General features: G+C 39.9%; 1 protein-coding gene across 1 annotated transcript; it reads right to left on the reverse strand.

The window, feature by feature from the left end:
• Positions 1-5,207: 5,207 nt before the first annotated feature.
• On the reverse strand, positions 5,208-55,812 carry LOC127650714 (neurexophilin-1). Its single transcript, XM_052136312.1, has 2 exons — positions 55,424-55,812; positions 5,208-7,199 (listed from the first exon to the last, which is right to left on the reverse strand). Exons 1-2 carry the CDS (start codon positions 55,475-55,477, stop codon positions 6,435-6,437), a joined length of 819 nt encoding a protein of 272 aa, XP_051992272.1. The 5' UTR covers positions 55,478-55,812; the 3' UTR covers positions 5,208-6,434.
• Positions 55,813-60,948: the final 5,136 nt, after the last annotated feature.

Genomic DNA, 60,948 nt, shown 5'->3' on the forward strand with positions numbered 1-60,948 from the left:
TTGACCCCTTTCTCACTCTCTCCCCAAACCCAGCTGGTCCTTCACATGATCTCGGCGCGTTCCGACGCTTCTTCGGATCATGAGGTGGATCGCGATTCTCTTCCCGCCTCCGAGCTTTCCGTCCGCGATAAAAAATTTACGGAGGAATTGCTCGATGTTGTTATTTGTGCGGTTGCCAGATTGGACTGGCCACATGAAAAAGAGACCCCCAAACGCTCCAAACGCTCCAAATTAGGGGATAGATTTTATCTTCCAGTCTAAGAAAGGGAACGCCTCATGGGTCCCTTCCCTTAGATAACCTCCATGAAGAGCTTTTTCGCTCATGGAGAACCCCTAAAAAAAAAAAAAAAAATAAAATAAAATAAAATAAAATATATATATATATATATATATATAGTCGAATATAATGGCGTCGAGGTATGTGAACACGGGAAGAAAATATATATATATATATATATATATATATATATTTTCTTCCGTGTTCACATACCGACGCCATTATATTCGACTATCGTGGGTGCTGAGGCACGGGGGTATTCAGTGATGCCGCCGGTCGAAGAGATGCTTGCGGGCTATCTCTCGCCGGGTTCGGCATCATCACTTAAGAAGCCCTCTCTCCCCTCAAAGCCTTGTAGGAAAACCTCCACTTTAGTGGGAAGGGCTTATCAAGCAGCAGGTCAGGCTGGTGCTGCTCTGCTCACTATGCTGTTTTTCAGGCGTACCAGGCTGACCTCCTGGACGACCTGAGTGTGGGTTCTGCACTTGACGAGCAAGCCTCAGACCCACCTCGGTCCTGACTGAAGGGAGGCTCAAAAGCAAAGCGTGGCGAGTTGTGCTCCTCCTCCCAGGGATTGGGGACAGTCTCGCCGCCCTCGCCAGCCCCCGAAGCAAGACCTCAGGACTATAAATTCTAGTAAGAGAAAACCCTGACGGTCTTGCACCTAGATTAGGGGGTAGCTCCCCTCGGGACAGGGCGCGTGCTTCACTTCACCCCTCCCGGTACCCCCTCGAAGCCCCTCCATTCCCTCCACCTCTTGGTGTTTCGGGTTGCAGAGGCTTCCGTCAAAATTGGGTGTTTTCGCTGTTTCTGCATTTTATTCAGGACGCGAAACACCCAACTACCCCTCAACAGGAAGTGTTAAAATATAATACCCATCTCAGAGATCCTGGCAGCGTGGAAACTTCTGCCGGTTATATTCTTTTCCGTGTTTCAACGGCGTGTTCTCACTACCGTAAACCGGATTTCATTTTTTTGTAAAAAAAAAAAAAAAAAAAAAACTCAATCTCCTGGTTAAAGGGGCCATGGTATGTATTCCCCTTCCAGAGAGAGAGTTAGGTTATTACACTAAATACTTCCCGTTTCCCATGGAGGGTGAGGGGTGGCGTCTGGCTTGGATCTTAAAGCTTGAACTACCCGTGGGTGTTTAAGTCCGAGATGATGCCTGTCAAGACGGTCGTGTCTCAAGCCCTACAACTCGTTTGGCTGGTCACCATCGATCTTATGACGCACTTCTATACTTCATTTAGAAGTTCTGCCACAACATGGAAATTTCCTGAGGTTCACTTCCGGGGGTGAAGTCTTCCAGGGTCAGGTTCTTTCACTCAGCCTAGCCCTTTTTACCCGCACATTCACAATGCATGATGTAGCGCTGGCTCCTTGCGACTCCGGGGCATCTGCATTCTGAATTACGTAGACGACTGGCTGATCCTAGCGCAGTTCCAGGAACTGGCAGTTCAACACAGGGACATCGTCTTAGCTCATCTGTTTCTCTGGGGTTGAGGCTCAACGCCAAGAAAAGCGTCCTCTCTCCCACTCAGAACACTGTCTATCGGGCGTCGTATGGAGTTCAATCACAATGCGGGCACAACTGTCTCCCGCTAGGATTGAGTCCATTCAGATCACCCTGAGCAAAGTCAGGCTAGGTCAAGGTTGCACTGTTATCAGTATCAACGATTTCCAGGTCTCAGGGCTGAACGCGTCCACGGTGATCCCTCTGGACCTTCTGCTCATGAGACCGTTTTTGTTGTGGCCAAAAGCCAGGGGATTTCTTCCAAGGGCCAAAACCCCTGGGCTAAATAGGGTTACGCGCCTCAGGCTTCGTTCCCTTTCTATGTGGTTCAGACCCCGGTTTTCTGCCTTGGGTCCCACTCTAGGTGCGTCTTGTTGTCGCAGACTGCTAACGACAGATGCCTCCCTGATGGGCGGGGTAGCGGCCTTAAGTGGTCGTCCAGCTTAAGGGGATAGGAGGGTCATCAGCTCGGTTGTCACAGTCACTGTCTCGGGTTGATGGCTGTATTTCTGGCCCTGAAATACCTCCTCCTGAGTCTGCAATGTCTTGGTGCGGGTGGACAATACAGTGGTAGCCTCTTACATAAATCTTCAAGGAGACCCACGTTCTTGTCAGCTGTATTTCTGACACGTCGGATTCTCCTTAGGGCCCAGGGTAAGCTCCTGTCACTCAGGTCAGTTATATCCCTGGATGCCCGTATACGGGAGCAGATTTACGGTCCAGACAGGAAATACCAATGGGGGAGTTAAGAACTCCACCCTAAGGTAGTAGTTGCCCAGAGTTCGCCAGCAAGGGTTTTTGCCTCTTACTGATAGCACCAGCTGGCCGAACAGGGCTTGGTTCTCGGAGCTAATCTCTTCCCTCGACGACTCGCCTTGGGCGATTCGAACAGGAAGGATCTTCTATCTCAGGCACAGGGCAATATTTCATCCCTGTCCCGAATTGTGGAATCTTTCATGTTTGGCCCCTAAGGGTACCAACTGAGGGACACAGGGCTTTCTCCTGAGGTTATCGAGACCTTTTTAAATGCCAGGCTTTTTCCACTTGGAACAAGTTTGGGTGAGATCTTAGGGCAGAAGAGGACCTCTTCGCCTCTATGGATAGCACAATGTCTCCTCTACTTCTCCCTGAAATCACCCAGCCCCCTTGGGTCTGGACGTTAAGACACATACATGACCCAGAATGTGTCTGTATGCATTTCTTTCCCCAGTTTCTCTGCTCCCGAGAGTCTTGGCGATGTTCACCAGCAAGGGTCTTGCCTCCTATTAATGGCGCTGCGCTGGCCGAACAGGATATGTTTCTCGGAGCTATAGGCGATTCCGAACAGGGAGGACCTTCTCATCCTTCGCCTGAATTGTGAAACCTTTCATTCTGGCCCCTAAGGGTACCAAATGGGGTTCATGGGGTTTTCTCTTGGGGTTATCGAGACCATTTCTAGTGCTAGGGCTCCCTCCACTTGGAACTGATCTGGGTAGATTTTACAGGGCAGAAGAGGACCTCTTCGCCTCTGTTGATAGCGCAATGTCTCCTCTACTTCTCCCCGAGTCGCCCAGTCCCCCCCCTCCCCCTCGGGAGGGGCTGAACGTAGTAACGCAAATGCGCCTGCATGCGTTTCCTTCTACTAAAGTTCTTATTACAGAACCAGCTAACTGCCAGTTTGCTTCAGTTCTGGATTTTCTGTAGAAAGAACTGTCAGCGGCCACTTGGCTCGCCACTGCCAGGTTCTATGTGGCCACTGCAGTTTGCCACGGCTTGGTGGGCGGGGTGCTCTCAAAGAGGCATCCTCATTATTGCCCGGGCCTACGAGGTGCGCAGTCAAGCTTCGCCAGTAGGTTTCAGGACGCACTCTACCAGAGGGCTCTCCTCTAAAACCTTGGCTAGAGGTCTCCCTCTGCAGCAAGTTTGTGATGCGGCAGGTTGTCCTCTCCGCACACATTCATTAGATTTTTATAGTTTGGATGTTTTGCCACTCCGGGCTCTTATGCCCTTGAGTCGACATCTCAAGCTCATGTCTGGACAAGTTTGTGATGCGGCAGGCTGGTCCTCTCCGCTCACATTTATCAGTTTTTATGACAAGTTTGTGTTGTGATAGGGTTCTCTTCGCGCACATTCATCGAACTTTATGGGCTAGATGCTTTGCTACTCCGGACTCTTATGTCCTTGAGTCGACATCTCAGCCCGTGCCTAAACAAGTTTGTGATGCAGCAGGTTGTCCTCTCCACACACATTCATTGGACTTTTTTTAGTTTGGATGTTCTGCACTCCGGGCTCTTATGCCCTTGAGTCGACATCTCAGCTCATACCTGAACAAGTTTGTGATGCGGCAGGCTGGTCCTCTCCGCTCACATTCATCAGTTTTTATGACAAGTTTGTGGTGCGATAGGGTTCTCTTCGCACACATTCATCGAGCTTTATGGGTTAGATGCTTTGCTACTCTGGGCTCTTATGCCCTTGAGTCGACATCTCAGCTCATGCCTGAGCAAGTTTGTGATGCGGCAGGCTGGTCCTCTCCGCTCACATTCATCAGTTTTTATGACAAGTTTGTGTTTTGCGATAGGGTTCTCTTCGCACACATTCATCGAACTTTATGGGCTAGATGCTTTGCTACTCCGTACTCTTATGTCCTTGAGTCGACATCTCAGCCCATGCCTAAACAAGTTTGTGATGCGGCAGGTTGTCCTCTCCGCACACATTCATTGGACTTTTTAGTTTGGATGTTCTGCACTCCGGGCTCTTATGCCCTTGGGTCGACATCTCAGCTCATGCCTGAACAAGTTTGTGATGCGGCAGGCTGGTCCTCTCCGCACACATTCATCAAAATTGAATGGTTTAGATGTTTATGCTACTCCGGGCTCTTATGCCCTTGAGTCGACATCTGAAGCTCATGTCTGAGACCTCTCACGTTTTTGTGAGTACACTGCACAACCGTAGGGGTCCGGACAGCCCCAAGTGCGGCGGCGTGGGTATTGCGTTCCCCGTAGGGCTTAACAGCGCAACATCGTAGTTAAGCTTTTTGTAAAGGGAACGTTTCGGGTTACATGTGTAACCCTTGTTCCCTGAAAAAAGCATGTAAGACATGTAATGTCATGTACTACAGTAGTACTAATGTCATGTACTACAGTAATGATTTCATCAATGTTACATCAGAAAGTTGTAAAGTTTGGAACAAGCTTTTTGGATTGTCAAGGAAATTTTGAGTTCTGAAAGTTCTGAACTCTTTATTCCTCATGATTTGACACCTTTAACTGCAGTAAATTATAGATAGATGGACAGACAGACAGTTATACAGACAGACATACATTGTAAGCAAAGTATATAATAAGGAACTGAGTAATATGCATTACTAAATCATGAAAAAAAAATGATTTTTATGGTAATAAAATAATTCACAATAACAAAACAATCACCTGATAAAACTTTCAGTATTTTATTCATTTGTACATTTCCATCCCCTTTGCTCCCCTGAAAGTAAACATGATCATACAGATGATAAGTACTTCTAATATATATTTGACAGTTTTACAACCCCTCTTTACAAGAGCATGGATTCACATCTACATCAGCAACATCAGATTCTTTGTCCAAGGAACCAAGAGCAAGCATTATATGTGGATGGTTTTTTGAGAGAGATAGAGAGATTGCAGGGTTTGAATTTTAACAGACAGTGAAGGAAGGCATATACAGAAGCAGCTCCATCAGGATCAACTATGTACAATACAAACCATTCATACAAATTAGGCTCTAGGATATAGAATTCATTACATTACAGTGTATTATAAGTGACATTGAGCAAGCCCTCAAGCCATTTCTGGATCTTATTATACTACAGGAGACAGTTTTGGGCTGAACAATCCAGAATGACTACAGTACAGCTTCTTTTTCAAAGGTAGATGAAATTACATGCCTGTAATTAAGGCCTGCTCATAACCAGCAGAACAAAGCCACTCTCACCCCCTCATTTTTGGGTCTCCCTCAGGTCTCAGACAGGTGCCTTTGTCTGGGAGGAATTACTCAGGAAAGCATGGGGAATCCTGGACTCTTCAAAAGTTTGTAGGTGGAGGGAACATTGAAATTCTGATTGCAAATAATTCTCCTGCATCATTGCTTCTGAGGTGAACTACTGACTAAACGCAAACATAAACAAAGTCATATCTACCCTTACGTGGCCTCTTGGCCATTCTAAGAAACACATCATTACTATAACAAAATAATAATAATAATAATAAACATGTGAAATCAAACACATGCATGAGACATTTCTAAAATAAAACATTACAGGACAAAATGTCAAAATCAGCTACAACCCACAATTGTTCACATGGCCAGTTAAGCAACACTCCAGTGATTAAACTATAGCCTAAAAACATTAACAGATATAAACAATAAATTTAATTTAATTAATAATAACAATGAGCGCCATAACTTAAATTATAACAAGAAAAGCAGTATATCAAGCCCTCAATTGAATGTTTTGTGTTGTACTTGTGCAAATAGCCAAATTCTTTCCTTTTCAAGTTTGTTTGATTTGATCCGGGCCATGTAAGCATGGTAAGGATATTACAGGGAACATGTGTTTGTTGTGGATGGGGAGAGAGAGATCCATCCTTTGCCTCTTGTTGTCCTTCACATCATAAGATGCAACCATCAGCCAGATGGGAAATAGGGAGTATCGCTGTGGTAGTTATAATCTGGGCAGACTTTCTGCACTAGCTTGTAGTCGGTGCTGTAGAAGGATATGTAAATGCAAATTACTTTGAAGGGCTTTGAGCAGAGCCAGGACACGTGGCTCTGCGTCTGCTCCTGGTAACATGTCTTGGATGGATCGAAGTTGCAGAGCGTGTTCTTGGAGCCCCTTTCCACTTTCTCATATTCGATGCGGCAGTTGAACGACTTGGAATCCTTGGCGTCAATGACCGACTGCTGAGCTGTCAAATCAAACTCTACAATTTTGGTGGGCGGCACCAGGCTGACTGACACATTTCCCTGGCCTGTTGAGTTATGCCGGAAGTAGACGCTGAAGGTGCCGTTGCCGTGATCGACGATCTTTCCAGTGATCAGGAGATTGAGCTTGACGGTTTTGATGTTAGAGTGGAAATCTCCCCAGCCAAACATTTTCTTGAACTTGCCGGTCTTGACCATCGGCCTCCGTTTGGCTCTCGGCCTGGAGTCCTGCAGGTCCGTAGTATTCCTCAGCCAGTCCCACAGGTCCTGCTCTGAATAAGGCTCTGGAGTATCATAGTGCAGATCCAGAGCTGTCGCGTTCTCCTTGCCATGCAGAGTCTGTGATAGAAGTCGACTGATGGACAAGTCCTTACTGCTTTCTGTCCATATGTGCTTTAGTGTCGACTTGGGGCTCCCTGATTTGAGCACTTCCGATTTCCCTGGGTTTGAACCGTGGATACTGGAAACCTATGAGCAAGATGGAGAGGATGTTATTGAGCAGGCTTAACCTTAAAGAGCTACAAAAGTCACATAATGCAAAACAAGTAAGCATTTCATTCTGTGCTGCACGACAGGAAAACGAATTAAGAGGAAATTACTCCTTGATTCGGGAGATATTGACCCCTCAACCCCACACAATCATGTAGTCCTCCACTCTACAGGCAGATCAAATGGATTAGGATGGGAGGAAAAAAAGCGATAATCGATTGAGGCTGCAAGCTTCAATTTAGAATTGTGTTAGCTGACAGGAGCCATCTGGGAAATGGAACAGAGCGTGGCGAATGAGGAAAAAAAATATGCGATTAAACTCACAACACCATTGTCTTGCATCTTCTCCCTGCACCTCCTTAACATTGTGTGCTAGAGGAGGGAATCTCCACCAGCTCTCCCTGATAATAGAAGTGACTATTCTTTGAGTAAAGAGCAGACTATTAACCAGCCGGTGCTCCTTGAATTGATGATTGATGAAGCACTGGGTCCTTTCCATTTAGCGTCGATGAGTGGAATTAGGTCCACACAGGGCTTGGTGGAGCTCCATGTCATTGATTACCTGATTTTTACTGTAAGACCTGACAGCAGATCCATCTTGTGGTGGTTTTTGCATCTCGAGGGCTACCCCTGAGATCGATAGATAGAAAATAAGGTCTTGCTACCAATCAGGCTGGCCCTTTGGACAGAATTGCCTCACAGCACGTAGGAGCATAAGGGTGAAGCGGGCCTCTTTAAACAGCGCTGAGTGAGTCAAGCCCGATTCCAAATCAAAATCACTTAGGGTGCTTCTGAAAATAGAGGGGGTAAAGTGGAGATGTATAGTAATTACTAATTAAACTCACATTTAAATGCTACTAAAACAATGTATATATATTATATTATTATAATAATTATTATATATTATTTTTTTTTTTTTATGTGCTTAATTTTTTTCCCACATGATCTGTCTCTGAAAATGACAGCAAAATGTTCACAACTCGAGGTCACAGTGATGCACTTACAATGGAAGAGAATGGGAGCCAATTTTAATTGTTAAAATACAAACATTTTAAAAAACAATAAGCATGTTAACATGATTTATGTGTGATAAAATCACAAATTAACCATTTCTGTGTAAAATTCATCAAGTTTACAACTTAGTTGCCATTACAATGTAATGTCAACAAACCCTAAAACACTAAATGTATAATTTAAACAACTTTACTGCTCAAATAATACATGAGTTTTAACAGAGGAATTAACATGCTTTTATAAAATTATAAGCTTCACATTTCTGCCTTTACACCCTCCAAAAATTGGCCCCATTGCCTCTCTGAAACCTAGATTTTAGATTCTTTTTTTTTTAAATAATAGGAGGGATTAGTTGAAATGTATTTCAAATCAAATCAAATCAAATCACTTTATTGTCACACGACCATGTACACAAGTGCAACAGTGGGTGAAAGTCTTGTGTGCAGTTCCGAGCAACATAGCAGTCATGAAAGTGACGAGACATATACCAATTTACAATAAACAACATATTTACACAACACAATTTACATATCAAATGTACACATAATTACACAACACAATAATAATATACAATGTACAGTAAACAATACACACAATATAGAATACACATACAATTAAAATAAAAAAGTATATAAAAAAAATAAAAAAATATATATACAGTAGTTGTATTGTGAAGAGAATATAATTTATGACAGTCCAGTGTGAGATAATAAGATTAATAAAGTGCAGTGCTGATGTATATTGATCGTGAGAGATCAAGTGTTCAAAAGTCTGATTGCTTGGGGGAAGAAGCTGTCATGTAGTCAGCTGGTGCGGGTCCTGATGCTGTGATACTGCCTGCCTGATAGTAGCAGTGAGAGCAGCCCATGGCTCAGGTGGCTGGAGTCTCTGACTTCACACACCGCATGGTATATATGTGCTGGAGGGAGGGAAGCTCACCTCCGATGATGTGTCTGGCAGTTCCACCACTCTTTGCAGGGCTTTCGGTTGTTGGGAGTGCTATTGCAGTACCAGGCGGTGACGCAGCCAGTCAGGATGCTCTCTACAGTGCTGGTGTAGAACCGTGTGAGGATGTGGTGGTTCATTCCAAACTTCCTCAGCCGTCTCAGGTAAAATAGGCGCTGGTGAGCCTTCTTCATAAAGGCCTCAATGTGGACACACCATGTGAGTTCCTCAGTGATGAGGACACAGAGGAACTTGAAGCTGCTGACTCTCTCCACCGGTGCTCCATTAATGGTGATGGGACTGTGTTCTCTGTCTTTCCTCCTGAAGTCCACTACAAGTTCCTTGGTCTTACTGACGTTGAGGGAGTGGTTGTGCTCCTGACACTAGCATGTCAGAGTGTGCACCTCCTCTCTGTAGGCTGTTTCATCATTGTCAGTGATCAGACCTACCTCTGTCATATCATCAGCAAACTTAATGATGGCATTGGAGTTATGTGTTGCCACACAGTCATGTTTTACATGCTCTGATGAAGCAGCCCGGAATGCTGTCTGTACCTGCGGCTTTACGGATGTTCACCTGTTGGATGGACCGGGTTACATCCGTAACAGAGATGGAGAGTGAACCAACCTCTGTAGCATTGGCCACAAGTGCTTTCTCCACGAGGGTGGAGTTATTTCCCTCGAAACGAGCATAACATTTATTTAGCTCGTCCGGGAGAGGCAGCGGTGTTCATGGCAGAGCTTTTATACCTTTTGTAGTCCGTGATGATGTTAATTCCCTGCCACATACTTTTAGAGTCGGTGGTGTTGAACTGTCCTTCAATCTTGTGCCTGTACTGGTGTTTGGCTGCTCTGATAGTTTTATGGAGGGCATAACTGACTTGTTTATGCTCCTCCGCGTTCCCGGAATTAAAAGCGGAGTTCCGCACATTAAGTGTGATCAAAACCGGAACATCTCCCAGTCCGTGTGATCAAAACAGTCTTGTAGCATAGAGTCGGATTGGTCTGACCAGCACTGGATCGTTCTGAGGGTGGGTGCTTCCTGATTCAGTTTCTGCCTGTAAGCGGGCAGAAGCAGAACGTAAGAGTGGTCTTATTTGCCGGAAAGGAGAATAGCAATGGTCCAAAACCCGGTCCCCTCGTGTGTTGAAGCTGATATGTTGGTGGTATTTTGGTGCAAATGTTTTCAAATTGGCTTTGTTAAAGTCCCCAGTCACAATGAACGCGACCTCAGGGTGCGCGGTTTCCTGCTCACTTATACTCCTATACATTTCCTTGAGTGCCTGGTCTGTGTCGGCTTGTGGGGGGATGTACTGTGAGAATTCCCTCGGTAGCCAGAATGGTCGACACAGAAGCTTGAAAAAATCCAGATCAGGAGATCAGAAAGACTTGATAAAATGTACGTTCCTCTGATCACACCAGGATTTGTTGATCATAAAACATACACCACCACCTCTGCTTTTACCTGAGAGGTCTTTCGCTCTGTCCGCTCGGTGCACGGCGAACCCTGAGGGTTCGATGGCTGAGTTTGGAATCTCTGCAGACATCCAAGTTTCTGTTAGGTAGATAATGCAGCAGTCCCTCGTCTCTCATTGGAAAGAGATCTGTACTTTCAAATCGCAGAGCTTGTTGTCAAGAGATTGAACGTTTGACAGAAGAATACTGGGTAGTGGGGGTCGATTTGCGTGATGTCTTACTCTGATGAGAACGCCGGCTCTTTTTCCTCTTTTCCTTCTGTGTTGAACAGACAAAGGGCTCCGCCGGTGTGCTTGTAAACAGCGGGTTGGCATTGAGGAATTTGAAGTCCGGTTTTGGTGTGTAATTGAAGAACCGATGTCCAAAAGAGTTTGCCTGTCATATAAAGTAAGGCAGACAACATCCAAGACAAAAAAAATAAAAACTTTAAACAAAACAAAAAAAACAAAAAACTGCAGTGTTGTGTCGGAGCTCGCAACGCAGCAGCCATACTTGGCGCCATCTTTTTCACTCCAATTGATCAATTCATTTTTATGGTAGTCAACATTATGTCACATATGCTGTTGGCTGAGCTTAACTTGTATCGAACCTGGAATATTCCTTTCACATTTTTCTAATATTATACTGTTTTGATGTTATAACAGTTTTCTCATGAGATTTCTAAAGACTATTTGTTAGTTTTATTTGTGGATTTGCATTGTGTGCAATATCTGCATTCACTGTTTTGGTGCAAATTTGAGAAATATTTGATTTCTGTGCAATGAGTACAGAGCACTGTTGCAGAAACCTCTCTGCCTGGTGTCTATATATACTATTTTGTTTTCTTCTTTAAAAAAAGGACTAAATGTGTTAATATGTTAAATAAAATATCTGATATTTGTCACGGTTATATATTTAAATCAACTTACAGACCTTAATAATAATAATAATACAATAATAAATAAAAATACAAAGTCCCAATGACAAGCACAGAGCAGATTCTTAAAGTGCAACATACTGCACACCATTACCTGACAACAAGCTCCCACACTCCATATTGATGAAGAGCCTTTGGGGAGAGAGTTTAAATATGTTTCATAGGAAACTAAGGCAGATCAATTACTCTTCCTCATGTATGGAGTAAGAGGCCGGTCAGGCCTTGCCCCATACTGAAAGAGAGTAATATATGTTTTATGTTTTATATATAAATTATGTACAACTTTTCATGAGATCGGGATGGTTCTATTTGTGTGAAGTTCACATTCACATTTATGTATTCATTAGACAATAGTTTACAGTTTTAAAGAATTCAAGCACTGACAACTGCACAGACAAGCTTTTTTGTTAATAAACCTGGTAACCAATGTTAATGTTGATCTCCTGGGCCTGTATTACACAAACATACTCTAGAATCTGATCTGATTATGGCAAATTGGCAAAGTTAGGATCTCATCTAGAAATGTAACTCACCAGATCTTAAAGGCTGAAACATACTCTAATCAAGTATTACATTTTAAATTATTCTTGATATTGAGCCAAGAGATCTCTGACAAAACAAACAAACAAAAGAGAATAAAAAAGAAAAAGACAATATTTCCTTGGATTTCCGCTCTTACATGGGAGTAAATGGAGCATGAAGTCTAGTGTGACTGCACCTTAACTCTGTGCCTACGGCTAGTTTTTTCACCTTTGGCAACCCTAAAAAATATTATTCATGGACAGCACCGGCAGCAAAACACTGGCCTGGAGTCAGTTCTCCTGGGCATAGAGTCTGCATGCATAGTGGATGTCTGAATGTACACCTTGGTCTGTCCAGTCTGTCTTGTCTGTCATGGACTTGGATCCAGACCGGCTGCTGGAACTTTATGGAGCCAGCTGCAGTGCTCACCTGAGGCAACAGTGCATCTGGTAAACACATTCGGGTGGGAGTCACAGCCAAGCCCTTCCCACCTCACCCACTGACAGCCGGCCAGCCAGGCTGAAACAGCTGGGCTCCCCCAGGCACTGCACTGCATCAGGTCAGCAAGAGCAGAATGTGTACATGAGTGAGTGTGTGTGCATGGTGTGATTCTTAATGAGTCTGTCTACTTTATAAACTTCAAGGCTGACTTGGAATCAGACCATATTGGTCAAGTTCTTAAAGAGATAGTTAACCAAAAAATGAAAGTTCTGTGCCATTTTACCCTCATGTTGTTCCAAACCTGTTTGACTTTCTTATTCCATGGAAAACAAAAGGGAAATGTTAGGCAGAATGACGGCCTCGGTCACCAAAGCTGAAAAGAAGATGCAATGAAAGTAAATGGTACCCAAATTAAACATGCTGTCTAATATCTCCTGTTGAGTTCCAATTAAAAAAAAAATTATAATATGTATTGAATGTTCAAAATAGAGCTGAAAAATAGTAAAGTCACTAATAAACAGCAACAGCATATCCATTAATCTTCAAATTGAATACTTGCATGTCACTCACATGTGACTAATCTAAATCACAATATACTGCAAGTTAATTTTGAATAATTTTAAATCTTTAATTTTCTGAATTCTAGCAATCATTGTCTGGTGTGCCAAAATATCATTGAAAATGACACACTGCAACATGGAGAATGACAAATGTTGTGAGAAGTTCTATGCCGCAGACCAAATTTAACCTTGAAATACATGATCTATGACTGCCATGCAGTCCTTATTAACAGCACAAATTAGACGGTGCTTAACTTAAACCCAAGCTAGACATTGGTGGTAATTAATGATAGCTGATTAAATAGAATCCTTGCACAGACTAATTCTGAAAACGCAATTATGTTATTGCCACACATTTGTGTTACCATTTGAGTGTTCATTTGCACTAATTAAGGTATTAATATGCATCAATTAGTCAACTACAATGTTAGCTAGCATTTTAATGACACATTGATTACCCTGCCAGGGCTGTTTACAAAGTAACACATTATAACATAGTTGTTTCAAGCTATTTTAGCAGGTGTTCAGGTATTTAAAACTGGCCTTGGTGTATTAATCTCATCGTAGAAAAAAAATAAGAAAAACATTTAGACTAGGCTTTTTAAAATCACAGCTATGGCTTCAGGGTGCTTCCTCTGAGAATTGTACAGTATGTTTTCAGAGTGGTAAGGAAAGGAGGTCAGCGGTATTAAACTGTTCACAACATTTCCGTATTCTCCATTTTGCAGTGTGTATTTTTTTATTATAATTTGGCACAACAATATCTACATGAGGACTGTTTAGAAAAGTAAAAGATATTTGGCAGATTATGCATGGAAGGATGGATGGAAGGAAAGAAGGAAGGCCTATTGTGAGAATCTTGGCTGAATATTGAAATTAATAAACCTTTGTTTCATTTCCAAAATCTACCAACAGCCTTGTCAGTGGATAACAAACATTTTGTTGTTTATGATTAAAGTGATAGTTTAAATTAATATCCACGAATTTGTATGTATTTAATTTGCTATGAATGACTTGTGTAATATGATATACTGTATATATAAGTTTATACAATATACAGTACATTTCAGCATTATATCGACCATTGGCTACCCTGCTCTTTAAATATCAATATCAGCATTGGCTGTTGAAAAAAACATTTTGGATGTCAACTAGTCTCCAATCATAACTTATTGTGACATGTGTTTGGATTTTTGTTCTTTTCCATGTTTTGATTTCTGAATTGTATTTTGTAATGTCTTTTATTTTGAAGTTCCTGGTCCCATATTATGTCTTGATTCTTGTTATGCTTCTTGTTATATCTTGCTTCTTCAATGAACGACTGCTGTATGTTGAATAAACATAAGTAAATAAACATCCATCACTTACATGACATACAGTATATGACTTATTAATGCATGGTATCTAAACATTTATTAATTAATTTCTGTAAAGGGGTCATGCAATGAAAAAAAATAAAAAAAACTTGATATTTACACATATAAGAGATAACTGTAGTGTACTGTAATTTCAGAACTCTAAACATCCTTTCAAGTCTAAAAAGAGCATTTATAGTTCCCACTATATTAAAATGTCTCATTTTGAAAGCTGAGTTCCAAAGGGGACTCATCTGGACTATTTATCAGTTTTTTGAGCATATAACATGCATTACACAGACGTCTTTGACCACTGTCATGTTTATTGTGCTGCTTTTAAAAGACGCAGTGTCAGTTACAACTCAGAAAAGGAGACTCCATTCGGCTTCATTTAGCTGATCTGTGTCTTGCTGTTCTTGCTCCCATCTACGCTATTTTTATTTATTGGTGTATGTAAACAAGCACTAGCTGGACATTTTTGACCATTTGGATGATTTCTGGCGATCTGTGCACCTACTGTATGTGTGAGCGTCAAGTTTCACTGTGCTATGGACTGTGTATGTGCGAATATCAGCGTGGACTGCTGGTGAACCAGTCATAATACAATTCAAGCTTTGCAAAGGAACTATTATTGAAGAATGGGGTAGTTAAAAACACAAGGACTTGTGAGTAAACAGTTTAATTTATAAATACATTATTTCATATGTTATGACTGTTTGATAGTTATGGTGCTGATATGCTTGAGTGAACAGCTTAATATATTCGGATGCAATGTGTTAGATGTGCATTATGTGTAAACCCTGAAATTGTGTTTTATAATGTTGTGGAGAGATTGTATATTCTCTTTCAATTGAGTCTCATATATGGCTGAATTTGAGGGGCTTCATGATTTTAGCCAATCACAACAGTGGACGTTTACATTGAAGTTTAAAGGAGTCGCTGAGGCCAAATCTGAGCATTTTAATTAGTGATGAAAAGTCAGATTTGTTTCCACGAAATGGTTCTTATGGACATTTCATTTCAATGAACCGTTAAAAAAAAGAAAAACAATTCACCAGTTCTTTTATGTCATCATGTAACGTCATAGAATACACGCTCAAACACATTCAATAAAGCCATACTATGTAAGCGCGTATTGCTGATTATTACATTTTATTTAATTAAGTTATAATAATAAGGGTGTTTATTGTCATCAGTGTTTAATTCAGTGATCTTACATCCTATATTAAAGTTTTGCAACTAAAGCACTCAATACTGACACAGATATACAAACACGGATGTTCTACGTCTAAAGATTGTAAAGTAATTAAACTAGTCTTAATAAACTCACCCTTTTTACAGAAATCATGATCTAGTTCAAATATTCAAATACATACATAACATGCAATAGTAAAATTAATTTACATCTCTCAACTGAAAATTTTCGCCCCCTCATTCAAGTCCTTGGTTTACGCGTGCTCATCAGCAGCTTCACTTCTCAGTATTATGTCCGAAATAAAAATATTGTACAATTGCATGCTCATGCTCAATATCAGCAGCTCATCAGTTCTCAGTATATCAGAAACCTCTGAAAGAGGTGATTCTCAGTTCAGTGTACTGTTGTCTCGAGAAATGTTATGAACGACACATTGAACTGTTACAACTGGAGCGTTTTGTTGCAAAAACCTTTACTGACATTATCAGTGGACCTCAGGGAATATAATAAAATTAGAAAAAATTGCATTTCATGACCCCTTTAAAAACAAACCACAGTCATAATTTTACTGTCATATACAACAAATTAACATTTTTGAAATAAAGTACAGAAGTTGAAATAATTTAGCAATCATTGCTTCCCATAATCTTTCATGCTGACACTTCCCTTCCAATATCCCAACTCGGACTCTGAGGTATCATCTAGAATTACAACTTTCCCACAAATTTCCCATTAATACTACTTCGCTTGATCATTCATGTGCTCAGAACTCGTAATTACTATATTTATGACTCTACTTGAAGGGCGCATAAGCCCTCGTGTTCTCCTTTTATTTCTGTGTATTCATTGTGTAATTTTGTTTCATGGTACTTCATTTTTTTAGTTTTTTGTCAAAATCATAGTCACAGTTTTTGTCAAGTCAGGTTCTGTTTTTGTGATCTAGTCTTTTGTTTATATTATGTATTTGTTATTTCATTACATTTTGTGATTTTGGATTAAATCAACTGCACTTCATCGTCTTTGAGTCTTTCTTCTGCAACGTTACACTTGTGTTACTCTTTGAATATTTTGAAATGCCTTCCAAGTATAATATGGACATTATAGTTATTACAAATAAAAATCCCTTATTGTTACACCAGACTTATATCTATACAGATGTGGGGTTACAATTTCTGAGGTCCCAAGCATCTTTCCAACCGGGGCCCCCCTTTTGCCTTCCGAGGAGGGTGGAGGGTCTCGATATTTTTGAGCCTGTTGACGATAATATATATATATATATATATATATATATATATATATATATATATATATATTATTTATATTAGATTATTACCACACACACACACACACACACACACACACACACACACACACACACAAACAGACAGTTGTTTAATTGCTCAGAAATTACATAATCACTTTAAATGACTTCAAATGTTTGGAATTGCGCATACGGGTGAACCTGCAGATCTTTACCTTCCCAATGCATGTGAACCACTACAAGACTGAACATGAACATAATACAATTCGTCACCCATTTACTCAGGGGCGCAATCGCAGTTTTTTGTGATTTAGTAATAACATATGACCATTGTGGCAGGGCGGAGGGCTGGGCCGGGTCGTGATTCTACACACCCTGTCTCTTATCTTACCTCCTCCTTTCCATTGAACTGCTTTACACTGGTGCCGAAACCCGGGAAGGAGGAGGCATACACCATAGTAGAGTTCTCGCCACTACCGTCCACCCCAATGGAGCAGCCGCGGCCATCTGCCGAGGGACGAGGAGCCCGGCCGCCTGGAAGCAGAGAAACGGCCGCCGACCGCGAGGGGAGAAAGGGCTCCTAACCGACCGCTGCCAGGGGCGGAGGAGTCCCCTACCAGCCGCTGAAACGTGGCGGGGTCAGAGACTGCCGACCGCGAGTGGGGAGGCTCGCTGCCAACCGCCTGGAGCGGGAGAACCGTTGCCAGGGGCTGAGGAGACCCCTTCTGTTCCCCGAGAATGCGGCGGGGTATTCCATCCGCCATGGGCTGGAGGACTGCCTCTGATCTGCCCGGAGAGGCGTGGCTGTCCGTTAGAGGGTGGAGGAGTGGCCGAGGATCAAGCTACGGCGTATCGGAGAACTGGCGAGTAAGTGTTTTTTTTCATCTCTCTCTCCTCTCTCTCTCGCTCTCTCTTCTCTCTCTCTCTCTCTCTCTCACTACCGCTCCGCGTTGGCTCTCACTACCGCTCCGCGTTGGCCTTTTCCCTCTCCTTTAAATTTTACAGTGATTTTTTGGGGGGTACTACACTGTTACAGGAAGTACCCCCCCCATTTTTATTATTTCTGTTTCCCTCCCCTTGTCCCCTCCCTCATCCAGGTAGACGGGGATGACATGCCGGCAGTTGGGGCGAAAGGCACACCCTCCCCAGGGAAAGGGGGGGGAGTGTACATCATGCCGGTGGTCAGACTGAGAGAACGAGGGAGGCATGTGCCAGGGCAGAGGGCGGGGCCGGGTTGCTAATCAAGCCTCTGAGAGAGATAAAGGCAGACTGCGGAGGATGGTGCGGGAGAGAGAGATCGTTTACGGACATGTCCGTCGTGTGTGTTTGTCTTTTGTTTAAGTTAATCATTAAAATATTATTCATGTCGTCAAGCCGGTTCCTGCCTCCTCCTTTCCATTGAACTTCTTTACAACCATATTGCTATTTTGATTCTATTTTGATTAATTGTGCAGCCCTGATAGATCATGAAATTAGTCTAATGACATGCTGTTTACGCAACATAGTGGCCAAATCAAAAATTTTGAGCAATTTACCATCACCACACACGCCTTCCCCCGCAATTGCATGGTTTGTATAGTGGTTAACACAGCTACTGCACCTAAAGGGAGAGTAAGTTGCCTTGCTGTGTAAGGTAACTTTAAATGTGGTATTCCCTATTTTATAGAGCTGATATTCAAAATAGCAGGTGATGAGGGAACAGAACTTTGACCCTGTCAACTGTGACCCCGAGCACACATTTTACCACTTCCTTTTATACTACAGAAATGCACTGCACACAAAGTGAGAAGGGAATTGCAAAATGCTAATAAAGGATCATAATATACATCAGAGCCAAACGTAAAAAAAAAAACATGCCAAAACCTCCACCATGCAAAACAACATGCTATAAAATGATCAGTGGATCATTCTGGTTCCTCCCTTTTTCTACCTCCCAAACAACATTTACAGCCTGGGAGAAAAGATGTGCATATTTCCTAACTTCTCAGCAATTCACTTCTATACAAAACCTAGACGCTTAAACAAGGTACTCCATGCTATGCCTCGGCTCGTGAGAGATTACAAGGAAAGGAAAAAATTAAGATAGATTTCAACTAAATCCACTTCTGCTAAAAAAGTACTCATAGGCTCTAGCAACCCCCCTTCCCCAATGCCTGCTGTGTGTATTTGGTTTGTAGGAGTGCACGGTATTGCACAGGCCCATTAGCAACATAATTAAGCACCATGCTTTAGGATAGGCTGCTAGGGCGGAGACACGAGAGGCCTGCTGGAAGACTTGGACAGCTGCTAAGCAGCACTGGAATATCAGGCTGTGACCATGCACTAGAACCGCCTAATGGTGTCGTAAGAAGGCTGTTAGACGCACCATTAAAACAGGCTGTCATGCTCGTAGTGTATATCAGCATGTGTGTGATTGTAGCAATGACTGTGGACTCCCCTGATGCACTGTCAAGTCTGTATTGCAACAGAAATGTAACATAGTGGACCATACAGAAATTGTCCAATACTTCAGAGACAGTGAGAAGAGAATTCTTGCAGCGTTTTCAGCATTATCTGATTGTGAAACACCCAAATAAAAATATTAAAACAGTGTTCCAGCATGCACATTTCTAACACATTTAACAGCATGCATAATAATTACATTTTCACATAATGACATACAATCTCTAACAAAGCTTTTTGAAAATTGAAATCCATGTTGAAAAATGTTTTAAATAAATAAAAATACATCTACAAGCAGCCTAAGATTGTTGGCTGGTCTTAGCTTGTCTTCCAGCCTGGTCAGGTTGGTCAGTTTAATGGTTTAAAAAACAACAAAAAAAAACCAAGCTAAACTAGCTTGGTGAGGCTGGGAAATAAGCTTAAACCAGCTAAATCCAGCATCTACAAAAAGCTGGTTTTAGATGTAATTTATTTCAGCAAGAATCACAATGAAATAAAGCATATTATGGAAAACAGGATTATAGTGTACTATTTAGTAGAGGTAGGCCGATGTATTGGTTTTTACCGATTAATCAGTGCCAATATTAAACTTACATGGATATGAAATAATAATCCTAAAAAAAGGTTTTATGAAAGTGCAAATACTGTATATTGCATCACCATTACAGTATATATCTCTGAAGAACTAAGAAAGTAATGAACCAGTAATGAAGCAATTAGAAATATATACAGTGTATACAGTATACAATATATATATACAACAAATGGGAGTTGCGAGTCCTCCTTGCAGAAGGCCTCGCTTCATCCAGACAATAACTCTCCGCGATCATAACAGAGTCCAAAACATCGATGTAACGAACATTCTACAAACAGCAAAGAAGTAGTAGAGTTCTTGCCACTACCATCCACCCCCAACTGAGGAGCCGACCACGAGGGGAGAAGGGGCTCCTAACCGACCGCCTGGAGCAGTTAGGGCCGCTGCCAGGGGTGGAGGAGTCCCCTACCAGCCGCTGTAACGCGGCGTGGTCTGATACCGCCGACTGCAAGCGGGGAGGGGCTTGCTGCTGACCACCTGGAGCGGGAGAACCGCTGCCTAGTGTGGGGGAGACTCCTTCTGTTCCCCGATAATGCAGCGGGGTGTTCCGTCCGCCAGGGGCTGGAGGACTGCCTCCTATCCGGCCGGGGAGGCTGTCATCCGTGAGAGGGTGGAGGAGTGGCCGAGGACCAAGCTACAGCGTATCGGAGAACTGGCGAGTAAGTTTTTTTTTTTTTCCATCTCTCTCTGTCCTCTCTCTCTCTCCCACTGCCACTCCGTGTTGGCCTTTTCCCTCTCTTTTAAATTTTACACAGTTTTTTGTGGGGGGGGGTACTACATTGTTACAGGAAGTACCCCCCATATTTTAATTATTTTTGTCCCCCCCCGTCCCCTCCCATATTCAGGAAGGTAGGGATGACCTGCCAGCAGACAGGGCTTAGGGCTCCCCCAGGGAAAGAGAGGGGGGGGATGTACATCATGCCGGGGGCTCCCCAGCCTGAGAGAACAAGGGAGAAACGTGACAGGGCGGAGGGCAGGGCCGAGAGCGAGAGATCGTTTACGGGCAGCTGACCCTCATGTGTGTGTTTGTGTCTTTTGTTTAAGTTTTTAATTAAAATATAATTTATATTGAGTGTAGTGTGCCGGGGACCGCGGATTTGGAACGAGCTGGATGAATATTTGAAAAATTCAAGCTCTTTTTTTTCTTTTAAAAAAAATCTCAAGAAACAATTATTAAGTTTGTATTCATCTTCTTGATGTATGTACTACTTCTCACTCTGCATGTATGTCAGTGTTACTCTTACAACCTTAAGGTAAACTGTCAACAAAATTGTACTTGTTAAATGGGATCCCCTATTATGTGTTGTTTGAATGTTAGGTATGAAATGTTTTATATGTAGGCCACACATTAATTCATTTTTTTTTTTTCTTTTCTTTATTTTTTTGATTGTCATGGCCCGCGAGTATAAGCTTTAGATAGCTTCTTTGGGGACCAGTTCAAATGCATGATCAATTCTTTGTTCTTTGTTTTATCTTAAGTGCATATGAATATATGTGTATGTGAATAAAATTCTTCTTCTTCTTCTTCTTAAAAAAAAATATTGTCAAGCTGGATCTCGCCTCCTCCTATCCCTTATATCCCTTTACAGTGTGATATTATTTTCAATAAGCCATGAGAATAATATTACTCCAATAAGTGAATTAATCATAATTCCCTTATTAAAGCTAATTCCTTAGCAATGTGTGAGCGGATACAACGAGAAGTTAATGGTGGAGAATTTTATTCAGACAAATGATCTAGTTATTTAACATTTATCAATCTTATAATGGTTGTAGAACGTGACTAATTCCATTATAAATTTCCTTACATAATAATGTAGAATAAGGACAGTTTCATTTAATTCCTAGCTAACACACACTGTTCCAACATATAATGGTGGAGAATTTGTAATCCATACCGTGTACATTTATACAAAAAAAATTCCTACATCTTTTATGAAATCTTCAATTTTTTTCAAGCATTGTATAGCCTTCCTTCCTCAAAACAATTATTAACTGACGAGTTTCTAGAGAAAACTGTTTCTTTATTGCCATTTTTTACCTAATATTGACCTTAACACATGCCAGTCTATTGCATACTGTGGCAACTCAAAAACAAACACACAGACAATGTTAAGCTTAATTTAGTGAACCAAATAGCTTTCAGCTGTGTTTGATTTAATGACAAGTGATTTTCTAGTACCAAATTAGCAATTTAGCATGATTACTCAAAGATAAGGTGTTGGAGTGATAGCTGCTGTAAATGGGGCCTGTCTAGATTTGATCAAAAATATACCAGAGATGGTGCTGTTTTTTACATCGTAATGTCCTGACTATACTTTATAAACAGTTGAATGCCTCTTTTGTCCTTTCACAATTTTCTTCAGAAACAGCTAAATCTGTCCATTAATCAAAATCTTTTCAGAATGCAATTCTGAGATACAGGTTGCCACTGTTTTGCTGGCACGAGGGGGACCTACACAATATTAGCCAGGTTGTTTTAATGTTGTGCCTGATTGTTGTATATATAATATAATATTTAGGGTTAGGGTTTGGTAAGAACACTACAGAGGTGGAGGATAACTAAATTAAAACTGAATAAAATAATTAGAATAAATAAATAAATAAAAATTGGAGTTAAAGGGAGTAAAATGAGGTATGCATTTCAGTGTTAAAAAAAAAGCAAAAATAGACATTTCAAAAACCATCATGGTTGTGATGTCAACATCATGTGTATTTCACTTGTTATTTGAATGTGCTCATTTAGTATTCAGCAACTTGGCCCACCCTGAACAGAAGTGTGAATTATACTGGTGCTCTGAGATTAACTAGTCCAAAATGAGTTAATTTACTGTACATCTAGAATCCTAAAAGTACAGTGGCAAAAAAGGAATTGCCTTTTTATTCAAATGGTCAGAGAAAGGGTGGAACATTTTTTATATAAAACTAAATTATGACTGTGTTTGGGGTAAGAACATTTTACTAAAGAAAAACTTTTTGTCATGTTGCATGTTTAGTCATGAGATTTGACGTTATCACTGTTGCCTCCATATTTTAAGTGCTGTCGTAACATGACTTTGGAGTGAATGACAATTAAACATTTTATCACTCAATGTATTAAGTGATCATACTCCTTCAGAAGACTTGGAAGCATGTATATGAGTCATATAAATTTTATTTTTTGTCCTCTTTCGAGCTTGACAGACCGGAGTCACTATTGACATACATTATGGCGCATAAACCGTGTGAAAATGTTAAAAATTCTTCTTTGTGTTTCATGAAAGAAGGAAAGTCACACGAGTTTGGTGTGACATTAGGGTATATAACAACAGAATTTTTGGGTGAACCCATTAACATTACAAGTGGACTTATATGGTCCCTTTAAAATGGCACACCAAAATGTAACAGAGAAACGCTAACCATCATCTCAATACTATTCCCAAGAAGAACCCACAGTTCTCTTCCTGAGCAATGCAGATTTTATTGAGCCAACTCCACTGCTGAGCATTGATATTTACTGTGGAAATCTTGAGACTAATGTGGCCTGAGGTGCCATAAATCAAAGCAAGCCTCCCTTTGTCAGCATCGCAGATGGCCCCACTGCCAAATCACCCCAATTAAGAGCCGAGAAAGGCGAGAGAGAAGAACACAGACACGGCAAGACAGAGAGAGAAAAAGTGAGTGCGTGAAAGAGAGAGAGGAAGAGAGGGCACCTGTCCTGCTGTCATATTCAAGGGGCCTCCTCTGATCAGTGAATCGGGGCCTTCCTCTTAGCCACTTCAGCACAGAATTAATGATGGCAAACAAAAGCCAGTGTGATGCTCCTCACAGCTATTTGTGGGAGACTTCTCTCTACACCCCTCTCCCTCTGAACTAATCCTCAATGTCACACTTAATGAGATTTTAGGCAGGAATAATAAACTGAAGCTGTGCTGCTCTTCTCCAAATGATTTCTTCTTCTCTTATTCTTATTCTTTATATTTTCAGACCTGTGCCATTAGACATTTATACCAGGTAGCTACATGTGCAGTAGACAAACAGAAATGGTTGTTCTGAATTAAAGGGATAGTTCACCCAAAATGAAAATGTTCTCATAATTTACTCACCCACATGTCATCCCAAATGTGTATGACTTTCTTTCTTAAGCAGAACACAAACAAACATTTTTAGAAGAATTTCTCAGCTCTATAGGTCCATTCGATGCAAGTGAATGGGTGCCAACTTTTTTAAGCTCCAAAAAGATTATACAGTCAGCATAAAAGTAATCCATAAGATTTCAGTGGTTAAATCCATAACTTCAGATGCAACACAATAGGTGTGGGTGAAAAACAGATCAATATTTAGGTACAATTATAATCAATTATGCTGTCTACACTGGAAGTGTCCGTTGCGGCCCATCTCTCGTGTCGACAATAAACGGGTGTCACATTCCATTTTGCGCTGCATGTGCTGGTGCTACTACAGAAATAAAATAGCTTAGAACGTTCATGTTAACCCGTCCAGTGTAGACAGCCTCAAGCAGTTGTGGTGCGGTGCTGCACGTCGTGTCAACGGACCCGCCCGGTGTAGACAGGGTGTTATGAATTACTTTAATGTGGTCTTTATGTGCAATTTGGAATTTGGGCACCCATTCACTTGCATTGTATGGACTAGGGATGTGCACAAGTAGTCAGATATTCGAATATTCGTTCTGCAATAATTATTCGAATAGTAAAAAATACTATTAGAATTTCACATCGCCTGGATCTAATGCAGGAGCTGTGCTCGGCGACCGACTTCGCCCTCCGGGCAATGAAGGTCACGACGTGGGCTCTCGGGCAGGCCATGTCCACCTTGGTGGTCCAGGAGCGCCACCTCTGGCTCAACCTGGTCGAGTCGTGAGAGGCTGACATGGTACGTTTCCTTGACGACTCAATCTCCCAGGTTGGGCTGTTTGGCGACACCGTTGGAGACTTCGCCCGGCAGTTCTCAACGGTGAGGAAGCAGACGGAGGCTATACAGCACATCCTGCCCATGCGGAGCCACAGACCCCACACCCAGTCTGCTCGTTGCCCAGCGCATCCCTGCGGTGCCACAGCCCGCGCCTCGGGGCCGGCCCCGACGCGGAGCTACCTGCAGGACGGCGACGCCCCCGGCTTCAAAGCGCCCTTGAGACAGGCACTACGGGAGCTGGTAAGCAGAGAATCCTTATTTCTTTTTTAATTTTATTTTGCCGCATGCCCAATGGGCTGTGGTACCCACATTTTCAAAAAAAGAGCAGTTTACTCAGCCCCCTATTTCCGGTCTCCCCGACCGTCATTATCACAACCGCCAGCCACCGGTTCTCTTTGGCAGGTACAGCACCCTGGAACCGGACCTCCCGCTTTCACGTGCCCAGCCGTGGCACAATCCCGCCCCCGAGCATACGGTCTCCACGGGCCACGAGGAAGAAATTCTTCCTCCCCGTCCCAGGCTGTTCTGTGAGCGGCCCCAGCCAAATCTAATACTCTATAAGAGAAAACATAGAAAGAAAAGGCCACGGTTGGCACGGCCTGCTCCCATGCTAGTTGTGTTGTTTCCCCCCCTCAGGGGTGTGGGGAACTACATGATGTCTTGTGGGGCATTGGGGGAGGTTACGTGCAGACTTATGCACCTGCTATTATGCACGCAGAATTTTGTTGCACCTGCATCGGCAGTTCATGTAACACAGTTCAGCTGTTTTTCTATAGGGAACCCTAGTGTCACTACATCGACACAATGTCGAGTGAGTGACAGAAGAGGAACGTCTCAGTTACTGTTGTAACCTCGGTTCCCTGATGGAGGGAACGAGACGTTGTGTCCCTCTTGCGAAAACGCTGTACTATCCGCTGAAATGGCTGGGACCTTCTCTCGCTTCCTCAGCACAAAACCTGAATGAGTGGCAGCATTCCTGCTACTTTTATACTCGTATGTCCAGGAGAGTGGCATGCAAATTCCACTCGCCAATTCTCATTGGCCTTTTCTCAAAGATTGGAGGTGTTTGGGGCTCCCAAGAGCGACTCCTAGTCTCACTACATCAACACAAAATGTTGTTCCCTCCATCAGGGAACAGAGGTTACAACAGTAACTGAGCCGTAATCGGTTACTAGGCTCAACCACTGCAAAAACTCACATTTAATAGAAAATTACATTTATAACATTTACGCAATATGAGTAGAACTACATAAACTGCAATAATTTAAATTTTTCATGATTAGTTAATTGTGGCAGCTGTAAAAGTGATCTCGATGATTGTGTAGCCCTATTAGTAAGGTTGTTTTCAAACAGGTTGCCTGTATGTCATTGGTTGTTAAACAGACCATACAGACCAGTGCTCATACCATAAAATGAGCTAATGCTGCTTTGTTTGCCCAAACAATGTTGAAAGTGCCACTGGCACAGAGTTGGCACCATTTGAGGAATTTTACCTAGAAATGGCTAACTTGAAGTTGTACAGAATAAAGCACTTAATGCATATAGAATACATTCATATAAAGTACTGTATTTTACAATTGATTGAAAATCTAAACAATTTTTATCTATGAACATACACACACCACTGCCACCACTCTGAGTTATTCTTGCACCTCTTTTGTATTCTTCAAACTTTCTCTTTTGAATTGTTTTAAATTTAAAAAAATTCTAATTGATCCGTTTGCGCAGTTACACCACTTTCAAACACTAACCTGCAAACATATAAATGTCACTTTGTTCATTCTACAAAAACCTTTGTAACTTTTGTATTTATATGGAGTCTAAATGTGTGTGTCCTGTGTGTGACACCTGTGCTTTGTCCTACCCCTGACTTGATGCTTCTCTTCCAGTGTTCGACTGGCTTTACATCTCAGATGAATGCAAATATCTTGAGAATCCAGTATTTTCAAATGTCTGTTTTATAGTGTGAAGGGTGTTTATAAGTGTATGTTTTTCTCCCTGTGGTTAAAGTGGTCGGAAGGTTCAAGAGCCAGGTAAAGAGGAGGTCTCTCCAGCGAGGCCACCATTATAATGCATGCTCGTTGTTCAAAATCAGATTAAGCCTGTAATCCAATAAACTGCCATTTCTGCTGCAAGTGACCCCAAAGGACCTCATTTCAAATCCGTGACAAGCTTTAATCAATATGATTTAGTGGTTGAGGACACAAATAATTCAGCCGAGGAGAAACGAAGCGGTGTTTTGCCACTGTCACTGTACTGGAAATCTGTGGCGGCATTTTATAGACGGCCTGTGGTGTGTTACAGTGCTGCATTGATTTGTGGATGTAATGTGATAAGCGAGAGAGAGAGAGAGAGAGAGAGAGAGAAGAGAGAGAGAGACAGAGAGAAGGAGAAAGAGGCAGGAGCTGCTATCATGATACCCCCTCAAGGAACATTTAATTGAAAGTTAGTGATCAATATGCTCATGTCCATCAGAGTGAGCCTTTGACAATGCTACTTACAGGTTACAGTATCTGCCATTGCCACTTTAACCGACAGGCGATCTGCTTCTGATACAAAACGGCCAGTTTAATCTCACTCTCATACATTTTTTGACAGGTAAACTTGAAGCAATCATATCTAGATAATGCTACACATCCCTTCCCTGATAGAAAGTTGATGCTTTATTTACGCATGTAATCATTATGAATAAACAATGCAATCATTGTTGTTTGTGCTAGATTTGAATAATTTTAATTTTTTGAACTGTACGCCAAACAATATGATTACAATTGAAATGAACAGCAAACACAAAGATGTACAATTGAGCCTGGCATGATTCACCTGTCGGTTTAATTTCCACTGTGTTATTTTGTGTTTGGAATATAAAATGACTGCATATAAATAAAACACTGCATGAATATAATTTTAAATTGGAAGCTGGACCTAAAGGAATTGTACCGGAAATAAATGTAAATAATTGCAAATAAAAATAAATGCTCTTTAGTTTTGATAAAAGTAAAAAATTGTTTACTTTAATTATATACCAACCAGCCACAACATTAAAACCACCTGCCTAATATTGTGTAGGTCCCCCTTGTGCCATTAAAGAAGTGCCAGCCTGCATCTCAGAATAACATTCTGAGATGCTATTCTTCTCACCACAATTGTACAGAGCGGTTATTTGAGTTACCATAGACTTTGTCAGATCGAACCAATCTGGCCGTTCTCTGCTGACCTCTCTCATCAACAAGGCATTTCTGTCCACACAACTGCCACTCACTGGATGATTTTTTTATATTTGTCACCATTCTGAGTAAATTCTAGAGACTGTTGTGTGTGAAAATCCCAGGAGTTATAGAAATACTCAAACCAGCCCATCTGGCACCGACAATCATGCCATTCTCCAAATCACTGAGATCACATTTTTACCCTTTCTGATGGTTGATATGAACATTAACTGAAGTTCCTGAACCATATCTGCCTGATATTATGCAGTGCACTGCTGCCACATGATTAGCTGATTAGATAATCGCATGGATGATTGTTGGTACCTGACGGGCTGGTTTGAGTATTCTGTAACTGCTGATCTCCTGGGATTTACACGCACAACAGTCTCTAGAATTTACTCAGAATGCTGCCAAAAACAAAAACATCCAGTGAGCGGCAGTTCTGCAGACAGAACTCACAATGCTTTTCTGAGATGCGGGTTGGTGCTGTTTTGGCTGCAAGAGGGGGACCAACACAATATTAGGCATGTGGTTTTAATGTGGCTGATCGGTATATATATATTGCAAACATGTCTAGTGGGCATATTGTCACACTATATGGGCCGATTTGACACAATGGAAGGTGCCACTAAACCTATGGTGCATGTTTCATGGGAAAATTGGGGGGTGATGGAGGAATGTGTGCCCACCATCACAACAACCAAAACTAAATCTATGCCTCTCTTTAAATCTACATCTGCACTAAAGAGCCTATTATAGGCTTTTCAGCTACATTTATATATACATTATTATTAGGCACAAAACAATTCATGAAACTTAAAAAACAAATAGAAAATATTATGTACATAAATCATAAAACAAATCGATTTGATCAATTGTATATATTTCTGACATTTAGAACACATAAAAACAAAGCTTTGTTCATCATATGTGCATTTGCAATGTTTTCTTTTAAAAGAATTCATCAGAGGGTCGAGGTGCAAGCTGCAAGGTCAGTGAAGACTGGGCAGTAGGCCTTTTGCAAGTGCATAATATGACTATAGAAGCACTTCCAGTACATAGGGTACATGTACATTCACTGATCAAGCGGATATCTGCTCCCAAAATAATACTGGTGACATCAATGCAGCACACTTGGGTGTCAGAGAGGAAGAAGAGAAGGACGATCGGAGAACGAGCCCAGATAGAAAATTGTCCCTTAAATATAACATCTCCATTCTCTCGTAATTTAATTTGTAATACAATCATGCAGCCACATTGAATACGAAAGTTTATTGATTTACACCAAACAATTTTATCATGCATTATTTTACATATTTATTTTTATTTAATTAATCTATTTTTTGCCTTTATTTTAAATTATATAATTATATATCATTACACATTAGATGATAAAAACAGACCTACATATGCAAATTGATATGATAAATAGACCTATAATATTATATTATATTTGCATATAAATAAACACAATTTTAAATTGAAGTATCATGGTCACATTGTATTTTACAGCATAAAGTGTAAGAATCTCAACATTAACTGTATCCAATTGTATACAGTGTAATTTTGGGATTGTCCTGCAAGTGTCTATGTCCTTACAGCTAGTCTTAAGCTCTCTACAGTTACTCATATATAAAAGTTACAATGCTTTCTGGAAAAGCCCATCATTTAAAATTATCTGAAGGATTGTTTCTACGATCTACTTAGTGCTTTTGGGAAACAAGGCCAATGGTGATTGTGCAGTGAACCTGAACCTACATTATGATGAAGAATGAAGAATGAAGAACTTGACTTGACTTGAAGTCAAACCTACTCAAATTCACTAGATCATCTAAATACCATTGAACTTATATGGGATGTTCTGAAGTGTAAAGCACAAAAAAAAGATCTCTTGCTCCTTCATTCCTCAAAGAACTACAGACTTTTCTTATTGATAAGTGGCTCAATATCTCACTAAACTGTTCAGGACTTATTGCTCCAAGAGGCAAAGTGTTTAGTTACTACATGATACAGTAAGGAGAGCCAAGATACAGAATAATTGTCTTGTCAACTACGAAAAGACAATTCATTACTGTAATTTTAAACAGTGTTAGTACATGCTGAAATCAAAGCCAGGTCCTTCAGAAATAAATTTGATTGATTTAATGCTGTCTTCTGTAACTATCATCTCTTTTAATTCATTTGAATAAAAGGCAACAAAGCCTTATATGAGTTCTTCTCATTTGATTTGTTTTTGAAAAGAGAGAATGAGGATGAGTGTTTTACAGAAAGATTAATAAAAAATGTATCCTATAAAAGCAAAAAAAGAAAAAACAGTAAAGCCAGGTAAAAACAAACTCACAAGGTGCTTGCTTAAAGAGAATCAAATAATCTACAAAGGCACTTGTGATAAACACTTTAGCAATTTCACGCAAGACACACACACACACACACACACACACACACACACACACACACACACACACACACACACACACACACAAAAAAAATAAACAACCCTAATTAAATATTTGCAATGAATCCTGAAAAAGCCGAGCTTATCACTTCCCTTCAATTACCCTCTAATAAATGTATTTCCATTCAAGGCATGTTGCTCAATTGCACTTCTTTAAACAGACCACAGTCTGAAGTTCATTTTCAACAGAGTGAAACAGGCTCTATAGTCCCCGACTGCTTCTTTGCTCAGGTTCATGGATCAGGATTCAACGACTGCATATATTAAAGCCTCCTGAAATGTGAGATACTAACTAACCCCAACGTTTTGCCACATTAAATCTCTTCCCTCTGAAGCAAACCTCTGGAAACCCTACTGCAGTATGAGATTACAAACCAGCTGATGAGTGATCATCACCCCTTTCTATGTGTCTCAAAACCACTTCACATGCCTTACATCCCCATTAACATGCTTGCTTATTAGAGGAGCACCACATGCATTCAGTTCAGACGTGAACAATGATACACATGGAGCTGTAACTCTTTTTCACTTCTAAACCTGTGTGACTACTTTCTTCCGTGGAACACAAAGGGAGATGTCAGGCAGAATGTAAGCCTCTGTCACTATTCCTTTTCATAGCATCTTTTTTCCATACAATGAAAGTGAATTGTGACTGAGTCAGTCCCTAACATCTCCATGTTAGGATATCAGCATGCGTTCCATGGAAGAAAGAACATCTTACAGATTAGGAAGCGACACAAGACACTGCTGTCAGTGGAAAAATGATGACAGGATGTTCATTTTGGAGGGGAACTATCCCTTTAAATAAACATTAGATGAATACCAGTCATAAAACATGCATGAATGATGAACAACTAAACAAATACTGATTGAGTGACTCTATCTATGTCTAGTGCCATAGCTCTGCACCGAAAAAGCTCACAATAATGTCTCAGTGTTTCGCTCTGTCTTTTTGCAAATATCGTAATGAACTATTGCATGAAAGGCAGGTTTCTGTAGTTCAAATCCATGTAAAAGATTGACATATTTCTTAAAAAAAAAAAAAAAGAAAAGAAAAATAAAGTTTAAACATTTTAAAACATTGAGCACATTCTGCAAAACAGATTAACTAATAATACATATTCAGAAGTGACTGAACCTTGACAGGATGGGCAGGAAACAGAGAATTCCCATGATGCACCACAGGGTTAGGAATCCATAAATGGCCAGATGACTAACTTTCTGGGTTATTTAGAGTTGTGTTTCTCTGATTCTTATTCTCTCACTCTCTCAAATAAACACACACAGATGGAGGGAGAGAGAGACAGAATGTGTGTGTGTGATAGACAGAGAGAGAGAGAGAGAGAGAGAATGCGGGAGAGAGGGGAAGCAGAAAAGATTAATTCAGAATGAATGCAGTGGTGCAGGAAAGCAGCAGCATTACAAATGAAAGTGGATTCTGTATGCTAGATTTAACCTTAAATGGTTTCGCCACACGCTGCAATCATTGCTGACAATTTCACAGGGAGGGTCAACACCTATCCTCCATTCTCATGATAGGAAATGTTATTCTCCATAGACAAATTTCACTCATGTACATGTCCTTAAAAGCACTTAGCAGGTGACCCCCATTCTTCACCTACAATATATTACACAGTAGGTGGTGTATTTAAAGAAATAGCTTACCTGGAAATTCATCATTTATGTGATGAATAATACAAATATGAATAATAAAAATTCTGTCACCATAAATAAAATAAAATGATAGTGTTGTATGACGAACAGAAACTAAATTTATGTCACTTTTCCCAGAAAATGTTGCTTTCAATTGTATCTATTAAATCAGATGTGGCAGGGTTAGGCACATATCAAACTGAAAACTATTAGTACTATACTTAATTTTAGAGCTGCAGAGACTTACATTTTGATTGATTGAAACTGATTCAGAAAACATTGAATGCGATGCATATGTTATACAGACCACTGTATAACATAATATAATTTTGCGATTAGCCAATAAGTCTATAAAAACACAAAATTAGGTGATTTCCAATAGTAAAAGGTAGTACATCAATGTAATGTTAGAAAGTGCATTTTTTATTGATAATTATTTTCAAAGACATTTTAGATACATTTACAGTTGGTTACACTTGTGTCGTCATTTATCATACACATGCGCAGAAGACGAACAATGCCAGAGGGAACTGAGAAGACATTTATTTTATTGTAAGTAGAGTGCAGAGTTCAGTTGTTTAAATGTCAAAATGTTTTGATATAGCTTTGTAAGGCAAAAAAACTATAATAGTAAAACAGATGGAGGTTTTCATCTTTAAAGATGAAAAACTTTAAAGTTCCGTTAAGTGGAGCTCGTTGTGTGTGTGTGTTAACATGCACACACAGTCGATTAATTATTACATTTTACGAAAATAATTACCTTTACAGAATGATAAAATTCAAATATACAAAGACTGTCTTTAATTTTAAGCAGAAATACATGGTTTCACTGATTGGACTGTTTGTTTTCATAATGTAAGTATAAATTTGTGTTCAAATCTAAGGAAAAGACAAGTTAAAACAGTAAGGAAGGTCTGACCTTTGTCTGCATTGTTCTGTACAATCAAATGTGTCTAATATCTTTACAGCTCACATGAACAAGTGTATCTGGACTATTCTGAGGACAAAAGAAACAATAATCTTCCATTCATCCAATCCTGATGGGGAGCACATTGGATTTTTGTGACAGGAAGTGATCACAAATTAACTGTTAAGACCAATGTGTAGACCAGATGGCCTCCTACATTTATGAAGAGACTGGTTAGTATTCTTTCCTATTTGCTTTACTATGCAGAATGAAATGTAATTTTTAAAACCCCTAATCTACTAACTTAAACTGACAACATGTTTTTTCCCATTCTGTGTTTCACACAACAATCGATGTGACCAAACTGAGTGCTAAGCAAAATAACAGACAATATTGTGCAAATCCTGGTTGGCTCATCACTATTAAAATGAAAGCATGAGTAAGTGTCAGTTTCCAACAAAACCAAAGAACAGATCATATTTTGTCTGTGGTGAAAGACATGAGTATTTTTAAGAAATTCACAACTTTTTGCTGTTTTAAGCCGGGGCAGCACTAAACATGTTATGTCAATGACCTCTCCAGTACCGTTTAAAGGTACCCTCCATTTCATACCCTCCCATGTGGGAGGACCCCCAACTGAGCCTCCTACTAAGAAATAAAAATGCAAAAACTCATTGAGATAACAAGACAAGTCTACAATTTTGATAACTTTTCGCTATATTTTTTGCTAATTGTTATACATCTACGCTGCAAAAAATATATATTTTCAAGATAAGATTGTTTTCCAGTAAAAATATCTAAACACCTATTAAGTCTTGTTTTGAGAGAAATCTAACCAAGTTTTGGTTAAGTTCTAACCAAGTCTCAGTTGCCTCCGCTTGTGAGACTATCAATCCACATGCTGGGCTCATGCTACTCTCCGTGATCCACGCACAACTTACCACACACCCCATTGAGAGCAAGAACCCCTAATCGCAACCATGAGGAGGTTACCCCATGTGACACTACCCTTCCTAGCAACTGGGCAAATTTGGTTGCTTAGGAGACCTGGCTAGAGTAACTCAGCATGTCCTGGATTCGAACTCACAACTCCAGGGGTGGTAGTCAGAGTGTCAGTACTCACTGAGCTACCCAGGCCCCCAATAAAATATATATTTTTAAATCCTCTAGTAACACTTGATTGTGATTGGCCCATTCTGAACAGCGCTGCCAAAAGGTGCCACGTGGCAGTGCCATCTATGCGATGCCTACTTCAGCAATCATCTAGTGGTCTGTTGTCAAGTTTTTCTGAAAATAAATAAAAACGTTTCATTTATTAAATGATTTAAACAATGTATTTTAAAATTTTCTATAATTCAAGCACTTTTTACTTTTTACTCTTGGTAAAAATAGCTATTTTCAAGGGTTTTCATGGAATTAAATAATAAAAAAAATAAAATAAAAATAAATTGACTTTGTGAATTGATTTAACAAATAAAGATATCCCCAAAGGAATGTTTTGAGCCCACAATAAAGTATTGAATAAAAACATCTTAATTTCACATTCATTATAGAGCAAAACAACTCTGTGATTCTTGTTTGAACAAAATAAATGAATGCCAAAAAGTTATCTTCTCAGATGTTCCTAATATGCTATCTAAATATGTTTATGTTTTCAGTAAAGAGCAGAAAACATATTTGCAAAGCGTCCACACGTTAAAGGATGTATTTGTGCTGTTTATAAAAATCCTATAGCCCACAACCTAGGGTTTCTTCAATACCAAAATTCTGGCTTCGGTACGATACCAGCCCTGGTACCTCGGTATCGATACTAAATCGATACTGTAATACATAAAAAGCTTCAGATTTTATTATGAAATTGCACAGAAAATGGCTTAATTAAAAGAACTGCATAAAGTCTCAAAGATACAAATTATGCATTTTCGGTTAAAAAAAATTCTGGATTCCATGTTGAATCTATTTTAATGAAATCAAAAGGTGTTTAATAAAATTAATGCATACAGTTTAATCAAATAACTAAAAATTAAAACAAATCTGATTACCTGTGGCACAAGGCTGATTGCGTTTGTGATATTGCTTACAGATAATAATAATAATAATAATAATAATAATAATAATAATAATAATAATAATAATAATATAACCATTTAATAATAAATAATTGTTATTAATAACAATTATTGAGTATTATTGCTCTTTTTTGAATATTACATTTTTATACAGTAGTTATATTTTTCTGTCTTCAATGTCACGCATCCATTTGAATGTGGTTCCCAAACTTTTTACAGTGGCATACCCCTCCAAACTTTCAACAACCATTTGTGTACCCTCTCTCTAATGAATAGAAAATATTTACAAAAGGTATTTTAAAACGTCTCGGGTTACATGTGTAACCCTTGTTCCCTGAAAAAAAGCGTAACGAGATGTTGCGCTGCTAAGCGCTACGGGGAACAGCTTTAGCTGTGAGCCGAGCTGAATAATGTGTGGAACACGTCAATGAACATTGACCGGAATTTATAACCTTGGCTGATGTAATCATTAGATGCACCTGAGGCCAGGCTATAAATGGATACGTCACCAGGTGTCGTCAGATACTTCTTTTTGAAGAGCAGTCCTGGGACGTCCCAGTGCGGCAAAGCAGCGCAACATCTCGTTCTGCTTTTTTCTGGGAACAAGGGTTACACATGTAACCCGAGACGTTCCCTTTACAAAAAGCTTCACTACGATGTTGCGCTGCTAAGCGCTACGGGGAACGCAATACCCACGCCGCCACACTTTGGGCTGTCCGGACCCCTACGGTTGTGCAGTGTACTCACAAAAACGCGAGAGGTCTCAGACATGAGCTTCAGATGTTGACTCAAGGGCATAAGAGCCCGGAGTAGCATAAACATCTAAACCATTCAATTTTGATGAATGTGTGCGGAGAGGACCAGCCTGCCGCATCACAAACTTGTTCAGATATGAGCTGAGATGTCGACACAAGGGCATAAGAGCCCAGAGTAGCAAAGCATCTAACCCATAAAGTTCGATGAATGTGTGCGAAGAGAACCCTATCGCCACACAAACTTGTCATAAAAACTGATGAATGTGAGCGGAGAGGACCAGCCTGCCGCATCACAAACTTGTTCAGGTATGAGCTGAGATTTCGACTCAAGGGCATAAGAGCCCAGAGTGCAGAACATCCAAACTAAAAAAGTCCAATGAATGTGTGTGGAGAGGACAACCTGCCGCATCACAAACTTGTTTAGGGATGGGCTGAGATGTCGACTCAAGGACATAAGAGTCCGGATTAGCAAAGCATCTAGCCTACAAAGTTCGATGAATGTGTGCGAAGAGAACCCTATCGCAACACAAACTTGTCATAAAAACTGATGAATGTGAGCGGAGAGGACAAGCCTGCCGCATCACAAACTTGTTCAGGCATGAGCTGAGATGTCGACTCAAGGGCATAAGAGCCCGGAGTAGCAAAGCATCAAACCCATAAAGTTCAATGAATGTGTGCGAAGAGAACCCTATCGCACCACAAACTTGTCATAAAAACTGATGAATGTGAGCGGAGAGGACCAGCCTGCCGCATCACAAACTTGTTCAGGTATGAGCTGAGATGTCGACTCAAGGGCATAAGAGCCCGGAGTGCAGAACATCCAAACTAAAAAAGTCCAATGAATGTGTGCGGAGAGGACAACCTGCCGCATCACAAACTTGTTTAGGCATGGGCTGAGATGTCGACTCAAGGACATAAGAGTCCGGAGTAGCAAAGCATCAAACCCATAAAGTTCGATGAATTTGTGCGAAGAGAACCCTATCGCACCACAAACTTGTCATAAAAACTGATGAATGTGAGCGGAGAGGACCAGCCTGCCGCATCACAAACTTGTTCAGGTATGAGCTGAGATGTCGACTCAAGGGCATAAGAGCCCGGAGTGCAGAACATCCAAACTATAAAAATCTAATGAATGTGTGCGGAGAGGACAACCTGCCGCATCACAAACTTGCTGCAGAGGGAGACCTCTAGCCAAGGTTTTAGAGGAGGAGAGCCCTCTGGTAGAGTGCGCCCTGAAACCTACTGGCGAAGCTTGACCGCGTGCCTCGTAGGCCTGGGCAATAATGAGGATGCCTCTTTGAGGGCACCCTGCCCACCAAGCTGTGGCAAACCACAGTGGCCACATAGAACCTGGCAGTGGCGAGGCAAGTGTCCGCTGACAGTTCTTTCTACAGAAAATCCAGAACTGAAACAAACTGGCAGTTAGCTGGTTCTTTAATAAAAACTTTAGTAGAAGGAAACGTATGCAGACGCATTTGCGTTACTACGTTCAGCCCTTCCCAAGGGGGAGGGGGGGGGAACTGGGCGACTCGGGGAGAAGTAGAGGAGACATTGCGCTATCAACAGAGGCGAAGAGGTCCTCTTCTGCCCTGTAAAATCTACCCAGATCAGCTCCAAGTGGAGGGAGCCCTAGCACTTGAAATGGTCTCGATAATCTCAAAAGAAAACCCTGTGAACCTCATTTGGTACCCTTAGGGGCCAGACATGAAAGGTTTCACAATTCGGGCCAAGGATGAGAAGGTCCTCCCTGTTCGGAATCGCCCAAGGCGAGCCATTGAGGAGAGGAATTAGCTCCGAGAAACATATCCTGTTCGGCCAGCGCGGCGCCATTAATAGGAGGCAAGACCCTTGCTGGTGAACATCGCCAAGACTCCTGGGAGCAGAGAAACTGGGGAAAGAAATACATACAGACGTATTCTGGGTCATGTATGTGTCTTAACGTCCAGACCCAAGTGGGCTGGGTGATTTCAGGGAGAAGTAGAGGAGACATTGCGCTATCCATAGAGGCGAAGACGTCCTCTTCTGCCCTAAGATCTCACCCAAACTTGTTCCAAGTGGAAAAAGCCTGGCATTTAAAAAGGTCTCGATAACCTCAGGAGAAAGCCCTGTGTTCCTCAGTTGGTACCCTTAGGGGCCAAACATGAAAGATTCCACATTGCGGGGCAGGGATGAAATATTGCCCTGTGCCTGAGATAGAAGATCCTTCCTGTTCGGAATCGCCCGTCGAGGGAAGAGATTAGCTCCGAGAACCAAGCCCTGTTCGGGCTGTCAGTAAGGGGCAAAAACCCTTGCTGGCGAACTCTGGGCAACTACTACCTTAGGGTGGAGTTCTTAACTCCCCCGTTGGTATTTCCTGTCTGGACCGTAAATCTGCTCCCGTATACGGGCATCCAGGGATATAACTGACCTGAGTGACAGGAGCTCACCCTGGGCCCTAATGAGAATCCGACGTGTCAGAAATACAGCTGACAAGAACGTGGGTCTCCTTGAAGATTTATGTAAGAGGCTACCGCTGTATTGTCCACCCGCACCAAGACATAGCAGCCTCAGGAGGAGGTATTTCAGGGCCAGAAATACAGCCATCAACCCGAGACAGTGACTGTGACAACCGAGCTGACGACCCTCCTGTCCCCTTAAGCTGGACGACCACTTAAGGCCGCTACCCCACCCGTCAGGGAGGCGTCTGTCGTTAGCAGTCTGCAACAACAAGACGCACCTAGAGTGGGACCCAAGGCAGAAAACCGGGGTCTGAACCACATAGAAAGGGAACGAAGCCTGAGGCGCGTAACCCTATTTAGCCCAGGGGTTTTGGCCCTTGGAAGAAATCCCCTGGCTTTTGGCCACAACAAAAACGGTCTCATGAGCAGAAGGTCCAGAGGGATCACCGTGGACGCGTTCGCCCTGAGACCTGGAAATCGTTGATACTGATAACAGTGCAACCTTGACCTAGCCTGACTTTGCTCAGGGTCATCTGAATGGACTCAATCCTAGCGGGAGACAGTTGTGCCCGCATTGTGATTGAACTCCATACGATGCCCCGACAGACAGTGTTCTGAGTGGGAGAGAGGACGCTTTTCTTGGCGTTGAGCCTCAACCCCAGAGAAACAGATGAGCTAAGACGATGACCCTGTGCTGAAATGCCAGTTCCTAGAACTGCGCTAGGATCAGCCAGTCGTCTACGTAATTCAGAATGCAGATGCCCCGGAGTCGCAAGGAGCCAGCGCTACATCATGCATTGTGAATGTGCGGGTAAAAAGGGCTAGGCTGAGTGAAAGAACCTGACCCTGGAAGACTTCGCCCCCGGAAGTGAACCTCAGGAACTTTCCATGTTGTGGCAGAACTTCTAAATGAAGTATAGAAGTGCGTCATAAGATCGATGGTGACCAGCCAAACGAGTTGTAGGGCTTGAGACACGACCGTCTTGAGAGGCATCATCTTGGACTTGAACACCCACGGGTAGTTCAAGCTTTAAGATCTAAGCCAGAAGCCACCCCTCACCCTCCATGGGAAACGGGAAGTATTTAGTGTAATAACCTAACTCTCTCTCTGGAAGGGGAACACATACCATGGCCCCTTTAACCAGGAGATTGAGTTCAACTTCCTGTTGAGGGGTTGTTGGGTGTTTCGCATCCTGAATAAAATGCAGGAACAGCGAAAACACCCAATTTTGACAGAAGCCTCTGCAACCCGAAACACCAAGAGGTGGCGGGAATGGAGGGGCTTCGAGGGGGTACCGGGAGGGGTGAAGTGAAGCACGCCCGTCCCGAGGGAGCTACCCCTAATCTAGGCGCAAGACCGTCAGGGTTTTCTCTTACTAGAATTTATAGTCCTGAGGTCTTGCTTCGGGGGCTGGCAAGGGCGGTGAGACTGTCCCCAATCCCTGGGAGGAGGAGCACGACTCGCCACGCTTTGCTTTTGAGCCTCCCTTCAGTCAGGACCGAGGTGGGTCTGAGGCTTGCTCGTCAAGCGCAGAACCCACACTCAGGTCATCCAGGAGGTCAGCCTGGTACGCCTGAAAAACAGCATAGTGTGCAGAGCAGCACCAGCCTGACCTGCTGCTTGATAAGCCCTTCCCACTAAAGTGGAGGTTGTCCTACAAGGCTTTGAGGGGAGAGAGGGCTTCTTAAGTGACGATGCCGAGCCCGGCGAGAGATAGCCCGCAAGCGTCTCTTCGACCGGCGGCATCACTGAATACCCCCGTGCCTCAGCACCCACGATAGTCGAATATAATGACGTCGAGGGTATGTGAACACGGGAAGAAAATATATATATATTTTTTATATATATATATATTTATTTATTTTATTTTTTTAGGGGTTCTCCATGAGCGAAAAAGCTCTTCATGGAGGTTATCAAAGAAAGGGAAGGGACCCATGAGGCGTTCCCTTTCTTAGACTGGAAGATAAAATCTATCCCCTAATTTGGAGCGTTTGGGGGTCTCTTTTTCACGTGGCCAGTCCAATCTGGCAACCGCACGAGTAACAACATCAAGCAATTCCTCCATAGATTTTTTATCGCGGACGGAAAGCTCGGAGGCGGGAAGAGAGTCGCGATCCACCTCATGATCCGAAGAAGCGTCAGAACGCGCTTCGAGATCATGTGAAGGACCAGCTGGGTTTGGGGAGAGAGAGTGAGAGAAAGGGGTCAACCGGTCTCTTGCTCCTCAGCCAAATCCATGCACGAGCCCCACGAACGATCTTTTTCGTGAGTGCTGACTCCCGGAAGCAAGCGAGGCGAACACGACGCACTCTGCCTGTTAAAGCAAATCGCAGTGCTCGCACCCGCCCTGCTGCAACGCGAGAGCAGCGTGCTCTTACCCCAAAACAAACAGCAAAAACTGATGTGTGCCGTCTTCAGCTATAGAGCGAGAAGAGGGGAACACGCACCGTTTGCGGCTTTCAGTCATTCTCTTTTTTTTTTTTTTTTTAGAAATATATATATATAATATTTTCTAAACAGAAGAGAAAAATAGAACAACGTTCACTGCACACTGCCTAACTAATTCTATCTCCTAACAGAGGAAAGAAAGTTTTGACAGGGTGTGTGAAACACACAGAATCAGAATCGCTCTGAAAAAAGAGTTTCTGACGACACCTGGTGACGTATGCATTTATAGCCTGGCCTCAGGTGCATCTAATGATTACATCAGCCGAGGCTATAAATTCCGGTCAATGTTCATTGACGTGTTCCACACATTATTCAGCTCGGCTCACAGCTAAAGCTGTTCCCCGTAGCGCTTAGCAGCGCAACATCGTAGTGAAGCTTTTTGTAAAGGGAACACTATTTAACACAATATCTGTGTAAAACAACTAATGTTACTAATGATTAAATGGCTTACTGATTGAGATGGATATGCTAAATATCATAAACTACCCCCCTCATTGCGTCTCAATACACAAGAATAGAGTTTGTTTCTGTGCCTGGAGTTGCGTATCATTGCAGGTACGGCACTGTCAGCTGAATTCGAGCATTGCGGCTAAGCATCATGCGGTCAGCTCAAGGTGCTTTTTTATGTCACATTTGACACTGTTAGCAAGGTTGAGCTCATTTGCTAAAAAACCCATAATGCAGCAATGTAAAAACAGGTCTCTAGCATGCAAGAAAATGTGAGTGAAAATGGTCATAAGCTTATAAACGTATACCTTCAGAATGAAAACTCCCGATGCATCTAACCTTAAATACAAATGACCTTTTAAACTGCGAAAACAAACAGCCAAACTAACTCACATGTGTGATTATAAATTTTTACTTGCTATCACTAAGCTATATCACCTAGTAGTGAAAAAAGATACTTGTGTGACGCAAGACGCATGAGTAGATAAATTTTTTAACTACAAAAGATTGGGTTATTTAATTGCATATTTATCTGACCTTTATGACACAACCATTTTGGTGTTTCTACACTAGAGGGCACATAAAATTATTTTTGCCGGTTTGAATGTTATTTTAGACTGTAATGAAATTAGAAGAATGGTAAATCTCAGAATGTTATTCGCGTACCCCCTTTATCATCTTACGTACCGCCAGGGGTACCCCAGGTTAGGAAACACTGGAATAGAGCTTCCATGTTAGCAGACTTTTATTTTGACATACCTTTGTGTTCTGCCTGTTTTTATGGGTTAGTTAGATCAAGCTTCCCATTAATGCTGAGATACTCCTCGTCGTGATCCTCGAGCTGAAATCTCCGAGCTGCACCGAAGGAGTTCATTTAAGTGTTAACAACCATTTATACTCTAAACACACTGCAAGAGTATTAAGCACCAGTAGTGTGTGTGTGTGTGTGTGTGTGTGTGTGTGTGTGTGTGTGTGTGTGTGTGTGTGTGTGTGTGTGTGTGTGTGTGTGTGTGTGGAAAATGATTGGGAAAAAATGGAAATGCAAGACTAACAAAAATATATTTCTTGCAATAACAAATAGCTCATTTTGTAAATTTCTAAAGTTGTCTTTTTAATTGCACTTTAAATTGGAGTGAGAGATATTGGGGTGAGTGACTGTCACTTTGGTCACAGCTGATTGCTCCAGAATTTGGATGAGATCTCTGATCGGGAACATAACCTTCCCCACAGCAGGTTAGCCGATTAGCGTATGCTAATATGGTGAGAAACCCCGATGAAAGCCTATCCACTTTACTGGTACCACAAATTCAGCGTTGGCTTAAACTAAGTTTAAATTTATCAAGCTAGCTGCTTAATCTTGCTTTGTGATATAGGTCACTGATGACGTTTACCTCAGGATATATGCATCTCTATGTTTTGTAACTATGTGTATACAAATAAACAGCTTTTAGTCTGTGAGTAAAACAATAACCCTGTTGTATTATATTCATTAACGTTAGTGACTGTCTATCTGTTGATATTGCTGATATTTGCAAACCTCTTTGCTGTGCATTAATTGTCCGGTTCACTGAATTAATGTTTTTACTACGAATGAGATGAAATTCAGAGTTTGTTAGAAAAGTTTTATGATGGACACTATGTATATAAATAGCTTCAGACTACAAGTTGCAGGGCTATTCAGATGATGGAAAAAAATACTTATATTTCGGAAAATACAGGTAGGTATACAAATTGGTACATCTGGGAGTGTTATGAAAGGGGGTTTATAAAATATTAGCCTATATACTGTATTTTTACCTACATTCATCTCCGCATATATGATCATGGATATGGCTTCTCAGGTTTGAAGTGATCCCTGCCTGTGATGACACTTTTTCGATAAAGTATGCAAATTGGGTAAACATCGACATTGATGGCACCTTGTGGGTCTTTTAAATAACCAAAATACACTCTGTCTGCCATGCAATTTGTGCATGTGGCTTTTAAAATGAAGTGACCATTGAGTGAAACAGAAATGTAGAGATTTATTTGATCAAGTTTATATGAGGCTGTGTAAATGCAGCCGATTATCTCAACTGATATGTACTATGGAAACTTTCATTTCTTTATTTGGATTTTAGGACACAATAAATCAAAGAAATACCGTGAATGCAATACCGTGAATTATAAATGCCATCGGTTTGATTACCATCTCTTTTTAAAACTGTGGTAGACAGTGAAACCAATACATGTTTACCTCCAGTCAACAAAACACAAGTCTAAGACCATGAACAAAACTTGAGACAATGAACACTAGAAAATTATGACTTGTCCAAGTTACAAAGAACAATATCTGTCAAAAGGACAATAGCAGTATAGGGCTATCTACTATAACAAGGAGCATGTTTGCATGCATGATTTTACAGAGATTAGCCTGTGTTTAATAAGCCAGCAATGTGTTAGGTCCAGTAACTGCCTTAAACGCTTTTCTTTTATCTGGGTAAATTATAAATGGTTTATGCATAAACCGATCAGCACACATAGATGATACCTGGATTTCGCTCTTCATATAAACACTTTTACTGGTGCTTTTACTGACTTATCCAATGTGCATGGATGTTTACATTTTGATGCCAAAAGCAGAAAATAATCCAATGATTTCAAATCTCAAATCTTCTGAAGGAGTCAGTTTTCTTGAAAAAGCTGATTTTTACAGTTATCAGCATTTGCTGTGCATGTAAACGTGCCCATTCATGAACAATCAGAAAACACTGGAAACAATAAAGACTGGAAAAGGAACAAAGGAACTTACTAAATATAAGACTTCAAAATAAAAGACATGACAAAAGACAGATGAAAAAAAAACACAAAACCCATTACACAGATGTCCATTATTCAAGTGAAAATGAATCCTGATACAGAGAACAAAGAAAAGCAGGACTCATAAAACCATGAAAAGACAATTGAAGATGCTGAGACTGAAATGATTCCAAAACTGATTTAAACGACTGTCAGAATTTTTTTTTTTTATCTCCCACCATGTGGCCTTGACTGTCAGAGAGACAATTACTTTTTAAACAAAGGCTACCATCATCCACATTTTCAGAAGTAATGCCTTTTTCAGCAGAATCAAATTAAATCAAACTGAATAAAACTGAATGACACTGAATGAAATTCAGCCGAGACAAGGGAGTAACACACATCATAACACGTTACCTATTCAGGTGTGAGCAGCACAAGATATCCACACACTATCACACATACACACCAGCTCTTGTTCTGCAGCCGTCTCCCTCAAGAGCAGTATAAGGAGAATCGTGCTTACCTGTCTGTTTGTGTCTGAGTGGCTGCTGCTATGGGGCCAGGCTAATGTTTTAAAAATGACTTTTGAGAGCTGACACATCGGCCATGCTCAGGATGCTCTGGGAGGACAAAGTACATCCATCCCCTCACCGTAATATGCCTACCCTTCAGTCACTATCACAAACACTGCAATCAGAAGACCCGGGAAATATTCCGACATTAATGGCACCCTCACGCCAATTAATTAGAAGGATTTTCCTCTGTCTAGTTAAAGGGTAATAAAACACTACACCTATTTTTTTAGATGTTAACAGGTATATATATATATTCAGTATCTTGCACACAAATAAAGAAGGGAATGTCAACATTTTTTATTTTTAATTTCAAGAGGAAAAGGGTTCATTTAGAGATTTTTCAGGCTGTTTTATTCATCCAGGTTTGAAATGAATATCGAGTCAACGTCACAGGTCGTGATGGACGTAGTTAAGCTTTTCATTATATTTCAGCACCTCTATGTCACGGGTGTTCTTGATATTATTCATGAGAAGGCGTGGCCTTTACCCTTTGACAAGCGAGCTCCGAAAGTTTGTCAGTGTGATGTTGCCATGCACATGACCAGAGCTACAAACACAGTACCTCATTTGAAAGTTTATAGTACTGTGACATAAGATACCCCCCACCACTGCTGACAGAGGGACAGGACAGGCTTTCAGTCAAAAGCAGCACCTTTTAAATATTCTCGCAGAACGCATATATAGTGTTTCGAGCTATGCGGTGTGGTGGACTGTCTCTGACTGGGACTCGTTTGAGTTTATATTAATTGTCCCAAATGCTATATATTGTTGGGTTCACTTCCCCTTCTCCCCTCACTCTCCACTGCTGATCATCTTTTAAAAATGTGGTGAGAGCTCAACTATGCTGAAACAGCGGGTGTTACGACCCTTTAAGTTGGGGGGTGAAATATTCAAGATTGTATCGATACAGGCAAAGTTTTGTCTGTATTTGGTATAATTTGTTTCAGATGAGTGTTGTTACATTAAGGTGTATTCTTTCTCAAGGAACAACTTGAGCAAAATAAGAAAAGATCAGCAAACTGTTTGGAAAAACAACATGATCACACTGGAAGTTTTTTTCAGGGAGTTCCGATATCCTAGGATCATACAGACAAGCGGCATCTCCAATCAGAAATTTTTGCATTGATTCCAGCTACTTGTGGTGCGGCCGGAAGCATGTTGCATCAGCAGCGTGACAGACTCAGGTTCAGATTTCGCATTGAAAACAGGAAGTAAACTAGATTCGGAGACTCCATTTTTACTTCTAAATTTACAGTATTTTTACTCCAGTGATGGTTAGGTTTAGGTTTGGGGTTTGGGTTGGGGGGTACAGTTGATAAAATATGCATTCATTTTCACTGTATTACAGCCTGAACAGATGAAAACCACAAAACGGTAATTTAACCTGGAAAATGGAGCTCTCATCACATGCCCAGAAATGCCCAACAACACATTCCTCTTTGGCCACTGGGGACAGTGTTTTATATTTCAGTAAGCACAGACAGATTTTAATTAAAGAAAAGTCAACCTTCTGTTTCTGAGATCTGGCTGGAGAAAAACACATTTTCCAATTCTTCTTTCCCGATTTTTTGTTCAACTTCATTCTTTAAGAGTTAATAATTTTGCAAGCCATAATACTGCATATTAAAATCCCCAAAAATACAAAAACAATCTAAATAGATATGATAGATAGATAGATAGATAGATAGATAGATAGATAGATAGATAGATATATCTTGCACTAGCTTCTGTGCTACTCTAGCTACTACAGCAACTTGACAAATTGCTTTTGCTGTTGCTAATTTGTAAGTCACTTAGGATAAAAACGACTGCTAAATGTAAATGTAAAATTGATTGAACTCTACACATTTGGAGATGAATTAAATATCCAGCTGTTAAACAAAAAAACAAAAACAATGATATTAATCCAACAAAATAATCTTTTATGTAATCAAACCATTTGGATGGTTATGAAATTGTGGCAGGGCGGAGGGCGGGGCCGGGTCGTGATCCTACGCACCCGGTCCCGTATTAGGCTAATCAAGCCTCCGAGGTATAAAGGTCGACTGCAGGGTGTCATGCGGGAGAGAGAGATCGTTAGCGGACATGTCCGTCATGTGTGTGTTTATGTTGTCTTTTAAGTTTCTCATTAAAATATTATTTATATTGAAAAGCCGGTTCTCGCCTCCTCCTTTCCATTGATCCCTTTACACATGACGGACATGTCCGCTAACGATCTCTCTCTACCGCACGACACCCTGCAGTCGACCTTTATACCTCTGCGGCTTGATTAGCCTAATACGAGACCGGGTGTGTATGATCACGACCCGGCCCCGCCCTCGCCACAGAAATAAAACAATTTCTTATCATTATTGCATTTGACCAAATATAGAAGTTATTTCATTGTTTAGACACTTGTTGGAACATGTTGAGGTTATTACTGATACAAGTTGGTGGATTTTGGTCACATATTATTTACCATTGCAAAATATCAGAGCACAATAAAAAAAAAAAACAACAAAACAATACTGAAGCACATTTATTTAACTTTAAGTGCTCTCTAAAAGGTTTTAGTGGTGTGTTTTAAAAAAAAAGTTTTATGTAATTTTAGTAAAGTGTTCAGCAAAAAAATTAAATACAATTTAATAAACAAAAAAGAATCACTAAATCACTGTGCAGTTTTTTTTTCCCCTGTAGATAAACACACACTCTTTAACACACGCACATAGATTTTAAGTTAGCAGTTGAATCTGAAAGGAATGAAGAGGAAGTAATAAAAAAATAAAGAAATATGGAGAAGATGGTAAAACACACATACAAAAGATTTTTCTTCCTAATATATAAGTATATTATATAATATATTGTATAATATATAAGTTTCTGCTTGACAGAATGATTAAAAGGTTGGTAACCGTCAGTCAAAATGCATCAGAGTGTGAATCATCTGTGTTGCCTTCATCTTAAAAATCTTCAGCATGTCTTTCTTTCTTCCTTTAAATTATTTATCTTGATACCTTGCACTGGCTGCATGCCCACATGGGCCAAGGAATAATTGTAATCCTGAAAATCAATAAAACTGAACTCTAGCAGGCCCTGGCCATGTAATGCAATAGAGCCATTCACTGTTGATTGGTCTGTTCCTCTCATTAGCATTCATGAAGCATTTTCATACACTTGCCACACTCATGCATTTCCTCAATCCTTTTTGTTCCTTTCTCTCGTTGTCAAAATGTTCTACAGTTAAAAATTAGGAATATGTAAGAAAAAAGTGATGCATTATGTATTGATTGATAGCTTCAAGATAGGTAAAACCTGATTTCAAACAAACAAACAAACAAGCAAACAAACAAACAAACAAACACACTCACACTCAAACACACACTGTACAAACAGTGAACATACATAGGCACTCTGCAGTAAGTTAGCTTATGCAGTGGAGTGGTGAGCCACCTATTGCAGGACAATGACAGAATCAGACAACAAGCATAACTTTTTGAAATAAGTGTATGGAATGTTTTTCATGTAGTACAGAAATTTTGTCCATATTCCATTTAATTAAGTTTTTAATTAAACAAAGTCAACATAAGCAACTGTAATGTGCAACACTGAAAAAAGTGAAATACTATAAATGTAGCAAAAAAGATTAAGTATGTTCTACATTGAATAAGGGAGATAAAGTTTAAACTTGAAAATATTAAGTAAATTCTACATTTGTACTCAAGTCAAGCATGTAAAAATGAATTATTTAGCGTATAAGTAAATATTATTAATGATTGTTTGATATCTTTAATGCATGTCACCATGTATCTATCCCAAAGAATAATTTTACTACTACCATTTTACCATCTACTCAAAATCTACTCAAAATTAACAATTCATGATAACAAATTTCAAATTGAAAACAATTTTCAAACAATTTTTTACCATCATCGTGTTTTGTGCACCAAGTGTTGAGTAGTTTGTTTCTATTGCCAGCAATGCAAGGTAATGTTGTTGAATAGACTACATAAAATGCATTCAGCTTCCCTGTGGAAGGCTTCCATATGTCATGTGGTAAACATGTTTATAAGGAACATTCTAAATGTAAAATAATAAAATGTTGATTTACATTTTAATAAGTATATTTAAGTACCTTGAACATTAGATTTGTAAGTTAAAGTTATGTTATTAACTAAAATGTTTAAGTTAAATTTACTCACTGTCTTTAATCAGTATTATGCTGTGCAGTTATGTGGATTTTACTTAATTGTATACTGTTATGACTGAGAAAAACTGTGTGAAAACTTGCAAAATAATTTTTTTATAAATCATACATGTCAAGTTTACCAAGGCTGAATTAGAATGTGCTGCTGTCTTATTTTAATTAAGAGGCAAAGCTTTATTAGTGCAAATCCCAAAGGCAGCTTGTTTCATCACAATGTATTGTGATTGTGTTGACAGGTTGATCCATGAGATATCATGACTGTTGTGCCATGAACCATTCACGAGTGGGGCCATAAGCTCATATTTGCTGCAATTCCACAGAGAAATATCACAAAATGTACTGACAATTCACTAAAAATACATGGGGAAAATCATACAGTGGCTAAGCAGTGAGGCTACAGTAGATGTGTGTTGACAATGGTTCTAAAAAAGACAACTTTTACTGTTCTGTTTAATATCACAAAAGGGAACAAAATATGCCTAGTATACTAAGACAATTAGTTCTCTTTTTGGGGACCACAACATATTTACTCTTTTAAACTGATCTTTAAATTTCCTTTTATTTAAAAATATATCTGATGAAATATTCAGTACCTTTTAGATTGCTAAGACATATCAATATCAAGTCGAATTTAGTAGTTCTGATGAGTAAATTGGCTTCAATGTTGAATTTGAAAGAAACGTTCTTGTCAAGAAGAAAACTGAGAGAATGTGACTGAAAGTAAAAAGCAGAAAAAAGAACAAATGGCACACGATTTAATTTTAAGTACTCAGTACACATAAATAAAACAAGAGCAATCACACAGAATATGGCAATCAGATGCTCAGTATTAGGAATGTCTACAGTACAATCAATCCACTTCCCTACATTTTAAAACCATCTTGAAATTGTGATAGTACTCCACCTGTAGGCAAACACAGGAAATTCCTTTAAAATACACTGAATGTCCCTAAATGGAAAGAGTGAATCTGCAACCATTGAATGAGTACTGATTGTCAGCAAACAACAAAAAGGTCATTCTATATACATCAGCCTAAAGCTGTATTGTATTTATTGTTTTTCTGCTGCTATAAAACAGTTTTACTGTAAAATAGATTGACTGTTCATTAAAAAGCCAGCCTATACCAACTCAACTTGCCTTTTTAACATAATATGCAAACATCTTGTGTTTATCCACACCTCAATTCAGCAGCATCACCATGAATGTGTTTCTAGTTTCTTGGGGAAATGACTGCTAACCTGTATTCAAACACAGTCTGGGAGGGCTGTTGGTGTAATCCATCGCAATTATTGTCTGACTGACTTTAATGGCTCAGAGATTTCTCTTTCATCTCTCTAATTCCAGCCTGTTTAATGCATGAAAGAAACTCCAGAGTCCCACAGCATTTTAAGATAGAAGGAAGGTAGACTGCAGGGGTTATCTGGTCCTGCGTGCCTCTATGCCTTGCATGGAGTATTTAGAAATGCTCCTTTCACCAGACCATACATCTCCACAGGGATAGGATTGGGAAGAATGCTTCTATATATAATGATAGGGGTAAAATAACCCATCGAGTTGAGGTTCAGGTCAGTCTAGGGTATAATTTTCTAGATCCACTGCCCTTCTAGGGGTTGTGTCCAATGCTGACCTCTGATCTGTGACTGAAATTCAAAAGCAGTTTGTGGAGAGAAGAGCAGAGACTGGTAATAAATCAAACCAACCTTGTTCTGTCTCCACCCTGTGATGTGTCCTTTGCTTGACACTGAGTGCATGTGTGTGTATGTGTGGGTTTGTGTGCATGCGTGTAGAGTGTAAAGGGTCAGAAGAAGAAATAGTTTAAAAGTTAAATGTGGCAAAGTCTGAGTGTGCAGGGCCATGAACAGGGCAGAGTGGATCCTGAAAGGACACGTTTGCGGGCAAATAAAGAAAAGAGCAAGTCAATGATGTATAGTCTGTAAATAATGCTGTAGTTAAACAATGAATTAGTGTTGCTTGCAATGCAAGACTGTGATTTGATTGGTTAGTTATTGCTCATACTTTGTTTTTAGTATGTGTTGGCAACCAGGTACCCACAAATATCAACTAACAGCATACAAAACTTGAGAATGGAGACATTAAAAAACATTAAAAACAAGCAGGTTAAAACATACATTTAATAATTATAATTCTACAAAAAAGCACTTCTCAATTCCAGTAATTTGCTGGCCATGTCCACTGCAAAGTCACAGTATACAGTTTATTTGTAATGCATTTTAGAAATACTATGGTAAAATATACTGTGAGTGTCCTAAAAAGTAGTCAGGAATTTGCTGTAAACTCACACTAAAACCTTTTACAGTGTACATAAGTCATTTGGAAACAATTATTGTGGCTGTACTTCTACCTGCTTGTTATGCCTTTTACATTATTGAGAATAGGTTAGGTTTAGGTGAAAAGGGGAGGTTAGGTGCTCAAAGATATCTATAGAATAGTGTAATGTAACTAAAATTAAAAAATGTACCTGCCTGTTACTTGTTTTACATGGTTGATCATTGGTTAGGTTTACAAATGCAGTTAGGTTAGGCTAGGGGATCTAAAATGTCGATATGATACTATTATGTAACTAAACTAATGTATTAAAGTATACTAAATATATTGTGGTTAAACACAATAATATAACAAGATATTTGATGCCAAGCTTGTGACAGAATCGTCCGAACTGAGAAGAGACCGAAGAGAAAAGAATATTAGTCTGGTATAATAATGTAAGAATTGCTCTAAAAGCACCAAAAAAATAAAATACAATCCTTCACCAGTAACTGCTCTCCAAATGAGCTTGCCTCTCAAAGAATTAATTTGCCCTTTTTCTATTCAATGACATCAAAGGGCAAGCTCATTCTAGGAAATAAGCAATGGTTTTCGTAGAGGCACTTGTAAGAAGAGCAACAATTTTGGCACAGGTGTAGCACCACTGATGCACTTGCTGAATTAAGGGCACCTTCAGATGTCAATCCCTCAAAGACAATACATCACTCACCAACCTCTTGCTGTTATCAGCACACACATGCACAAACACACACTTCCACTCTTATACAAAGCTCACCACAATATCATTCAAAAATCATTTCAAATCAGGTTAGCATTCCAAAAGGGGCCAAAGGTCAGTTTTAGGTAAAGCATGCAAAGTGTATGCATTTCAAGTGTCTTGTGTTGTCTACACGTTGGCTCATCTGTGCAATAATTATTGCAGAATGTCTTCTAAGCCAGTTTCACCAAATATCTGGTGCAGATCTGATGATGATACCATTACCTACAGAGGTTTATTAACATAATGCAGATGTCCTTAACTGCAATACAGAGGCACTTCTTGAAACCCATAGTGTTGGGATAAATGGACTGTGGCACTAATGTGAACACACGTATATTAAGCAATGAACGTGTGTGTATGCACCATGGGAGGAGGGTAGATCACTGCATTGCACACTAACTATACAGCCCTCGGCTCTCTACACTTCCTTCTCCCTCTCACAGACCTCACTGCTTCTCTTCAGCACTTTAGAGCTTAACATCACTCAGCCTTAACACACTCCACTGACACTAACACACCCCTTCCACAGCCACCCAAAATCAAAGCCTTTCCCGAAAGGGGAAAAAATGACAAAATTATACCTCAAAATAGACATATTTATTTCTGATTCTACCAAAGAACCCCATTTCTATGCATATAATAATGTGTAGAGAACAGAAAAGCAGTGCATAACATGGGTCACCACTTAAGTCAAGTACTGACATTTGGTAACCTGTGTTTTATACAAAACATACTTGATTTTATCACTAAGAATCACTAATCTTGATTCTTATTAGTTTAAGTACCTCAAGAGGGTGGTTAGAGGGCATTTCTATTTAACATATAAAGAGACTGACAACAAATGTGTCAAAAGGTCTCCCTTGGGACTTGAGTTCTAGTGGTTTCTGAAGCATAGGCTACATTAGGTTTAATAGACCAAGAGCTGAGGATTTGTACTTTTGAACCATTGACCATAGATTCCACTGAATTCTTAGATATCGTGGATGTAGCTGGCCAAGTGGCACTCATCTGTGTTTGAACACAGTTGAACATACTAGATCATTTAACGTTTTAGTGTATTAATATAAAGGACATTACAAGTACATTTGGAGTGTGGAAAATGCATGTGTACATCAATACATCCACGTTCTAGAACACACTATGTATGCGGTTGCCTTGGATACATACTGAAGCCTCGCTTTGTATTTTCGACTTTCGAAATTGTCGACCTTTGTATCAGACGCTGTTGGTCGACACTTCGCTAAATTCAAATTAAGATATGTTTTACGTTTTAGTTATATCTCAAATATAGCTAAAATTCTAATAACAATATATATATATATGTGTGTTTGTGTTTTTCTTTTTCTTTTTTTTTCACTAACTGAAGCCTAACTGAATATAGCTTCTGATTTGCATTTTTCGCACGTTAACTGAACCGCCGCTGTTTGGCTCGCGCACAGGCGCTCCGCTGTTCTGTTGTTATCGGGGTCATGGCGAGCTGGCACAGACAAGAGGCTTAAGCTCTGATAAGAGACTTCAACATGAAATACAGCAACCAAGTTCAACTATAATACTCGTATGTGCGGATAGGCCAAGCAGCTGACAGGCCGATGACTTTTTAAAGAAAATCCCAGGCACTGACTATGCCAACATGTTTTACCATCCATTGACTACACCTGAACTTTCTGAGAATGCTTGGGGGGTAATATTTTTGGAGGAAACTAGCAAAAAATTATAAACGAGCAAATGATGATTTTGCTAAGCGCCATTCACACAACATTCAAAATCAATATGTAAGAAAGACCTGTGACGAAAGAGTGCTGAAGTTGTGTCCAAACACTCCGAGACAGTGGTAGTAAAGAGTAGCTATCTAAAATGAATAAAATGTCATTCAAAAAAGTACAAATATACAAAAAAAAAACAAAAAAAAAAAAAACCGCAATGGGCAAAATACAGAGTTGAGTTCACTCAAATTGTATGCGGAGAAGCGGTCGGGCAGCGCTGTCCATGGTACTGACATTAAGTTTGGAAACGAGGGGACTCACACCTTTCCAAATTCTGTGTTTGGCTTCTCTAAAATAAAAAAGGCCAAAACGCATGAATACGATCTAATGTCACTTGATCACCTGATAAAAATTAAAATGAATGCGCCTTTTAAGGATGTACTATTTATAAAAAGAAAATTCAAACAATCAGACTCATTTTCGAATATATATATATATATATATATATATATATATATATATATATATATATATATATATATATATATATATATATATATATTTTTTTTTTTTTTTTATTATTATTTTTTTAAATACTAGGCCTACTATATACTCAAGAGTAGCCTACTGCACTGAAATAAAACAATGATGGAAGAGATGGAGTGATTATCCATGTCTTATAACGAGCTCTGAAAGGTGTATAATTGCACTGTCAAAGATCTCTGAAACTGAGGAGAAAGTGGAGAAAACAATTAAGCGGAGCTTATAGATTACTGTGATTTACTGCTGCAAATCCAATATTCAAAGCTGATTTAACAAATCAGCCTTAAACAGCTAACAAATAATAGTACATTTCAAACGGAAAATATTATCTAAACTATACTGAAAAAAAAGAAAATAATTTAAAAGAAAAAAATGTCAAATATAATGTCAAAAATACTCAAATAACCGTTTACTTCTTTCTTAATTTACATTTTGTTTAAAAACATTAATTTAATCGATTTTTTTATTTATTTATGTGCATATTCATATGCATATGTGCGCGGCATCTCCATAACAACTTAAAATCTAAAAAATAAATCAATGAGCATTATGACTAAATATGTGAATAGACCTATTTAAAAAAAAATAAATCCACCTCTATTTCAATAAACAAATCAATTATAAAATATTAACATAACTAAATAAATAATAGAGTGCATTTTAAAGCCTATTATACCAGAAATGTAGCGATTTTATTTAATTGATTGAAATCAACTTTTTTTTTCATCAAATGATGTGTTCACGGCAAGATATTTAATTAGGCCTACTAAGTTTAAAAAAAGTCGACGTGGTTGTCATTTTTCTTTTCTTTATTTTTAAGTGATCGGTCAGTATGGAAAAATGTAGTGTGTTTTGACATGGCTTGTGTGTTTATTATCCGCCAGTTGCCTTTGAATAGTGGAAATCAAAGACTTCTCTCATCAGGCTGAAGGACTGTCGCTGCTGCCTCATTTAGCCAAATGTTTCCATTTATTTTGGCGCCCCCGTGAGGCCAACTACTAAAACACAACTTTTGTGTCTTTTATGAGAGATAACGATATCCAGATCTGCATAAAACTTGTTTTTTTTTTGTTTTTTTTTACTAATTAACTTACAATTCCAACGCAAAGTCTCGATGTAACAATTAAAGAACACACGCAACGTAAAATATCTTTCTGAGCGCATGCACAACAGCATAAAAGTTAATTTGATGAAGTTAAATACATGTCATACTGATACAGTTTGCAGTCATTATTCTATTCTGAAATGTCATAAATTCACGTACAATGACAGCCGTGTTCCCAAATGCGAAGACTTAGACATTTTCTTTATTTAAATTCTGATCATAAAGTGTGACATGAGAATAAAAGACACTTACCAGGTAGACAGCTGGAGTGAGGAGAAAGACGGCACACCAACACGTCGCCCGCATCCTCCCTTTTCTCAAACTTCCACTAATTTCCCTGCGCTGTTTCTTTTGTCTGTAAGGACATAGATCCACCTGGTATCCGCTTTAGACCTTTAGCCTAGGCAAAAATGACATTATAGACCCCATGATCACAGAATAGGCTTTAAAACTTGGAGACAGATAAGGGAGGGAGAGCAAATTAACGATTACATAGGCATTAATCCAGACATGGAGTGAAGCACAGTCATATTTCATTAAGATGTGATGGGAGATGGTCGATGGTCTTGCTGCCTGGAGTGGCTGCGGCGGCGTAAGTCCTCTTAGAAAAAAGGACAGAGGCTTTTCACGCGCGCGCTCTCACTCAGCGGCGGCTTTATATCGCGCGCTAAGAGCCACGCGCGCCGTAGTACATCCGGAGAGAAACTCAGAACCAGCCACAGGAGGAGAGAAGAGGGGGTGGGACGAGAGGAGAGTGAAAAAAAGATTAAAGAACGAGATTGGTCCGAGACTGCGGATTCACACGACTGCGACGACTTATACGAGCGTCTCAACCGAGAAGAGAAGCTTTTTTCGTGTTTTTCGTTTGCACGAGATGCTGTGTTCTCATACAGGACGCAAACTCTCCCGCTCACGGCGCGCGTATGTGTGCTTTGTTTGGGCGAGTACCTCGTTATATATATATATATATATATATATATATATATATATATATATATATATATATATATATATATATATATATATTCGTCTTTAATATTTACACCATCTACCACCTCAACATTGTTATCATCACATATTCAGTTATGCTAAATTTTTGTTTTATATTTTATATTATTTTTTATTTTTTTTGTGAGTGAATTGAGGTAGTTAATTGTAAACAAATGTGTATTTATGATGTAGACTTTTTGGAATGGACAAGGCTCTCTGGAAGATTCTCACAAGGACAAATGTGGTGACACAAATCACCCTTCTCCATTCTGGAGAGGTCTGATATCTTGCACCTAATATAAACATCAAGACCTGTCAGTGGACAAGGTGAACAGACCTAGCAAATGCTGACACTGTAGTTTATTTTATTTGATTTATTTATTTTTTGTATAGTTTTCACTTTGCATGGATATGAAAAGAAAACATAAAACAGCAGAGAGGTAAAGAAAAAGAGAGCAGGCTTCTGGCTCAATAAATCTGTGGCGGTCTCATTGCTACAGCACGGCAGCAGTCCGAGCATGTCACACAGGCAGTAACTCTGGCAGTGGGCTGAAATGGGATGAGGCTTTGAATGGTGGCGGTGGCCTTCACAGACATAGCATGCAGCAGATCAGCCTGCAGGGATGTATCATCCAGACCAAGCACTGCTTAAATGTTTCCCACAGCTATACAGAGCACACTTATGGGTGAAGAGACATTGCTTACAACCAACCTTTTGGACCAGAATGCTGAGCATATGGCCTATTGATGTTAAAACCCTCGTTTAATAACTTCAAATAATCTAAAGGCCACATCGCCGAGGCCTGTTAAAGACCTGTGATATTAACTTGACCTCTCTGCTCAGTCAGGAACACGGGACCAGTTAATGAATGACTTGAGGGTCCATTCAGATTTTAATTCATTTTCTTCCTCGTCATTTCTCATGATCGTCTTTTGCCACTCAAAACGTTTGTAATTTTTGTCACCTGTTGAATAAAAGGGTTTGTTCACTTAAGAAGAAAAAAAAAATATATATATATTTTGTTTCATTTATAGAAGTATATGCATGTCATTCTATGTATCTCCACACAATAATGCACAAAATAATTTGAAAATCAAACCCAATCATGGGACATCATATGCATTTAAATCGATGTTGCGCTCAATTGTTTAGGTGAAGTTTACAATTAAGTTAATCATAAATACATTAAAAATGCAATTTACACAAGACAATTAATTGACGTAACTTACATAAAGTTCTTGATATTCGTGACTCAAAATGTCATGATATTTGAAAAAAAAAAAAGTTACCTTGAAAATATATTTGAAAACTGCAAGGAAAGTTGTTTACAGCAATACCTTTTACTTCAAGGTTACACCAATTGACATTTGTAAAGCCATTTCATTATTAACATTTGTTTTGAGGAAAATGTAAAAAATCTTCAAATATTTATGAAACAAACATGGACAGAAATATTACATTTCAACAAACTTGTCACATGTTTATAAATTAGATTTTTAAAAGATGTATTATTTTTAACAACTCAAACAACCTTATATGTCAATGGTCCATCATGAATGGTCAATGTTCATGGACAGATGGGTTAACTCATGGGCGTGTAGTGTTCACATCTGTCAGAGAGGGGACACCTGCTCACTAGACATACTTTCCCTTCCTTCTAATCATGAGGTCAAGTGGATTTAATTTAACACAGCTTACCGTTGGTCCTCACTCACTCTTATTCACATTCACTCAAACCATGTAATCTACTGCAGAGGACACCAGATTACAGGGTAGAGACTTCCATTTCCTAATGGTTCAGTGGATGAAAAGCAAGGGATAAAGACAGGGGTAGAAACAGATAAAGAAAAGGAGGAAGACTGAGCCAGCTGAGTGACGTTGGCAATACACTGCTGTGGCATGGCTCAGCTGGCATGGCTGAATGCCTGGTTGTGTGGGCAGATGTTTCAGAGAAGGGAGCAGACCCCATAGGGGCAATGGTGACACAATAGGGAGCCTTCAATTAGGCCAAACTCACACATTCTAATGCCAGGTGCTGGCAGCCAGGTGTTATCTTATGTGTCGCACACTTTTGAGTTATCCAGTTCATAACATTTCCTTTAAATGCACAGAGATGGAAAGGCTGTGGCAATGATTTGAGTGTTGGCTGTTTGTACATCTGTAAAAGAGACTTGTAGAGTTAAGTTGGTGCAGGCTGGTGGCTGCCAGCATGCCTCATAGGAGTGCTGGAGCGGGCGGGCACCGAAGGCAATGACAGAGACAAATGCGGGATCAGAGCACCGGTCGCAGGATACAGATGGCGCACATCAAGTGCTTCCGCATGGCAATTAAACTGACAACTGGACTCAGAGACACAGCCAGACTGATACTCATACACAAAGTCCACTGCATCTGCATCTTCAGAACTCCACACACTCAATCAAGAGGGTTAATGACTTGGATTATCATGAATTACAAATTCAACACTTTAAACAACGACAAATGTCTTTCTGTGGCAGGCAGCAAATGTTCGTTTTGCAAAGTGCCTGCATTCGTAAGGCTTTTTTAATCTAATATGCTCCTAAAGTTTTTCATCTCATCTTTAAGGGCCTCTTGATGAAGTTTCAAAAACAACAAATTTCAGTGCAATATGATATGCGTGGGTGAGAACCAGATCAATATTTAAGTCATTTTTTACTATGAAATGTCCTCGTTGCCCTGTAGGTGGAGATATGCATGAAGAATGTGAATCACCAAAAACAGAAGAAGAAGAATGTGAAAGTGGAGATTTATAGTAAAACATAATTACTTAAATATTTATCTGTTTCTGACCCACACCTATCATATCTCTTCTGAAGACATGGATTTAACCACTGGAGACTAATGGATTACTGTTATACTGCCTTAATGTGCTTTTTGGAGCTTCAAAGTTCTGGTCACTATTCACTTGCATTGTATGGACCTACAGAGCTGAGATATTCTTCTAAAAATCTTCATTTGTGCTCTGCAGAAGAAAGAAAGTCATAAACATCTGGGATGGTAATGACGGTGGGTAAATGTTTAGAGCATTTTAATTTTTGATACTATCCCTTTAAAAAAGTTTTCTCTTTTTCCAAGCATTTGAGCACTTGGCTCAGCCATCACAACATCTTCAAACCAATCATTTACTGTGGTTTTAGGACTCTCTTAAGTGCAGACTCTAATGGTGTAATGGAGTCGGAGCTTGATTTATCTGCTGAAGATTATCAGTTGGAAACAGTTCACATTGTCCAGTTTGCTAGACAAAAACAGAATTTCCTCCTTTTTGGAGTTGATATTTCTGGGAATCCATCCACTTTCCTGTACCTGATGTCTGTTCTGCTTAATCAAATTTTCCCTCCATCCTGATAACTCTTGAGGTTGGGACAAAGTCATCCGATTAAAGTAGCCTTACTTAATTGATTAGGTCAGTCTGTGAGGCTTCCTTCTCTTAGCTGTGGAATTCAATTGGAATGAAGGCCAAGAGACATGATTGGGATAATTACTGATTGGGCAATAAGAACTGAAGACTCCCAGAGGCCCCAAGCCATGATTATAATCACAGGAGCATTGTGGCCCTGTTGATTAAGGCCAGATATGACTTTTAACCAGCTGAGGGCACAGATATGACTCTACTATAAAAACAAAAGGACACCATACACCGAAGGCACCATCAGTTTGTGTCTAACTATTTGGGATGACCTCCAACAGTAAGGTCTATAGAGAACTCCTAGGACATAACCATAATTCCTGTTTCCAATACCTCCTACCACTATTATGCATGACTGTACTGAGTTTGTGTAATGGCACTACTGGCAAGATTTTGAGATGGAGATTTACCTCAAAAGAAATGTTAAAGGCTTTAATTTTTTTCTTTTTTTAAATGACAGTTAGATTAGTTTCTGAAAACCATAATTCATCGATAAATAAATCTGCTCGTCCAAGAACTTGACAGCAAGAATTACACAATTACACTTACACTGTCTTTTAGCGACATCTAGTGTCATTTTGTGGCAGGTGACATCGAAAACTCACACGCAGCGGTGCTTAATAGATAAAACAATAAAGATTTGAAATACAAAATTCTTTGAAATACTTGTGACACAACAAGTAAGTTTGTTGCACATTTGGTGTTCGGTAGGTGGCGACGTTTCAATCATTCACTATTATTTGACTTTTTAAAACTGAAGTCTTAAATTTAAAGTGAATGATTGCCTGTGTAATTCATGATGTCTTTATGTTTTGTAATTCAATGTTTCTATAGAATTACATTACAAATATTCTCTATATTTCTCTTTTTTGTTTTATTAATATACCAGTTAAATAGCAGTTTTAACTTAAACTTTAAGTTTAAAAAATATTCTGCATTATTGCACAGCCTAATTGTTATAATCTGTTGTGTAGTATGAAGATACAAACAGAAAATATAATGTGTTATCTTTTGATAAAGATTGCTTCATTTATAAGTTTGGTTGACCCCAAATAAACTGAGCAAAGTTACAAGGTAAAAGTAAAGGTTAAAGTACACTGTGTTCCACTTATATCTATCTCTTAACTGGAACTCAAAGTATTTTAACTTTGTCTTTTGGATTCCAACATTCCCTTTGCAAATTTACTTGAACAGACGAAGAACATGGAGCCCTACATCAGATGGTATGACTCGCAAATATCCCGGATCTCAACATCATTGAGTCAGTCTGGGATTACATGAAGAGAAGCAGCTGAAAAAGTGAAATATATAAAAGGACTGTGGCAAGTTCTCCAAGAAGCTATCCTATCTGCCAACAAC

Source organism: Xyrauchen texanus, chromosome 10, assembly GCF_025860055.1.
Source record: "Xyrauchen texanus isolate HMW12.3.18 chromosome 10, RBS_HiC_50CHRs, whole genome shotgun sequence".
NCBI classification, from domain to species: domain Eukaryota; kingdom Metazoa; phylum Chordata; class Actinopteri; order Cypriniformes; family Catostomidae; genus Xyrauchen; species Xyrauchen texanus.

Excerpts from the sequence above, each read along its gene's own strand:
- LOC127650714 (XM_052136312.1), bottom strand. The coding sequence starts at position 55,477 with ATGCGGGCGACGTGTTGGTGTGCCGTCTTTCTCCTCACTCCAGCTGTC. Across the intron at positions 7,200-55,423 it reads TCACTCCAGCTGTCTACCTG|GTTTCCAGTATCCACGGTTC; the intron begins GTAAGTGTCTTT and ends TCTTGCTCATAG.